Source organism: Diceros bicornis, chromosome 31, assembly GCF_020826845.1.
Source record: "Diceros bicornis minor isolate mBicDic1 chromosome 31, mDicBic1.mat.cur, whole genome shotgun sequence".
Lineage (NCBI taxonomy): Eukaryota > Metazoa > Chordata > Mammalia > Perissodactyla > Rhinocerotidae > Diceros > Diceros bicornis.
The window spans coordinates 15561221-15633309 of record NC_080770.1 but is presented as its reverse complement, the minus strand read 5'-3'; the positions used below and the strand labels follow the sequence as shown (position 1 = coordinate 15633309).

At 36.0% G+C, this 72089-nt stretch overlaps 3 protein-coding genes and 1 pseudogene across 3 annotated transcripts in view; 2 read left to right on the top strand and 2 right to left on the bottom strand.

Moving 5' to 3' along the window:
• Nucleotides 1–5053: 5053 nt before the first annotated feature.
• Nucleotides 5054–6020, bottom strand: LOC131395583 (olfactory receptor 5B2-like). The gene has a single exon (XM_058527441.1). It carries the CDS (start codon nt 5996–5998, stop codon nt 5054–5056), a length of 945 nt encoding a protein of 314 aa, XP_058383424.1. The 5' UTR covers nt 5999–6020.
• A 13865-nt stretch (nt 6021–19885) lies between these two features.
• LOC131395332 (olfactory receptor 5B12-like) lies at nt 19886–20816 on the top strand (annotated as a pseudogene).
• An 18085-nt stretch (nt 20817–38901) lies between these two features.
• On the top strand, nt 38902–39849 carry LOC131395582 (olfactory receptor 5B12). The gene has a single exon (XM_058527440.1). It carries the CDS (start codon nt 38905–38907, stop codon nt 39847–39849), a length of 945 nt encoding a protein of 314 aa, XP_058383423.1. The 5' UTR covers nt 38902–38904.
• Nucleotides 39850–71768: 31919 nt separating this feature from the next.
• Nucleotides 71769–72089, bottom strand: part of LOC131395581 (olfactory receptor 5B3-like) — a 942-nt gene continuing 621 nt past the window's right edge. The window contains exon 1 of the mRNA XM_058527439.1: nt 71769–72089. This exon is cut by the window's right edge and continues 621 nt beyond it. Coding sequence (XP_058383422.1) covers nt 71769–72089 — 321 coding nt within the window.

Below are 72089 nucleotides of genomic sequence, written 5' to 3'. Positions count from 1 at the left end.
GAATTAATAAACGAGTTTGGGGAAGTTGCAAGACACAAAAATCAGTTACATTTGTATACACTAATAATAAACTATCAGAAAAATAAATTACAAAAACAATCCCATTTACAGTTGCATCAAAAAGAATAAAATCACTAGGAAAAGTTAACTAAGGAGGTGAAAAACCGTTCACTGAAAACTATAAGACTTTGATTAAAGAAATTGAAGAGGACAAAATAAATGAATAGATACCCCATATTAATGGATGGGGAGAATTAACATTATTAAGTTGTCCATACAATCTAATTAATCTACAGATTCAATACAATTCCTATCAAAATTCGAATGTCATTTTTCACAGAAACAGAGAAATATATACTAAAATTTATTTGCAACTACAAGAATACCCTGAATATCTAAAGGAATTTGAGACAGAAGAACAAAGTTGGAGACATGTTGCTTCCTGATTTTAAACTATGTTACAAAACTATATGAATCAAAACAGTATATTATTGGCATAAAATTAGACACATAGATCAATGCAACAGAATCAAGTGCCGAGAAATAAACTCTCATATATGGTCACATATATGGTCAACTATTATTTGCCAAGGGACACAAGAATACTCAATGGATACAAGATAATCTCTTCAATAAATGATGCTGAGAAAATTGGATATTCATATGCTAAGAATGAAATTAGACCTCTATCTTACACCACTCATGAAAATTAACTTGAAATGGATTAAAGCCTTAAATGTAAGACCTGAAGCCATAAAACCTCTAGAAAAAAACTTGGGGGAAGAGTTTCTTGACATTGGTCTTGGCAATGATTTTTTGAATACGACACCTAAAGCACAGGAAACAAAATAACCATTAAACAAATGGGACCACATCCAAGTAAAAACTTCTGCACAGCAAAAGAAACAATCAACAAAATGAAAAGGCAACCTATGGAATGGGACAAAATATTCACAAACTGCATATATGCAAAAGGGTTAATATCCAAAAAATAAAGAATTCATACAACTCAATAGCAAAAAATCAAATAATCTAGTTAAAAAATGGAAAAAGGCCTAAATGACATTTTTCCAAAGAAGATATTCAAATGGCCACAGTACTTGTAAAGGTGCTCAATATCCCTAGTCATCAGGGAAATGCAAATCAAAAACAATATCACTTTACATCTGTTAGGATGGCTATTATCAAAAAGAGATGACAAATTCTGGCGAGGATGTGGAGAAAAAGGAACCCTTGTGCACTGTTGATGGTAATGTAAATTGGTGCAGTTGCTATGGGTAATATTGTGGAGGTTCCCCCCAAAATTAAAAACAGGACTACCATATGATCCAGCTATTCCAATTCTGGGTGTATATTGAAAGGAAATGAAATCACTATCACATAGAGATAGCTAGAACCCCATGTTCATTGCAGCCTTATTTACAATAGCCAACGAATAGGGGTCATGGAAACAACTTAAGTGTCCACTGATGGATGAATGGGTAAAGAAAACGTGGTATATATTTAGACAGAGAAATGATTGTGCCATAAAAAAGAAGGAAATCCCTTCATTTGCAACAACATGCATAAAACTTGAGGGCATTATGCTAAGTGAAGTAAGTCAAACAGAGAAAAACAAATAATGTATGATATCACTTATATGTGGAGTTCTAGGAAAACCAAACTCATAGAAACAGAGAACTGATGGGTGGCTGCCAGTGGTGGGAACTGTGCGAGGGGGAAACAAGTGAAGGTGGTCAAAAGGCACAAATTTCCATTTATAAGAAAAATAAATTCTGGGGATGTAACGTACACCATGACGACCATAATTAACAATACTGTGTTCTATATTTGAAAGTTTCCAAGAGAGTAGATCTTAAAAGTTCTCGTCACAAGATAAAAAATTTGTAACCATGTGAGGTGATGGATATTAACCAAACTTATTGTAATCATTTCAAATAATTATGTTGTATATCTTAAACTTATATAATGCAATATGTCAATTATATCTTAATAAAATTGGAAAAAACAAAATTTGAAATCAATGTAACTAATCACTTTAATAGAATGAAGGGGAAACACATGATTATCTCATTCAGTAATTCAGAAAAAGTACTTGACAAAATCTCCCATGCTTTCATGATAAAAAACAACCGGATATCTAGGAATAGAAGTGAACTTCCTCAAACTGATGAAGAGCATGAATGAAAAACCCACAGCTAACATTACACTCATACCCACAGCTAGCATCATACTCAAATGTGAAAGACTGAAATCCTTCCCTGTAAGATCAGATACTAGATAAGTATGCCTTCAATCACCACTTTTATTCAAAGTTGAATAAAAATTAAAGAATTACAAGGCATATAAATTGGAAATGAAGAAGAAAAACGGTATCATTTTCAGGTGATATAATCTTATACATAGAAAATCTTAAAGAATTTATAAAAAACTATTAGCTAATACATTTATTCACCAAACAAAAATCACCAAACAAAAATAAATTGTGCTTACATATACTGACAATAAACAATCCAAAAAGGAAACTAAGGAAAAAATTCCATTTACAACAGCATCCCAATGTTAAAATACAAAGGAATAAATTTAATCCAGGGGTGAAAGAATTGTACACTGAAACTACAAAACAAATTGCTGAAATTCAAGAAGACCTAAATAAATGGAAAGACATTCTGTGTTCATGGATTGGGAGACTGAACACTGTTTAATGACAATATGGTCCAAAGTGATCTACAGATTTAATATGATCCCCAAAGCTCTAATGTTCTGCTGTCAGAAATGGAAAAGCTATTATTAAAATTCACATGGAATTGCAAGGGACCATCAATAGCCAAAACAATTTTGAGAAAGAACAAAGTAGAAAGACACATTTCTTGATTTCAAAACATAAAACAAATCTAAACTAAGCAAAGCAATTTGCTACTGTCTTAAGGATAGAGACGTAGAGCAATGGAATAGAATTGAGAAACAAGATATATATATATCTATTGCCTATATATCTATTGCCAGTTGATTTTTGACAAAGGTGTCAAGTCCTTCAAAGGGAAAAGAATTGTCTTCAACAAATGGTGCTGAGACAACTGGATCTTCACATGCAAAAGAATGAAGGTGAACCCCTACTTTACACTATATACAAAAACCAACTCAAAATGATTGATTACCTAACTAAGGGAGTTAAAAACATAAAACCATTAGAAAATGTGGGTAAAAATACAGACCTTGGATTTGACAATGGTTTCTTTTGTATCACACCAAAAACACAAGCAACAACCACAAAAAAGAGATGAATTGGATTTCTTCACAATTACAAACTTTTGTGTATCAAAACACATTATCAAGAAAATGAAAAGAAAACTTACAGAATGAGAGAAAATATTTGCAAATTGTGTTTCTGATAAAGGCTTAATATGTAGAATAGATAAAAGAGTTGTGCAACTCAACAACAAAAAACCAAACAGCCCAACGAAAAAATGGGCAAAGGAGTTGAATAGATATTTCTCTAAAGATGATTACCTAAAGGCCAATACACACATGGAAATATGCTCAAAATCTTAGTCATTAGGGAAAAGTAAATAAAAACTACAATGAGATACTATTTCACACACATTGGGATGGCTATTAGAAAAGGAAATGGAAATAACAAGTGTTAGTGAGGATGTGAATAAATTTGAACCCTTGCACATTGCTGGTGGGAATGTAAAATGGGACAGCTGCCTGTGGAAACAGTTTGGTGGTCTTCAAAAGTTAGATATAGAATTAGCATATGAACCAGCCATTCTACTCCTAGTTATAGACCTAAAGAATGAAAACATCCTCAAACAAGACTCGTACACAAATACAAGTATTCATGCTGCATTATTAACTATTGTCAAAAGATGAAAACAACCCAAAAGCCCATCAATTGAGAACGTGTGAACAAAATGGTGTATTTATACAATGGAGTGTTATTCAGTCATAAAAAGAAATGAAGTATTGATACATGCTACAACATGGGTGAGTCTCAAAAATGTTATACTAAGTAAAAGAAGTCAGACATAAAAGGTCATGTATTACATGATTTTATTTACATGATATATCCAGAACAGTGGGAATTAGTAGAGATTGAAGGCAGATTGTTGGTTTCCATGGGTAGGGGGCCTTAATGGGTATAGGATCATTGTGAGTGATGTGATGGTTTTATTTCCAGTAAAATAACCAAATTAAGCTACTGCTTACAGAGAATTTCCATTCAAGTTGAGGGATATGGATGAGCAGGTGAGCAATTAGATACAACAGCTGAATGTTGATAACAACTATGAAGAATGCAGAATGCTGAGGAAAGATAGTCCAACAAGAGTGGAGTGACTATTTTATAAAGCAGTTCAGGAAAGGCCTGTATGAATTCCCTGAGCAGGTAACACTTAACTAGCAATCTGAAATGATTGTGGGAGTAATCCCAGAAGAGGATACAGCAAATGCAAAGCTCCTGAGACAGACGCATGCGCGGAGTCGTCCAGGAACAGAAGGAAATCAGTGTAAATGAAGTGGGGTGAATGAGTAGGAGAGTGAGAAGACAAGATATAGCTCAACAAAAGTATCAGTAGAGGAAGTAACATTCAAAATATTCCTGCTAAAAAAAGAAAATAGCACTATTAATATCAGTGATTATTTTTAACATAATGGGAATAGTTGGTAGTCAGAAGGTTAAGGTAAAATAATGAGTTATTCTCCCTGCTTTAGTATAATATAGCATTTATCTTTTAAAAATTGTCATGTGAACTCGCTTTCTCTTACCAAAACACTAGGTAATGACTGACACTTTAATTTATTAAGATGCTGTAATTATTTATATTTGTATGGATAAAACGTGCCCAAACCATATATATTGTGTTAAATAAATTGTAATAAAAAGTTATCATATTTTTATGAATTTGGATGCTTGGACCTGTTACAACACTAAAGAAATAAATAATATTAGATAAAAATTTATGTTCTATTACCCAAGATGACCATAAACATTGTTATGATATGGAGTAGATCTAAGAGGGGTGAAATAACTTTTGGGGATTCTACATCATTAAAAGACTAAACCTAGAGAATATCTTGCCTTCTCCACAAGCTTCTTGAATGCATTCTTGACCTCTTTGTTCCTCAAGCTATAAACTACAGGGTTCAGCATGGGGATGAGCATAGTATAGAACACAGATGAGATTTTGTCTGTGTCCATGGAATGGCTGGAGCTGGGCTGTAAGTACATGAAGATGCCTGTCCCATAGAAGATGGAAACTATAGTGAGATGAGAAGCACAAGTGGATAACGCCTTCAGGTATCCCTCTGCTGAGTGCATCTTCAGGATGGTGACAAATATGAAGAGGTAGGAAATCAAGATAATCAGGAGAGCAAAAAGGATATTGAAGCTTGCTAAAAAACCAAGAATCAGCTCACTAATATGTCTGTCAGAGCAAGAGAGAGCCATAACTGCTGGAATATCACAGAAAAAGTGATGGACCACATTGGATATACAGAAAGAGAGACTGAATGTGTCCCTAACATGGATGGAGGCATTTAGGAAACCAGAGAAGTAGGATCCTATGACAAGATGTGCACATACCCTTGTCGTCATTATGGAGGTGTAATGCAGGGGTTTACACACTGCTGCGTAGCGGTCATAGGCCATTGATGCCAAGAGTAAATTTTCTGTGGTGGCAAAAGCTACAAAAAAGAACATTTGGGCAGCACATGCATTGTAGGAGATGACCTTTTCTCCTATAAGGAACCCAGCCATCACCTTAGGAGTGACAGCTGTGGAGTAACCAAGGTCCACTAGAGCCAGGTTACCAAGGAAAAAGTACATGGCAGTGTGGAGATAAGTGTCCAAAAGAATCAATAGGATCATCCCCAGGTTTCCAATCACATTGATGAGATAAATGAGAGTGAAAATGATAAAGAGGGGGACCTGCAATTCTGGGGCATTGGTTAGTCCCAGCAGGATGAACTCAGTCACTTCTGTATTGTTCTCCATGGGTGATATTTGGGAATCACAGGATACCCTGTAGCAATGAGAAATAAAAGAAAAGTGATAAACAAATAAGAGATTGAAGTGAAATTTATTCAATAGTGTATGTATATATATACACACAATATTTCATTATAGTGATAATTTGTCCTTCAAGATTCTCCAGATCTAAAGTATCCACTAGACAATAAAATTTAAGACACAAATTGTCTATAGAGTTACACATTGTTGAAGCTGAAAGATTTTCATGGATCATTTTCCAACTTTTAAATTTTACAAATGTCAAGCTGAGATGTAGAAAATGTAATGTCCCGATTAATACCAAATGTCTTGAATGTTATATCTGTGAACTCAGATTTTCTAAACCTTAGATCGATGTTGCTCACGTGCAAGAACTGCTCTAGACACTTGACGTGTATATTTATTTATTACCATCAACAATCCTATGAGATTGATTATTATCCCCATTTAATTTGTGAAACACAGAGGTTGAGCAATGTATTTAAGTTTACAAATTATTATTGCCAAAGCCAAGCTTTATACCCAGGCAAAGTGATTCCCAAGTCCACGGATTTTAATTGAATTTAAATCGAGTGGAATTTGATTCAATTTACAATTACTCTGTGTCTCCAAAGTTGTAAACTCAGTGTTTGGAATTTCACAGTGATGTAACCGAGAGATGTATGCATAGTGCATGTGGTGGTATAACTGGGCAGTAGGGGCATGCACAACCAGCAGAGACACTTCTGAGGGGAAAGCATAGCATCAAACATAAAGCTAGGGTTCAGGGATGAGGGACGTATCAGCCCAACCCATTCTCTACCTATGATTCATTGGTCCTATCTTAACTGTCCTGAACCTGATTTTCTTCATCTGCTAAATGAAAATATTAAAGAAACCTAACTCAAGTTATTATTGCAAGAATTAAATGATAGTGCATAAAAAACAATGAGTAAAACACTGGGTATTTAGCACAGTCTGATTTGTGTTAGGTATTATATTATGATCAGGATTAGGATTAGGATGGAATGATAGCCTTCATGTTTGTTTGGAAAAGGTGGATGGTGAAATGCAAGGCTCTGTGTTGTGGATGAGTTCTTTAGTCTTTTAGCCTCCCTCTTCAATCTGCCTTTTTTCACACACTTGGTCCACTGAGGTTTCCTGTGTCTCATGTTTCTCAGTCTGTCCCTCCTCTGCCTGCATGAGTGGCTGCTACAGCCATTTCACGTAAGCCCTTCTTTGATTAATTTCTTCCTTAAAATCTATGTTTTAGCTTGAGTTGAAAGGATATTCTTTCTTAAATTCACTGTTTCTCTCATTACAGTTATCACATAGTTGAATCACAGAGATCAATGGATGAGAGTTCCTAGTTTGTCAGTAGCAGATCTACTTTTTTTTGGCCAATTATGTGTTTTAAATTTTTTTATTTGAATCTATTCTTGTGTAAGAACGGTGTTTTTAAGCTTTTTATTTGACTTTCAAGCCTTTAAAAAGAGCATCTATTATCTGCTAATTATTGTTTTACTGCCAACCTCCTTAATCCTTTCACAACTTCACATTACATGCCTAGCCCATAAAGTAATTATGTTTGCCAATATTTGAAAATTACTACCACTTTTGACATATTCTGTGTTCTACAATCAATAATAAGGTCTGTATGCATATATACTTATGTGTATATACATATATGTATATATACACACACAGAGATCTTTTCATTTAATCCTCACAATAACATTATAAGTGATATTATTGTTTCCATTTTACCATTAAGAGAACTGATGATTTGAGGAACTATGTAAAGCTCTATAACTAACAGCTAGTATGAGGAAAATTCAAGATTTCAGATTAAAACCCAGCTGTGACCAAATCAAAACCCTGTGCTTTTAGCCACCTCACTATCAGCATTTATTGATGTGCTAGTAATAATAAGAGTGAGGTTATGGGGAAAAGGTTACAGTCAAGTATGGATCTTGCTAATTCAAGAGGGTTATTTTACACTCTTTGTTTTTTTTTGTAACCTTCACTGAGAGCTCAACAGATAGTGAATAAGATGAAATTAATGCCTACTCAATCATAACATCATCTATCCTTTTTTTTTTTTTTGGACTAATCTCTTTCAGGAAAGCAGCATGATAATGTTTCAGAAGTATCACCAAACTCCCTACTGATGGAAGTTTTTTTTTCTTTTTTTTTTGTGAGGAAGATCAGCCCTGAGCTAACATCAGTGCTAATCCTCCTCTTTTTGCTGAGGAAGACAGGCTCTGAGCTAACATCCATTGCCTAATCCTCCTCCTTTTTTTCCCCCGAAGCCCCCCACTAGATAGTTGTACGTCGTAGTTGCACATCCTTCTAGTTGCTGTATGTGGGACAGGGCCTCAGCATGGCCGGAGAAGTGGTGCGTCAGTGCGTGCCCAGGATCCGAACCCGGGCCGCCAGTAGCAGAGCGCACGCACTTAACCACCAAGCCACGGGGCCGGCCCCCTGATGGAAGTTTTTATACTTATGTCTAGCCTCAACTCACTGCTGTAACAAAATATTTTAAAAAAACTAATTTTTGGGCTTAAATAACTCATAGTAGAAATAGCTGCCCTATTGCTTTTGCATGAATTACACTTCTCACTAAAAGTGTATATGAAATATAGAACCTTACCTTGCTGCTGGAAAAAGAAAGACAGTGAATCCTGAATAGTGAGTACAAAATCAGAAATTCAGCCATAGAATAACACATACATACTGTTAGAAATGTTCTCTACCAGGTACTGGTCAAAAAATTCCAAGGTCTCTAAGGCAGTAAAGATGAGGGGAAGAATACAACATGCAGCCTGGAACCTGTGTTCAAGTACTGAATCCACCATGAATTCTTTGTGTATCCTTGGAGGAGTCTCTTATCTTCTCCTTATCTGTAAAATATAGAATAAAATTACTTCTCTCACATAATTCAAGGAATTGTGTCTGTGAATAGAAAATGAGGGAAGCTCTATAAAACACCTTGCTGAGGGGTTATCATTTTAAAGTCAATCAATATAATTTTCATCTTAAGGTGTTTCTCCTGGCCATGATTAGGGGTTCATAGCAAATCCTCAGGTCAGGATTTGGGGATGGGAGGAAAGCGCAGCATGTACTAACAACTGTTAACATTCAGATGAATAATTGATGGCTAAAAGGACTCAGCACACAGTTGGTCCTTCTAAAATGATGTCAGGTTGAAATATACTGGGGATTTTAGAGGCTAATTCATGGGAATCAAGAGGGAGTTATAGACACATGGAGCTCTTTGGGGATGTCCCCCATGAGGACAGATAGCTTTTATCCCACTTTCCAAGGGAAAAAACAATTAAATTGCCTGTGGAGACCTAGCTGGATATGTTGAGGTGGCACACGTGTGTCTTACTCATTTCTTTTTTCTCCTAATTTCTAATTAAAGTATCATTTACAAACAGTAATATCCAGAGTTTTTAGCGTATAGTTCTAACAGACTGGTCAAATTTATATCATGTGGCCACTATACATGATCACAAAGTAGTAGAGTTCCACTATCTAAACAAGACCTCTGAGCTTCTTTGTGGTCAACCTCTTTTCCTACTCAATGCCATGGCAAACATTAAACTATTTTCTGTTCATATCTTTTTGCCTTAGCATGAATGTCATTTAAATAAAATCCTAACATACGTGGCCTTTGACTCTGGCTTCTTTTGGTTTGCATGGTGCATTTGAGATCCATCCATATTGTTACCTGTATTAATTTCCTAAAGCTGCCATTAAAAAGTATCACAAACTGCACAGAGTGAACAACAGAAAATTGTCTTACATTTTTGGAAGCTGGATGTCTGAGATCAAAGTGTTGGCAGGGTTGGTTCTGTTTCTTCCTCCTGAAGGCTATAAGGGAGAATCTGTTTCATGTTTTTCTCTTAGTTACTGGGTGGTTTGCTGACAGTCTTTGGTGTTCCTTGACTTCTGCTGCATCATCCCAATGTTTATCTTCATCTTCACGTGATGTTCTCCCTGGGTGTATATGTCTCCAATTTTTCCTTTTTATAAAGACAGTCATATTGAATTAGGAGCTGTCAAATGATAAACAGAAACCTCATTAAATTGGAGTTGGGAGGCCAAAAGGGGGAGTTCTCACACCCTATTTGGATGGCAGATCCCAACAGGAAGAAGAGGGACTTCCTCTTCTTGACTGGCAGAAAGCTCAGCCAATGAGAAACTGTCACAACTAAGCCAATGAAAAGCCACTACACCTTGACATCTTTGTTTACAATAGCCCTTCCAACTTCCTCTTCCCCTCTGTAGAAGAGTTTCTCCTCCCTTGCTGCTGGGAAACTCACAGATGACTTGTCATAGTTGCAGACCCTGAGCTGCAATTCTTTGCTGATCCCAAATAAACCCATTTTTACCAGAGAAATAACTGGCTGCCTAATTGTTTAAGGTCAATGGAGCCCACTCTGCTGCTGTATGACCTCGTCTTAACTAATTATATCTGTAAAGACCCTATTTTCAAACACGATCACATTTTGAGGTACTAAGGTTAGGACTTTAATATATAAATATTGGGGAACACAATTCAATCAACAACATATGAGTAGTAAAATCTCTTTTTGTTGCTGGATAATAGTTCATTACATGGACATTACAAGTTGTTTATCCATTTTCCAGTTGAGGGACATTTTTGTTGGGTCTAGTATCTGAAAATTAAGAATAAAGCCTATCTAAACATTTGCCTATTTTTTTTTTTTTGTGCATGAAGATAGGTTTTCATTTCATTTGGGTAAATATCTATGAGTTGGATGGCTTGGTCAGATAGTAAGTATATGTTTAATCGAATGGAAACTGACAAACTATTTTGTGAAGTGGCACTGATTTTGCATTCCCACCAGGATTGTGTTACAATTACTTCACTTTTTTGACAGCACTCGTTATTATAAAGGTCTTAAAATTTTTATTTTGGTTTTATTTCATGTTCATGTTTTTTTCCGACAAAGAAGGTAGATCCATTCTTTCCTCTGCACGGTCACCCGTGAGTCTGCACTTCCAAGCAGACTTATCATATCTTTCTCAGTACAGAGAAGTGTCATGGTTACAAATTTTTTCAGTGAACTCAGGTTGATTGTCTTCAAATTCAAGAAAGTGATTTAACCTAGTCAAATTTCAGCTTTTCATCTTTAAAGAGGGAGATAATAACATCATGTAACATTCATGTACTTTCAAGATTTTAACCTGACATAGTTACAAAGTTGAGCACACTGTCTACCACGTATCATTTGTTCTGTCAGGAAAATTATTAATATTTCATTATTTGTGAAATAATTTATATAGCATAGGTCACAAGAATAGAGTTGCTGAAACATTCCATATGCTGCTTTACATGTTCTCAGCCCATTGCAGCTGGGCTGAGACATGACTAGTGGCAGACAGTAGATTGTCAGATGAAATGATATGTGTCATTTCTAGGTGGGTCGAAGTTGATAAAAAACCCTCCAGTTGTTTCTTCTGCTACACTGACTGAGGAGACTTAATGTACCAGCAGGTGCAGCTACAGATGGTGAAGCCTACATCAGCCTGTGTTTTTGAGTGACCTCTTGGAGAAATTCTTCCTCTCCCCAGACAACCCATGTTCTGAACTTGTACTGTCATATGTGAGAAACAAATCTGTAGTGCACTGAATAATGACCCCCAAATATCAGATCCTATTGTCTGGAATGTGTAATGTTACCCTATATACCAAAGACTTTGCAATTGTTACTAATTTAATGGCATGAGCACGGTAGATTATCATGGACTAATCAATGAACTCCAAATGCAAGAACCAGTGTCTTTACAAGAGAGAAGCAGAAAAAAATGAAAGAATACAGATCATAAAGGCCTGTCATTCCATAGAAACACCAAAAAAAAAAAAAAAAGCAAAAACTTTCAGAATAAAGCTTTCATCATAATGATTCTGGAAACCATTCAAAAGTACAGAAACCAAGTAAATGTTGAGCCATGAAAATGGCAACTTAAGCATGATGTTTAAGGAAATCTCTGTCAAACTGGTAACTCAGCACAAGCTAAAGGGACAGACACTTCAGACACCACACACAAAACACACAGTCAGTAAATAGTTTAGAAAATTTATTAAACAAACAAATACAACCAGCAGCAGAAAAAGAACAACAAAAGAAACATAAGGGAGAAGAATTTAATTTCCAAAGTTACCACACTGTATATTCACAATGTCTAGTTTTCAACAAAATTAAGAAAATTAATTTTAATGTTTAACAAAAATTAAGAGACAAACAGAGAAAAAGGAAAGTGTGTCCATTCAGGAGAAAATAAAAAGAATTAATGGAAACTGTCTCTGAAAAAGTGCAGGCATTGGTATGACTCAACAAAGATTTTAAATTAACTGTCTTAAATATACTCAAGGAACTAAAGGAAATCATGGACGAAGAACTAAAGGAATCCAGGACAATAAAGTCTGAACAAATAGAGAATATCTGAAAAAAGATAGAAATGATAAAAAGGAACTGAATATAAATTCTGGAGCTAAACATACTAGTGAAATAAAAAGTTCTCTAGACGGTTTTGACAATTACTTGAGGGGGAAGAAGAAAGAACTAACAAAGTTAACAATAAGTCAATTGAATTAATCCAGTGTGAGGAACAGAAGAAAAAAGAATGAAGAAACACTGAACAGAGCTAAAGAGACCCTTGGATCACCATCAAGTGTACCAAAATATGCATAATGAGAGTTCCTGAAGGAAAGGAGAGAGAAGGGGCTGAAAGAGTATTTGAAGAAATAAGGCTAAAATTTCCCCAAATTTAATTAAAAAACATGCATCTACCCTTCCAAGTAGTTCATCAAACTGTAAGTAGGATATCACCAAGAATTACAAACTGAGACACATTGTAATCAAATTATTGAATGCCAAAGACAAAAAGAGTCTTGATAGTAGCAAGATGGAAGTGACTTGTCACATACCAGAGATTCTTAATAAGATTAATAGCTTGCTTCTCATCACAAACCATGGAAACTAGAAGGCAGTGACATAAAATATTTAGAGTAATCAAAAAAAATCTTGTCAACTAAAATTTCTATATCTGGTAAAACTATCCTTCAAAAAATGAAAGAGAAATTAAAGAATTCCCAGATAAATAAAGCCAGACAGTTTATCTCTAGTCGATGTGTCCTACAAGAATTTCTTAAAAAGAAAAAAAGTCCTTTAGACTGAAATAGAAGGACTTTAGATAGTAATTCAAAGCCATACAAGAAATAAAGAACAATATAAAGGTAACTATAAAGGTAAATGAAAAGCCAGTATTATTGTATTTTTGGTATGTAACTGCTCTATTTTTCCTGTATGATTCAAAATACAAATGCATAAAAATAATTATAAACATGTTAATGATCAGAAAATGTATAAAGATGTAATTTGTGACAATAAAAATGTAAACGGGGAGAGATATAGCTGGATAGGAACATAATTTTATTATACCATTGAATATAAGTTGGTATTGATTTAAACTAGAATATTTTAAGTTCAAGATATTAATTGTAATCCCCAGAGTAACCACTAAGAAAATAAACTAAAAATATACAGGAAATAAAATGAGAAGAGATTTAAAATTTTACACTACACAAATCAACCAAACATAAATGAAGGTAATAATGGAGGAAAAAAATGATTGAGAAACACAGAAAACAAATTGCTAAGTGGCAAAATACAGAACTTCCGTAACAGTAATTACTTCAATTGAAAATGTGTTATATTAACTATCCAATAAAATATAGAGATAAGCAGAATAGATAAACAATGTGATTAAACTGAACAACCAATAGGTCAAACAAGAAATAAAAAGAGAAATCAAAAAACAGATAAATGAGGGACTGGCCTAGTGGCATAGTGGTTAAGTTCATGTGCACCAATTTGGCAGCCCAGGATTTGTGTGTTCGGATCCCAGGTGTGGACTTACACAACACTCATCAAGCCATGCTGTGGCAGGCATCACACATATAAAAAAAAATAGAAGAAGATTGGCACAGATGTTAGCTGAAGGCCAATCTTCCTCACTAAAAAGAGGAGGATTGGCAACAGATGTTAGCTCAGGGCTAATCTTCCTCACACACACACAAAAAAAAGATAAATGAGAGAAATGAAAATGGAAATACAACATAATGAAACTTATGGGATGCAGCGAAAGCTGTTCTATGAGGGAAGTTCACAGCAATAAATGCCTACCTCAAGAAATAAGAAAAATCTTAAATAATCTAGCTTTACTCCTCAAAAAACTAGAAAGAGAAGAACAAATGAAGCCCAAAATTAGTAGAAGTAAGGAAATAAATAAATTCAGAGTGGAAATAAATGAAATAGAGACTAAAAAGACAATAGAAATGATCAATTAAAACAACCGCTGGGGGCTGGCCTGGTGGCATAGTGGTTAAGTTTGGTGTGCTCTGCTTCCGTGGCCTGGGTTCATGGGTTTGGGTCCTGGGAATGGACCTAGACCACTCTTCAAGTCATGCTGGAGTGGTGACCCTAATACAAAATACAGGAAAGGTTGGCACAGATGTTAGCTCAGGGTCAATCTTCCTTGAGCAGAAAGAGGAACTCTGGCAACAGGCCAATCTCTCTTACCTCCCCCCCCAAAAAAACCCGAGAAAAACAAAAAACCCCAAAAACAAACAAAAAAAGAACAAAAGAAAGCAACAGGTAGGTCTTTGAGGAGATAAACCAAATTGAAAAACTTTAGCTAGACTCACCAAGAAGAAAAGACTACTCAAATAAATAAAACTAGAAATGAAAGATATTTTATAACTGGTACCACAGAAATACAAAGGATCATTAGAGACTACTATGAACAATTATGCAACAACAAATTGGACAACCTAGAAGAAATGAATAATTTCCTAGAAACATACATGTACAAGACTGAATCAGGAAGACATAGGAAATCTGAACAGACCAATTGCTAGTAAGTACGTAATCAAAAACTTCCCAACAAACATAAGTCTAGGGCCAGATGGCATCACTGGTCAATTCTACAAAACATTCAAAGGAGAATTAATACCAATGCCTCTCAAACTCTTTTTAAACATATAAGAGGAGGAAACACTTCCAAATTTATTTTATGAAGTGAGCATTATCCTAATACCAAAACCAGACAAGGACACACAAAAAAAGAAAATTACAAGCCAACATTTCCGATGAACATAGACGAAAATCCTCAACACGATATTAGCAAACCAAATTCAACAATATATTAAAAGTATCATATAACATGATCAAGTGAGATTTATTCCAGGGATACAAGGATAATTCAAAATCTGCAAGTCAATCAATGTGATACACCATATTAACAAAATGAAGGGTAAAAGTCGTATGATCAGCTCAACAGATGCAGAAAAAGAATTTGACAAAATTCAACTTTACTCAATTTAAATACATGAGACTAAGAACCATGTTTGTTTCACATGGATATGTACACCCAGGGCCCAAGACTGTGTCTAACACTCATTTGGGATCAACAAGCAGTTATCAATGGTGCAAATATTTAAGGTGAGTTAAGTATGCAATAAATTTCTGGGATCCACTTAGCTTGTTTAATGACATAGCCTATGTCCCTATCCCCCCAAGTTCATGTCAAATTTCTGCCCTAGAGGTAATTCTGTAACTTTGTTTTTACATTATCAAAGAGAATTAGTACAAGTAACATAAACACTCTCATGACATCCATCAACAAGCAGAACTGGATGTCTATAGACACTTTAACCACTTGTTCTCTAGTGTGTGAGATAAGGCATTGTTGTTGCCCTCATGGGGGCTTTGTCCCTTGAGAGTTCCATGATCATATAACCCCCTCCTGGTTCCCAGTCTTAAACCTTTCAAGTGCCCATATGACTCCACTGGGTCTCACTTTAGAGGTACCAGGCCAAGTGCCAGAGCCCCTTGACTCTCAGAGCCCCTTCAGTCCTTCACCTGATTGTTAATAATTGTCTAATACCAATGATGACCTTCCTCCAAACTGAGATTTACTGAAATCCTGCAATAATGACCAGGGAAATATCTACAAATAATAATGACTTTGATTATGTTTATGATGATCACCCCTTTTCAGGTATAAGACTTTATAGGGACTCTCTTATTCTCTCATGACCACAGCAGTCTTTCAGGGTGGATGTTGTTGGGGGCTACTTTTACAATATTTCCATTTTATAGATGAACATATAGGGGCTCTAAGGAATTAAGTGGCCTATCTGAGAAGAGGAACCAGCAGATATAACAATAGAATGCATGTTAGTTACTTCCAAGGAAAATAATTATTTGTTTCTCAATAACTCTTTGCTCTGGAGAACTTTTACCCTTTTGTCTAAACACTAAAGAAAACATCTCAATGTGGTATTTACTTTTTTCACGGACCAAATTTCTAATTTGAGACTCACATGTGAATGTGCTGGATTTGCCTGTTACATTGTACAGGGAGCAAGGTAAGCCTCTAGATCAAATCTACAGTCTGTATAGATTTGCAGGGACAGAGGCAAAGAAGAAAATACATCAAGGCAGCCATTTCTCCCTCGGTTTATCAGAACTTAATATTGATGGTTTTGAGTTTGTTTTTATGTGTCTGTGATTTATAATGAGAGAATACATGTTACAAACACCATAGAGATCCTTAGGGAACATACATATTTATCATGTGACAAAAACTAAAGGAACAAGAAAGTTGTAAGTCCCTGCTTTGCTACGTAGGAGCTTGTGTAACTTGGACAAGTTGTTAAACCTATCTCAATTTCAGTTTTTTCTTTTGGAGCATGGTAATATTAGCTATTTTGGCTAATCACAGGATTTTTGAGACCATCAAATGGGGTCTAAATTTGAAAATTTACTATACTCTGGAAAGCATATAACAACATTAATAAAAAAGAGAAGGAATGAAGAGGATTAAACGAGGGGAAACCAGGCTAATAAACCAATTATAATAATGCCCCAAGGGAAGAGGTGTAAATATCACACAAAACAGAATGATTTATGGGAATGAGGAGATCTGGACTTCAGTTATAATTCTGAAGATTTACTGTCATTGGGCACCCAGATTGGTTAACTATTAGATGAAGTGACTGGCGGACTATATGTAAATGAGATCATCTTCCCATCACACTTGCCTGAGAGACAAAAACAATATTGTCTGCTTGGGAATAGAAAATAAGAATATCCCATAATGGTCATCATTTTATATGTCTGTCTTGGTTCACTACCCTTCTTGGGGTCAAGGAATGTGTTTTGTATCATTGTAGGCTGTAGAATTAGCACACAACCCGGTTTACCGTAAAAATTTACTTAGTACTTGAAAAGAGAATGAATGTTGAATGAATGTATGAACAGATTTCAGCTCTTTATGTGGCTTAATGATTAATGTTATTAAAAAATTATGTTCCTTTTAACAGTAGATAGATTTTTTTATTGGAGAGAGGGGAGAGGAAGTTGATTGTAAATATTTATGGACATAGTTCTTGTCATTTGGCTGGGATTCAGAAAGACAGGTTACTTGCTCAATTTCACACTAACTAATAAGTATATTTGATTCCCAAGACCATGATTTTTATTTCCCCTCATTGGCTCCACATGACATTCAACACATCAGTCAGTCATGAATAAGGCAATATAATGAGTAACTTTTTTGTGTTCAGGGCTGGGGTAGGCAGTTTAGATTATATGTAAAATATTAAGGGAGTATTCCTTAGTGATTAAGCACTCAGGCTTTGATTCAAAATGACGTGGTTTCAAACTCCAACTCCGCTACTTCCTAGCTTTATGGTCTTCAGCATGTAACTCATTGTCAGCAAGCTTCAGTGTCCCCGCATGTGAAATGGGCATAGTATCTCACATGATCTCATGATAAATTAATACAAGTTAGTGTGCATGTGGTGCCCCCAAAATAACAAGTGCACAATAAATACAAGTTATCATAGCTTAAGTCATTATTAAAGTTCTGATATACACTTCTACAGAATTGATTGTCTATATGGGAAGATAAAGCTTAAATTAGGCAAGGCAAATTATTTATGAGTAACAAGGTGATAAATGGTGCTCTACAGATTACAATGGCAAGCTGGTGTCTAAGGAGGAGGAAATACTGAAGACTTCATGGACACTTTGAAACTTGTGTTATTCTTTTAAGAGTGAATGAGATTTGTACTGGGGGCACAGAGTATCTTGTCAGGAAGATTTCACTTTTTAATTACTTCCTGAGCACCAAGGATGCTTCATTCCAACCCATAAAAAGTTCTCTACCTTTGGACAATAATGATAAGAGATCAACAATGCCTCAAGGAATTTTTTATTTTTCTGCTGAGGAAGATTCACCCTGAGCTAACAACATCTGTGCCAATCTTCCTCTATTTTGTATGTGGGTTGCCGTCACAGCATGGCCACTGACAAGTGGTGTAGGTCCATGCCTGGGAACTGAACCCAGGCCACTGAAGCAGAGTGTGCTGAACTTAACCACTAGGCAATGGCGCCAGCCCCCTCAAGGGGTTTTTATTCTTATCATTAGATTTATTTGATCACAAAAGTGACCTTAAAACTATGTTTTTTCCCTAGGAAAGTGTTGGATTAAAATCCACTTCTTCATTTTGTTGACAAGAAGATTGTAAAAAAAGAGAGGCTTTTCAGTACATTGTTTTGCCAGGTTTAGGGGCATCTTTATGCACATATTGATTGAGGTCAGTAGGTTGATGAGAGACCATGAGGGTGCCCTTCTTTGGATATTACTGCCTCTCCAGTGGCCTTTACTTCACCAATAGCAGGAGTAAAGAGGAAGCAAGGAACACTGCATATTCTATCAAGAACTTCACCCTCCCTTCCCACTCCCAATCTTATAGCCTGATTGTCACTGTTCACCTGGAGACTTTAGGACTAATCTGATTGTTCTATTTATAGCTGTGTCACTCACCATGGAGCTGTGGATTTGCAGATCAGCCCTCAATCCCTATTAAATACTGCCCGTATCTCCTTATATCCTTTCTTCTGACCCCAGCTTCCACTCCTGCCCAACTCCTAAAGTATTACCACTGCGCCCTCTGGAATTTATAGTTAGTCAACAACATAACCCAATACACATACAACCTATCCTCTAACATAATCCATACAAAGATCAATCATTATGTCCTAGTCATGATGTGTAAGAACTTACAGCGTCAGTTTGCATTATCCATCCAGTTTGTTGATGAGGTCAAGGGAAAATTGATGGCTGAGTGATATTGAGCAATACCCAAGGTCAGCCCTCCGTTATATGGTGGAGCTAGAGTTTGCATCCAGATGTTCTTACTCTGAACTCATAATTTTAACTTTTATTCTCTAGATGTCTTTATTCCTTGTACAAGAAATTCTATAGTATTCCACTGTGTGGTAATTACACGTTCTATGTATCCTGTTATCCTGTGAGATATCAAAGGCTATAACACAATATATTAGACTATCATTTGCTGGCATGTAATACCGAGATTGATACAATGGAGATGACTGCAAAATGGTGATTCAAGTGAAAGAAATTACACTAAACTTACTTTATTATACAAATATTCTGTATTAGGCTTTGAAAATCTGAATTGGGAGGCTAACATAAACCCATCAGTAGTATTCCTGTGATTTTGCACGTCACTCCATATCTGGACTTTAGTTCAATCATTTACTAGGATAGAAGATTGGGTTATATTATCTCCAAAATACTGTTAGCTAGAACAATCTATATTCTATCAATTTTTTAAATTACATTTTGTTGTTATGCCCATGTTAAATTCAGAGAATACTGATGTAAGTTATACATCAGACATAATCATGGATTTAAGCAGTTACTATCGAGATTCCCTTTTCTAATTCCTATAGAGCACTGACGTATTCCACAAAGACTCAAATGGAGAACAGTATGGAGGTGACTGATTCATTCTTATGGGCATAACTAATGACCTAGAATTGAAGATCCCACTCTTTATAATGTTCACTCTCATTTACCTCATCACTCTGGTTGGGGACTTGGGGATGATCATGTTGATCTTGCTGGACTCATCTCCACACTCCCATGTACTTCTTTCTCAGTAATTTTTCTGTATCAGACTTTGGTTACTCCACAGCTGCTACTCCCAAAGTGATAGCTGGATTCCTTATGGGAAAGAAGGTCATTTCCTACAATGCATGTGCTGTTCCGATGTTCTCTTTTGCAGTCTTTCTCATTGCGGAAAGTTTTCTCTTGACCTCAATGGCCTATGACCACTAGGCAGCAGTGTGTAAACCAATACATTACACCACCTTCATGACAACAAAGGTGTGTGTATGTCTAGTCACAGGATCATATGACCTTGGTTTCCTGGAGGCCTCCACCCACACTGGGGACATATTCAGCTTCTTTTTCTGCAGATCCACTGTGATTGATCACTTCTTCTGCAATGCTCGTCCTCTGCTGGCTCTCTTATGCTCAGACAGCTACATCAGTGTGATGTATTTCTTTATTTTGGTGGGCATCAATATCCTCTTTTCTATCTTGGTCATTTTGATCTCCTACTTGTTTATATTTATCACCATCCTGAGGATGCACTCATCTGAAGGGTGCCAGAAGGGCCTCTTTCACCTGTGCTTCCCACCTCATTGCTATCTCCATCTTCTATGGAATAGGCATCTTCATGTAACTTCAGACCAGCTCCAGGAATTCCATGGACACAGACAAAATGGCATCTGTTTTTTATGCCATAGTCATTCTCATGCTGAATCCACTGGTCTACAGCCAGAGTAACAAAGAGTTCTTTAAAAAAGCTGTCAGGAAGGCAAAGTCCTTTATAAGATTATTTTAATCATACAGAATCAACATTAAGACAATTTCATACAGCTCAGATCTAAATTTGGAAAATATTAAGTTGCTTGACCAATAATTTTGTAAATTCCTGAAGTACTTTCACTCAGTTCCTTATTACGTCTACAAAGCAAATGTCTTTCAAATATGAGACCTCAGGAGTAACAGCTTAGGAAGAATTAACATGTACTCACAATTATTATTTTAAAATTTCTCCTTATTTACATTTCATTATTTCATTTGTTTACAAAATCATCCACACTCCCATATTCACACTTACAGTCACATGTATATTTAAGTACATTCCCACATATACCTCATTCATGCAAACCCCAGGTAAATCACACACACATGAATGGACAGAAGAATGAGTTCAAGAGATAAATGGGATTAGTATATTTTTATATGGTAGTTTAAAACAATGATTTTAGTGTCTGATAATACATTTTTAAATTTGAACCTATTAATTTTTAATAGAAGTAATTCCTACATATGTGATCTTTTAATTTTAAAAATTTTTACATGAAGTATTTCATTTTATCATACTTAAAATTGGTTCCAAACATCCTGGGTATAGGTCTATTATTGCAGATTTTCTGTGTTTGTTTGTTTTGTTCCTTTTCAATGATAATAAATGTCATTATATGGGCATCTTTATTTAGCTCAATTTCCTTGTTTGTCTCTAAAAATTATCTATATGCTACTCTCCCAAATATTGCCTGAGGGATTGGTTTCCAATGAGCCTGCATCTACATGCTGACTGAGATCCTCCCTTTTGGGACACTGACAGATTTTGGCACATCATCAACAACAGGGAACCACAAAGAACAAAGAAGGCAGCTTGGACAATCACAAATCTCTCAAACGAGAGACAACCGAGAGGTCATGCTGGGCTGATCCATAAGGCTCGTTTGATACATGAGCCCATTTTGTTAGGATTAGGAAAGGTGGTTATTTTAACCTATGTGCAGAAACCAACACAGAGAGTCAAAGGAAATGATGAAATAAAGGAATATGTTCCAAGCAAAATTACAAGATAAAACTCAAGAAAGAGACTTTATAAAATGGAGCTAAGTAATTTTCCTGATAAGGAGTTCAAAATAATGGTTATGAAATTACTCACTAAGCTCAGAAGAACCATGCATGAACAAAGTGAGAATTTCAACAAAGAGATAGAAAATATAAGAAAGTACCAAACAGGAATCACAGATCTGATGAATACAATAACAGAACTGAAAAATTCAATAGAAGGGATCATCAGCAGACTAGATCAAACAAAGGGAAGGATCAGCGAACTCAAAGACATGGCAGTAGAATTCATCCAATCAGAGGAGCAAAAAGAAAAATGAATAAGAAAGAGTGAAGATAGTGTAAGGGACTTACAGGACTCCATCGTGTGGACCAATATATGCATTACAGGGGTCCCAGAAGGGGAAGAGAGAGAGACAAAGGCAGAAAGCTTATTCCAAGAAATAATCCCTGAAAAATTCTCTAATCTCGGGAAAGAAACAGACATCCAGATCTAAGAAGCTCAGAAATTTCCAAATAAGATGAATTCAAAGAGACCCACACTGAGATTCACTATAATTAAATGAGTCAAAAGTTATAAACAAGAAGAGAACCCTAGCAGCATCAAGATAAAAACAACTTGTTACAAACAAGATAACCGCCATAAAACTGTAGGCAGATTTTTCAACAGAAAGTTTGCAGGCCAGAAGGGAGACGCATGAAATATTAAAAGTGTAGAAAGAAAATAACTGCCAACTAAGATACTCTACCCTGCAAAATTGTCGTTCAAAATTGAAGGAGAGATAAAGACAAGCAAAAGCTGAAGGAGTTCATCATCACTAGACCAGCCTACAAACAATGTTAAAGAGACTTCTTCAAGCTGAAACTCTGCTTGTTATTCCTCAACACACATGTCAGTTATCAGTGAAGTTAAGTTTTTACAACAGACAGTTATAAATAAAAGATGTTTTATATAAGCCTCATGGTAAGCACAAAGCCAAAAACCTATAGTTGGTACACGAATGATAAAGAGGAAGGAATCTAAGCTGACCATTACAGAAAATAATGAAATCCCTAAGGAAGGGACAAAGAGAGGAAAGGAACAAAGGAATTACAAAGCAGCCAGAAAACAATTAACAAAATGGCAATAGTAATGCCATACTTGTCAATAGTTACTTAAATATAAATGGACTGGGTTCTCCAATCAAAAGATGTGGAGTGTCTCAATGGATTAAAAAACAAGACTCAACTATATGCTGCCTAAAAGACACTCACTTCAACTTTAAGGACATACACAGACTGAAAGTGAAGGGATGGAAAAAATATTCTATGCAAATGGAAACCAAAAGAAAGCAGGGTTAGCCATACTTACAATTTTCAGGGCAGTGAAAATACTCTATATGATGTTATAATGATGGATACATGCCATTGTATATTTGTTCAACCTTATAGAATGTACAGCACAAGAGTGAACTCCAGTATAAACTCTGGACTTTGGGTGATTATAAGTTTTGGTATGTTGTGTTCTTCATTTTCATTCATCTCAAAGTATTTTCTACTTTATTTTGTGATTTATTCTTCTACCCTTTGGTTATTTAGGATGTTGTTAACTAATGTATACATATTTGTGGATTTTAGGGATTATTTTAAAAGTTAAGAATAGTATTTATTTCACGGGAGGCAGTGTGAAGGAATCAGGGAGAGATTTGATATTAATGCTCTATTTTGGATCTATTTCTGGAAGTTCAGCATAGGTATATATATATATATATATAGAGAGAGAGACAATATACATATACTTATAAGTTTATATACATAAAACTTTTTGTATATATAAAAATGTATACATATATACACATAGAGATAATATGCATATACTCATAAATTTATATACGTAGTTTACATATAAACTCGTGTGTGTGTGTATATATATATATATAAAGTTCATGAAACATATGTCATATAAACGTTTTATGTATCAATAACTTAATTTTTAATGGACTTTATTTTTTAGAGCAGTTTTAGTTTCACAGCAGTATTGAGAAGAGGCTAGAGAGATTTCCCATATACCTCCAGTCTCCAAACGTGCATAGCCTCCCCATTATGTACATTTTTCACCAGAATGGTACATTTGTTACAAATGATGAACCTACATTGACCCATTTTGAGTCATTTTTCTTTTGCTGACAAAACCCCCTTTAGTAATTCTTTTAGAACACATCTGCTGGCAAATGATTGTCTCAACTTTATGTATCTGAAAAAGCTTTTATTTCCTCTTCATTTTAAAGAGATACTAGCTGTTTATAAAATTCTGGTTGTATTTATATTCAGTTCTTTAAAGGCATTGTTTCGTTATTCTGAATTCTATCACGTTTGTTGAGAAATTAGATGACAGTTTCACTGCTACTTTTTTGACAATATTTATTTATTCTCTGGCTGCTTTTTAACTATTTTAATAGTTATTTTTATGATGTTCTTAGATGTATTTTTATTATTTTTTATTTTTTTATTGAGATATAATTGACTTGTAACATTGTTTAAGTTTAAGGTAGAAAATGTGTTGATTTGATACATTTATGTATTGCAATATGATTACCACCATAAAATTAGCTAGCACTTCCACCATGTTACATAATTATCATTACATTTTTGTGTTGAGAACATTTAAGACGTAGTCTCTTAGAGTCTTAGAGTCTCTAAAGCCCTTTATTTTAAGTATATAGTACAGTATTGTAGACTATAATCACTATGCTGTGCATCAGATATCCAGAATTTATTCATTTTCTAGTTGTAGGTTTGTACTCTTCAAATATAGAGATTCCTGAAAAATCCCACTTAATAAAGATGTCTTTTTAAGTTTTCTTTTGGAAAAATCTTGGCAGGTATCTCTTTAAGAATTCTTTCTACCATATTATCTTTCTGCTTTATTTCTTAGTCTTCAAAGCATGCATAACCAACCATTTCACCATGTCCCTCATGTCTCTTATGCTCCTTTCTTTAATTTCTATCTGTTTTGCTCCATTTTTTAGCCTGGATATTTTCTACTGAGCTCTTTACTATTTTACTCATGCTGTGTCTAATATGCTTCTTTTTTAAGATTATAGGTTATTTATTTTAAAAATTATTTTAGTGAGGTCATATTGGCTTATAACACTGTGTAAATTTCAGGTGTACATTATTATATGTAGTTTCTGTATAGACTGCATTGTGTTCACTACCAATAGTCTAGTTTTTATCAGTCACCATACATGCGCCTGTTTACCCATTTTTCTCTCCCCCATCCCCTTCCCCTCTGGCAACTACTAATCTGTTCTTCTTATCCATATGTTTGTTTATCTTCCACATATGAATGCAATCATACGGTATTTGTCTTTCTCTGGCTTATTTCACTTAGCATAATATCCTCAAGGTCCATCCATGTTGTTGCAAATGGCAGGATTTTGTCTTTTTTATGGCTGAGTAGCATCCCATTGTGTATATATGTATATATGTATATATATATATATATATATATATATATATATATATATATATATATATACATATATACACCACGTGTTCTTTATCTATTCATCCATTGATAGGCACTTGGTTTGCTTCCATATATTGGTTATTGTGAATCATTCTATGATAAACACAGCGATGCATAAATCTCTTTCAACACTTGATTTCATGTTCTTGGGGTAAACACCCACTAGCAGGATAGCTGGATCACATGGAATTTCTATTTTTAACTTTTTGAGAAATCTCCATACTGTTTTCCATAGTGGCTGTATCAGTTTGCATTCCCACCAGCAGTGTATGAGGGTTCCTGTTTCTCTGCATCCTCTCCAACATTTGTTATTTTTTGTCTTGTTAGTTATAGCCATTCTGACAGATGTAAGATGATATCTCATTGCAGTTTTGGTTTGTGTTTCCCTAATAATTAGTGATGTTGCACATCTTTTGATGTGCCTGTTGGCCATCTGTATATCTTCTTTGGAAAAATATCTGTTCATATCCTCTGTCCATTTTTTGATTGGGTTGTTCATTTTTTTGTTGTTGTTGAGTTGTGTGAGTTCTTTATATATTTTGGAAATTAACTCCTTGTTGGATATATGATTTGCAAATATTTTCTCCAAGTTGGTGGGTTATCTTTTCATTTTTTTCATGGTTTCCTTTGCCTTGCAGAAGCTTTTTAGTCTGACGTAGTCCCATTTGCTTGTTTTTTCTTTTGTTTCCCTTGCCTGAGTAGACATGGTATACAAAAAGATACTGCTAAGATCAATGTCAAAGAATGTACTACTTGTATTTTCTTCTAGATGTTTTATGGTTTCTGAGATTATATTCAAGTTTTTAATCCATTTTGAGTTGACTTCTGTGTATGGTATAAGGTAATGGCCTACTTTCATTCTTTTGCATGTGGCTGTCCAGTTTTCCCAACACCATTTATTGAAGAGACTTTCCTTTCTCCATTGTATATTCTTGGCTCATTTGTTGAAAATTTGCTGTCGTTAGACATGTTTTATTTCTGGGCTTTCAGTTCTGTTCCGTTGATCTGTGTGTCTGTTTTTCTGCCAGTGCCATGCTGCTTTGATTCCTATAGCTTTGTAGAACATTTTGAAGTCAGTGATGGTGATACCTCCAGATTTGTTCTTTTTTCTCAGGATTGCTTTGGCTATTCAGGGTCTTTTTTTGTTCCATATAAATTTTAGCATTCCTTGTTCTGTTTCTGTGAAGAATATCATTGGGATTCTGATTGGGATTGCATTGAGTTTGTAGATTGCTTTAGCTAATCGGACATTTTAACTATGTTTCTTCTTCCAATCTATAAGCATGGAATATCTTTCCATTACTTTACGTCTTCTTTAATTTCTTTCAATAACGTCTTATAGTTTTCAGTGTATAAGTCTTTCACCTCTTGGTTAAGTTTATTCCTACATATTTTATTCTTTTTGTTGTGATTGTAAATGAGATTGTATTCTTGACTTCTCTTTCTGCTAGTTCGTTATTAGTGTATAGAAATGCAACTAATTTTTGTAAATTGATTTTGGACCTTGCAACTTTGCTGTAGTCGTTGATTATTTCTAATAGTTTTCAGGTGGATTCATTAGAGTTTTCTATGTATGGAATCATGTCATCTGCAAATAGTGAGAGTTTTACTCCTTCCTTTCTAATTTGGATCCCTTTCATTTCCTTTTCTTGCCTAATTACTCTGGCCAATACTTCCAGTACTATGTTGAATAAGAGTGGTGAGAGTGGGCACCCTTGTCTTGTTCCTGTTCTCAGATGGTTGGCTTTCAGTTTTTCACCATTAAGTATGATGGTGTGGGTTTGCCCTATATGGTCTTTATTATATTGAAGTAATTTCCTTCTATACCCATTTTATTGAGAGTTTTTTTTTTTATCATAAACGGATGTTGGATCTTGTCAAATGCATTCTTGCATCTATTGAGATGATCAAGTGATTTTTATTCCTCATTTCATTAATGTGATGTATCACACTGATTGATTTTTGGCTGTTGAAGCAACCCTGCATCCCTGGGATAAATCCCAATTGCTCATAGTCTATAATCCTTTTAATGTATTGTTGTATTCAATTTGCTAATATTTTGTTGAGGATTTTTGCATTTATATTCATAAGCAATATTGGCCTGTAGTTTTTCTTTCTTGTGCTGTCCTTGTCTTATTTTGGAATCAGGGTAATGATGGCCTCATCAAGTGAGTTTGGAAGTGTCCCTTCTTATTCCATATTTTGGAATACTTTGAGAAGGATAGGTATTAAATCTTCTTTGAATGTTGGGTAGAATTCTCCACAGAAGCCATACGGTCTTGGGCTTTTATTTTTTGGGAGGTTTTTGATTACTCTTTCAATTTCTTTACTTGTAATTGATCTATTCAGGTTCTCTATGTCTTCTTGATTCAGTCTTTGGAGGTTGTATGATTCTAAGAATTTAACTATTTCTTCTATGTTATCTACTTTTTGGCTTATAGCTTTTCATCGTATTCTCTTATAATCCTTTTTATTTCTGTGATTTCTGTTGTATTCCCTCCTGTTTCAAATCTAACTTTATTTATTTGAGTGTTCTCCCTTTTTTTCTTAGTGAGTCTGGCTTAGGGTTTGTCAATTTTTTTTTATCATTTCACAGGACCAGCTCTTCATTTCGTTGATCATTTCTATTGTTTTTTAGCCTTTATTTCATTTATTTCTCTTCTGATTTTTAGTAGTTCCATCCTTCTACTGACTTGGTACTTTGTTCTTATTTTTTTAGTTCTTTTAAGTGTAGTTTAAGATTACTTATTTGAGATTTTTCTTGTTTGCTGAGGTAAGCCTGTATTGCTATATTTCCCTCTTAGTACTGCATTTGTTGCATCTATAAATTTTGGTATGTTGTGTTTTCATTTTAATTTCTCTCCAAGTATGTTGTGTTTTGATTTCTCATTTGATTTCTTCATTGATCCAACGGTTGTTCAGAAGCATGTTGTTTAGTCTCCACATATTTGTGACTTTCTCAGCTACTTTAGTAGTTAGTTTTTAGTTTCATAGACTTGTGGTCAGAAAAGATGCTTGATATCTGTTTTTAAATTTATTGAGGCTTGCCTTATTTCCCAACATATGGTCTATATTTTAGAATGTTACATGTGTACTTGAGAAGAATGTATATTCTGCTCTTTTCAGATGAAATGTTCTACATATGTTTCTTAAACCCAAGTGGTTTAGTGTTTCATTTAAGACCACTGTTTCCATGTTGACTTTCTGTCTGGATGATCTTTCCAATAACGTAAGTGGGGTTATGAGGTCCCCCACTATTATTGTGTTGATGTCAGTTTCTCCATTTAAGTCTGTTAATTGCTTTAAATACTTTGGTGCTCCTGTGTTAGGTGTATATACTTTAATATACTGTGTCTACTTGGTGGAATGTCCCTTTTAGCATTATATAATGCCCATCTTTGTCTCTCATTATCTTTTTTATCTTGAAGTCTGCTTCGTCTGACATAAGTATGGCTACATCCTCTTTGCTTGCTATTTGCTTAGAGTATCATCTTCCATCCCTTCACTCTGACTCTATGTTTGTCTTCAGCCCTGAGATGTGTTTCATGGAAGCAGCATACTGTTGGGCTTGTTTTTTAAACCATCTAGCCACTCTGTGTCTTTTGATTGGTGAATTCCATCCATTTACATTTAGAGTGATTATTGATACATGAGGGCTTAATATTGCCATTTTACCTCTTGTTTTCTGGTTGTTTTATGTTTCTATTGTTTTTTTCCCCTTGTATTTCTGACTGTAACTTCAGTTTAGTTGTTTTCTGTGATAGTTTTTTCATCAATTTTCTCTTTATTTCTCATTTGTGACTCTGCTCTGATATTTTGTGTTCTGGTTACCATAAGGTTTGTATAACAGATCTAATACATGAGTTAGTCCATTTATTGATAGTCTTTTATCTCCATTAGCCCAAGCAGATTTCATCCTTTTCCTCTTTCCCTTCTAAGTTTTTGTTACCACAAATTATTCTTTTTTGTGTTGTGAGTTTGTGACTAAATTGAAGTGTTTATAGTTATTTTTGATGTTTTCTTTCCCTTTTTCTTTTCTGTTTTAATTATGTGTTTGCTAACCTATTCTGATAGAAACCTGAAATTTTCAGATTTTGTCTGTGTGTTTGTCTCCTTGCTTAAAGCTTTGTAAACCTTTGCCTATTTGTTTCAGGAAGGAAGGTTCCCTTTATCATTTCTTTTAAGGCAGGTCTAGTGGCTATGAACTCCCTCAGCTTTTGTTTATCTGGGAAATCTTTTATTTCTCCATCATATCTGAAGGATAATTTCACTGGATAGAGTATCCTGGCTGATAATTTTTGTCTTTCAGTATTTTGAATATATTCCATTCTCTCCTAACCTGTAAGGTTTCTGCTGAGAAATCCACTGAAGGCCTGATGGAGGTTCCTTTGTAGGTTATTGTCTTCTGCCTCGCTGCCCTTAATATTTTGTCTTTGTCTTTTTGTCTATGTGTGTGTGAGGAAGATCAGCCCTGCACTAACATCTGTTGCCAATCTTCCTCTTTTTGCTGAGGAAGATTAGTCCTGAGCTAACATCTGTGCCCATCCTCCTCTATTTTTTTGTGTTTAGGATATCACCACAGCATGGCTTGATGAGCAGTGTCTCAGTCTGTGCCCGGGATTCGAACCTGGAAACCCTGGGCTGCCAAAGTAGAGTGCATGAACTTAACCACTGTGCCACTGGGCCCGCCCCTGTCTTTGTCTTTTGACATTAACATTATATGCCTTGGAGAATGTCTTTTTGGATTTATGTTATTAGGAGTTCTCTTGGCTTCATATACTTGTATGTTTAGTTGCTTCCCCAGGTTTGGGAAGTTCTCAGCTATTATTTCTTTGAACAAGCTCTCTGCTCCTTTCTCCCTTTCTTCTTCTGGGATATCTGTAATCCTTACGTTACTTTTCCTAATTGAGTCAGATATTTCTCAAAGAATTTCTTCATTTTTAAAAAATCTTAGTTCACTCTCCTCCTCCACCTGAAGCATTTCTATATTTCTGTCTTTGAGGTCACTAATTCTCTCCTCCATAACATCTATGTTTTTTCTTTCTATATCATTTTTTATCTCATTAATTGTGTTTTTCATCTCCAGAATTTCTGTTTAGTTTTTCTTTAGAGCTTCAATCTCTTGGGTGAAGTATTCTTTCCTTTCATTAACTTTATTCCCAATCTCATGGAACCGTCTTTCTGAGTTTTCTTGTAACTCATTGAGTTGCTTTATGATAGCTATTTTGAATTCTTTGTCATTTAGATTGTAGTCTTCTGTGACTTCAGGTTTGGTTTCTGGAAAGTTGCCATTTTCCATCTGTTCTGCAGTGATTTTTTGATGAATTGATCCTCTGCCAGTGCACTTGTGGTAGTAATCACCTCTTCTTATTTGGGTATAGTTTTGGTTACATTGGTTCTGGTCACCTGGGTCTCATACTCTTTCAGTGGTTCTCCACATGCTGATGCTGCCGTCCTGTGAACCACCTGTGATTCTGTCCCTGGGTTGTTTTGGGGTGCTTGTTGTACTGCTGCCAAAGTGCTGGGGTCACAGGTGTTACTGTCTCTGGTGAGGGCCTGGGACTCAGGGCCTTGTATATAGCCCCTGCTGCTGGTGGAGCTGGTGTTGGTGATGCCACCACTGGGGGCTGGGTCACCAGTTCTGCTGTGGCTACTGTTGTTTCTGATTACAGATTCCACCTGACACCATTGGTGGGGGCAAGGGCTGTTTTTGTCTTTTACCATTATGACTGCTTATAGTTTTTCTGGTCAGCTACTCTGTGTTCATGCAGGCCAGCTGCAGCCACTCTGTGGGGCATCATTTTGTGGGCCAAGCCACCTAGGGTCAGCTAGTGTGTTATACTTGTGTGGGTGGGGGCACTTTCATATGGGCAGGGCTGCTACTTGGTTGGGGTGCCTTCACTTAGGCTGAACCACTGTGATGGCAGTAAGCATTCACACAGGTGGGGCTGTTGTGGCATGGTGGGCAGTCCCATAGGCTGGGCTCCTCTTGTTCCACAAGAATTTGCATGCAGACATGGCTGCCCACAGTCATACTGACCACTGTGTGAGGATCTGTGACCTGGATCACTGCTGCCAGTGAGTGGGAGGGAGCTGCTCCCTTAGTGCCACTGCTTCCCAGGGGTCCATTCCACCCACCTTCAGATGTATAGCTGCATGAATCTCTCAGGTCTCCTTTTGTGCTATATAGGGAATCCTCTGTTGGTTAATGGATATCTGTTTAGTTGTAACTTAGAGGGGAGAGAAAAGGAAACAACTCACTTATCCATGATGCTGATGTCACATCCTAAAATGCTTTTAAGCCAAATATTGAACTATTGTATTTAGTAAGAAAATGAATTTACTTCAATCCATTTCTCTTCTTTCTAGTACTTTGACTTTTCAATTCATCACTGCCTCAGTTGTTCCTTAATACCTTTATGCAACTTTTACAAAATATACTTAATTTCTACAGTTGTACTCAATGGCAGAATTAGGCTGCTCCAATCTACATGGTTATAAGCCCTGATAGTTTTTTTTCACTAAATTATGTGCCTGATTCCTTAGCCATAAGCTGACCCACTGTATATACATCCCAAAACTCAATCTACTTCTCTTTTTAATAATGATTATCATAACTCTATTTACTGTCTAACTTCTCTTATTAACTTCTCTAAATAGAATTATAAATAGCTTCATGAGGGCAATTAGTTCGTATGTCTGTCCAGTGACTTTTGGAATGAATTGATTTGAAAATTCCCTTCTATCTGAAAGATGAAGTAGAGATGCGACACTTGTTTTTTTAAGTTAACTCACTGGATGACTGATATTCCAGATTTTCACCTTTATTTAGTGAATATAAAGTTTCTGAAGTAAACTCAGACTATTTTCTCATACTACTAGACTATACCAGCTATATCTATCTATATATTACCTATCTACCATCTATCTATGCATCTATAATCTTTATATCTTTTCCCGACAATATCTGATCTCATTCAATCCTCCAAACCATACTATATATTATCACATTGTGATGTAGATAGTATTATTGTCACAACTTTATCACAGGTGTTTTCCCAAGATCTCACAGATTGAAAATTTAAAAGTCTGGTATCTTAAATGAGATGTTTTCTCTGCACAGTCTATGCTCACAAACATCACACTATGTAGATGATGGTAACATTATAGACCTAATGGAAAAAAGGTTCCAATTCATTTACAGTACTAAGAACAGCAGGCATTCCTGCCAAGACAAGAAGAAAAGACATTAGCCATGTGGGACGCTGATGACTGAGACATGAACAGGCTGAATACCTTGATGTAAGAGTATACCACTCAGTCATATCTCAATAGACTAGAGGTTATTTATTCACAACCTCTAGGTAAATCATAGGAACTACTCACACTATCATGGGTTTTTAAATCCACAGGCTATAAGAAATTCTTTTCGGGTATGATGGATACTCCTTAAGAAATGGCAGTGGCTTTTCTCACAATGATACAAGTTTCTGACAAGTAGTTTTCAATTAGAAACTAATTTTGAATCCCAATGGTCATTGCTTCTGGCAGGACAACATTTGAGCTATCCTTATAACCTGTCTATTCTTTTCATGTGCTCAGAACAATAACCCTGGTATTCAAGATAGGTGTATTCATTTGTTTTTATTCAGGTTTTATTTTGAGAGGATACTGAAATGGAAACTGCCAAGGAAAAGACTTTGTTATGTATGCAGCAGACACACTGGCTCCTTTTAGATTTTGCCAACTTTTTTGAAATTTGAGGTCATTGGTACATACTTTTCATTTTCCTTGAATGATCTTTCTCACACTGGTTCTTTGTCATTTGCGGGCCTGGATGAAATGACTATGGACTTTCTTTTTTAGCCTGAAGCTCACCTAACATCAGACACTGGCCACACTTAGAAGCTTTGTAAGCTTTCTACTTTTGCTATAACTCTACAATACAATTTTGTCATCCTAAATGTGTTATACATGTAAAATTTGTACATGAAAAATTGAGTCAAGTGTGATAATTTGAATCATATTTTAAATATACAAAAAACTGTCCAATCATTATCAATAAAGTTGTTGATCACCCTCTCTCAAAAAATTCCTGAGAATGAGGAAACATTCTGTCCAGCCAATGTTAAGTAGATTTCTTCTTTCTTTGTTCATTTCTCTATGTTTAAATACATGCTTATTCTGTACATAATTACATATATATGGCATTTTGTTCTATATGTAATTATATACCTCTTAGGGTGTCTCCCTATTTAGTGTCTATCTTCTCTATTAGACTTGAGCACCATGAGTGCAAGAACGATATTTATTTTGCGTGTCTGTATTCTCGAAGCTCGTTATTACAGCTGAAAGACATTTGGGATCAATTAACAGTAGAATGAACTGATATTTCTTCCGAATGGTACAAATATTTAAGGTGAATTAATGGAAGCACTAATTCTTGTGGTCCATTTGTCTTGTTTATTGACAGAGCCAATGTCTCTACCCCTCGATATTTATGTAAATTTGCAGCCCTGGAACTCACGCTGTCGCTTAATTTGTGCATTATCAATGAGAATAATTACAAATAGTGTAAATACACCCATGATCTCCCTGAACAAGCAAAGCTGGATCCCCATAGACGCTTTAATCACTTGTTCCCTTGTTAGGTGAGGTAAAGAGTTGTGTATCCCTCATAGGGCATTTGTCCCCTGAGAGTTCCATGACTGCATAAGTCGCTCCTGGATCCCATTATTTAACCAGTCAAATTTCCACGTGACTTCATTTGGCCATATATCAGAAGGAGAAGCCCAAACACCAGAGTTGTTTGGGCCATTCATTTATTCATCTGATTTGTTAATAGTTGTCTAGTAGCAACAAGGCCTTCCCCAAAACTGTGATATTGCTAAAAGCATGCAGCGATGTCCAGGGAAAACAACTCCAAATAATAGTGATGTTGATTGTGATTATGATGATCACCTCTTATCTAGTATAAGGCATCTCAGAGATTTTTAAATTTTATCCTTATAGCAGTAGTCTTCAGGGAGGATGTTGTTGGGGCTACTTTTTTATTATTTCCATTTTATAGATAAAGATATCCTAGCTCAAAGAGCTTAAGTGACTGATTTAAGAAGAGTGAGCAGCAGGACTAGAATTCTTGTTAGCTGATTCCACTTCCAGGACTGGAATTCTTGTTATCTGATTCCAAGACCAATAGTATATTTTTCTGCATTTCTTCCTGCCTCTAGAGAACTTTAGACCTTTTGGCCAAACACTAAAGAAGAACATCCCAGTAGGGTGTTTACTTTCTTTCACAGACTGAATTTCTGATTTGGAATGCACTCGCATGTGACAATGTTAAACTTGCATGTTGTATTGTTCAGGGAGTAAGGTAAGCCTACAAATCTACTAGGTCAAATCTACTGTGCATAAATTTGCATGGATAGAGGTAAGTAGGAAAATACATCAAGGCAACCATTTCTCCTTTGATTTATTCAGAGCATGGACTTGAATTTTTTGAATATTTCTTGTATCTGTTTCATACAACCAGAGGTTATATGTCTAAACACTATAGAAATCCTATTAGAATATGTATATTTGTCATATAACATAGAGGAAAATCACAAAAAGACCTTCAGTCTCTGTTTTGCTAAATATAAGCTTGTATGTCTTTGGACAACTTATTCAAACTATTTCAATCTCAGTTTTCTCTTTCAGGGAATGTGATAATAGCAGCTATATTGACTACCATGTTTTAACTCTCTTTTTTCTCCGGGAAGATGTTATATTAAAACTTAAGATTTCATATGTGGAAAAGAAAGTTGGCAAAAAGTTTTTTTTTGTTTTTTTTGTGAGGAAGACTAGCTCTGAGCTAACATCTGTTGCCAATCCTTCTCTTTTTGCTGAGAAAGATTGGCTCTGGGCTAACATCCGTGGTCAGCTTCCTCTACTTTATATATGGGACACCTGCCACAGCATGGTTTGATAAGCAGTGCGTAGGTCTGCACCCAGGATCCAAACCCATGAGCGCCCGGCCGCTGAAGTGGAGCATGCAAAATTAACCACTACACCACCTGGCCAGACCCAGCAAAAAGTTTTGAAATAATTCCTAGTACAATGTGTTTTTTTCCCCTAGAATTTGAGAAATCTGTATTTGTGCTATTGATTCAAACAAGTAGTTTTTTATGGAATCAAGAGGGTATCCTAGTCACCCTGCTCTGGATAAGTGGCCCTCATACCACTAGTAGCAGGAGTGAACTCTTCCTAAGATCTGCATGCCTCTGTTATGACCCTCACCTGTGTGATCACCTTTCCAACCCCCTACCCTCACCTTGAGACCCAGAGACTAATCTCATACTTATTGCTGTCACTCGTCATGAAGCTGAGGATTGTCATGTCAGCCCTCAACTCCTCCAAAATAATGTACATACTTCTCTGTGTATCCCCTTTACTGACCCTGGCTTACACTCCTGCCCAGCTCCTGAAATCATTCCACTCTGGAATTTGTAGACAGTCACCAACACAACTCAATATATATTTAACCTTTCCTCGGAAAGTCACCCTTACCTACTTGGTCTAACTGAAATCTGTCTGAGTCCTGGGACAGTGCTTCCCTTGTATCCATCTCAAGTGGTAGCAATTTTCTCTCCTATAACCCCCTCACTACTGACTCTCATTTTTTTGACCTTGCAGCATTTTTCTGTCTAAGCTCTTCCTTTGGTGGTGTTATTTAACCTGGTAGGTTTAATATTATATAAGTATTTTGAGCCATTAGAAATTGCCAACATAGTTCACATTAACATAATCTGAGGCAGTCAGCTTTCTATTCTGAACTCCAGACTTGTATATCCAATTATTTATGCCACATTTCTACTTGGATGGCCAAAAGGAATCTCAAACTCATTGAAATGATCTCTTTTCCCCCTTTTCCCACACATCTGCCTCTTCTACATCATTCTGTGTATCGCTATACAAAAGTAGGAGTCAACATTGACCTCTCTCTTTCTCTAATACAAATATTCAATATATAAGGAAATCCAGTCAGCTCAACTTTTGAGATATATCCAGAATTGAATAATTTTTCATTCTCTCTCTCTCACCACCACCTTGGTCTAAGCAATCTTCATCTCTTACCTAGGATATTATAATGGCCTCCTAATTTTTTTTTTTTGAGGAACATTGGCCATGAGCTAACATCTGTTGCCAATCTTCCTTCTTTTTTTCCTTTTTCTTCCCACATCCCCAGTAGATAGTTTATGTCATAGTTGTACATCCTTCTAGTTGCTCTATGTGGGACTCTGCCTCAGCATGGCTTGATGAGTGGTGGGTAGGTCTGCGCCCAAGATCTGAACCCGTGAACCCTGGGCTGCCAAAGTGAAGTACGCCAACTTAACTGCTACATCACTGGGCCGGATGGCCTCCTAATTTTTGTAGCTCTTTTCATCTTATGCTGATAAATTCATTTACAACATATCTACTAAAGTGATATTTTTAAAAAAGTATTCAGATTATGTCACTTTTTATCCAAATCCTGTAGCTTTCCAATCTCACTCAGAATAAAATTCTAATAACTTAAAGTAGTTTATGAGGTCATTACGTCTTTGCCTTGCTGTACTTCTCTGACCTAACCTTCCTTTCCTCTGCAGCCATATTGTTTTTCTTGCTGTCCCTAGAACAATCTTGGCATGTTCAAACCCCAGCACCAGGCATTTTCTCTTCCCTCTGCGTGGAACGCTCTTCCCCCAAATATACTCAAGGCCTGCTCCCCTGCTTCCTTCAGATATTTGCTCAAAAGTCTCATTTTCAAGGATGAGTCTCTCTCAGGCCACCATATTTAAATTTATACCCACCTTTTTCTAACTTTGTCTATTCGTCCACTCAGCTTTTTAAAAATTTCCGTACATATTATGTATTTTTCCTATTTATTTTATTTTATATCTTCCTCCCTTTCCAAAATGCAGGTTCTGTAGAAATTGCTGTTTTTCCTTGATTTCCAGTATATATGGCATTGTACTGCTTATAGTAGCCACTCAAGAAAAATTATTGAATGAAATTCATGGCTGGATCAAATATCTAATAGCTCTAGTAGGAATTAATCTCTTAACTGTTTAGCTAAAATTTTAGAGTGGATAAAATTTTCAGCCTCCATTTTGGGAATAATCTTGATTTAGAAAAATAAATGGAAATTTCATAATAGGATTTTATGTAGGCTTGAAAAAATTCCCATATATACTTCCTAACATCAGTGATAATGTATCAATATTTGTATTGTTCTTATCTTTGACGGCTGAATCCAAGGTTTTTCAGGTTCTGAGAATGGAAGGGTAATGGGACAAAAACAAAAATCCAACTCATCTACACATTGAATTCTCCAAGAATAGATACATTTATTGAATGCTTATTTAGTGCCAGACAATAGTCTTATCACCATTTTACAGATGGGAAAACTGAGGCCTGGACCCATTAGTTAATACTCAAAGTGACTCAGAAATAAATGGATTCTTGTTTGTCACAGCTGGAATGGTCATTATATACATAGAGAAATATCCTTACGTGAAAAATTGAAGGAGAGTATCTGAAGGACAGGAGGTTAGAAGGAATTTGGGAAGAAAGTAAATGGAATGAGTGATGTTATCAAATCTTTGATATCACCCTTATCTAGAAGCCCTATCTTATATCATCCACCTCTCCAACACCAGATACTTCAAACCCTCTGTCTGAATTATAATATATAGTAACTTACATAGTTCGAGTTTGCATTATCAACCTAGTGTTATGGGAGAACTGCTAGCGCAGTGATGTTGCACACTACACAAGTTCATTGATTCTGTACACAATGGAGCCTGGATTTGCATCCTTTAACATGGCTCCAGATCAGGGACATCTGAAGGCAAAAATTAAAAACTGTTAATGTAATAAAAGTTAAAAACTGTTGTTTTATAGATGTCTTGGTTCCCTGTATATAAATTTCTATTCATTTCACACTATGTGGTAAATTATATATGCTGTGTGCTGTGCTATACTGAGAGACCATTTTAGTCTAAGGACATGTTTTATTTAACTATCTTTCCCTATCATATAACACTGTTTTTGATACAATGGAAAAGACAAAAAACGACAGTTGAAGTAAAATTAATTCAGTTTCACATTAATTTTACCAAGTTATTCTAGTTTACTGTAAAGAATAATTTGTTATTGTTTTATAAACCTTGAATTGGGAGTCTGAGCTGTTCCAATTAGTAACTAATCTGATGATCTTCCGTAAATCCTTTCTTTTCTTCTTTTTATCTTAATTCGATTTTCTATAAAGTTAGGAGATTGGGATGCACTATCTCCATTTCCTTTTATCTGGGATATTCTATGATCTATCAATAATTTAAAATTGCTTTTATTTGTCATGGCCATGCTTTACATATATAGACTTCTGGAAACAAGTTATTGGAATACTGAAATAAGGCACAGAGTGATCATGCTGGGATGGATTTCAGCTGAGTCTTCCCTCTATTTGTCATTCTGATTTTATTTTCTCATTGCTACAGGGCAGCCACGTAATTCCCAATTGATCCCTATGGATAACGGTACAGAGGTGACTGAGTTCATTCTCATGGGGTTAACTGATGCCCCAGAACTGCAGATCCCACTCTTTATAATCTTCTCTCTCATCTACCTCATCACTCTGGTTGGGAACCTGGGGATGATTGAGTTGATCCTGTTGGACTCTCGTCTCCACACTCCCATGTACTTTTTCCTTAGTAACCTGTCTCTGGTGGATTTTGGTTATTCCTCAGCTGTCACTCCAAAGGTGATGGCAGGATTCCTCACAGGAGACAAAATCATCTCCTATAATGCTTGTCTCACCCAGTTCTTCTTCTTTGCAGCTTTTATCACTGTAGAAAATTTCCTCTTGGCCTCAATGGCTTATGACCGTTATGCAGCAGTGTGTAAACCCCTGCATTACACCACCACCATGACGACAAGTGTGTGTGCTTGTCTGGCTATAGGCTCCTACCTGTGTGGTTTTCTGAATGCCTCCATCCACACTGGGAACATTTTTAGGCTCTCCTTCTGTAGGTCCAGTGTGGTTGATCACTTTTTCTGTGATGCTCCTCCTCTCCTGACTCTCTCATGCTCAGACAACTACATCGGTGAGATGGTTATTTTCTTTGTGGTGGGTCTCAATGCCCTCTTTTCTATCCTGGTCATCTTGATATCCTACCTGTTTATATTTATCACCATCCTGAGGATTCGGTCATCTGAAGGACGCCAGAAGGCCTTTTCCACCTGTGCTTCCCACCTCACTGTCGTCTCCATCTTCTATGGGACAGTAATCTTCATGTACTTACAGCCCAGCTCCAGTCATTCCATGGACACAGACAAAATGGCGTCTGTGTTCTATACTATGGTCATCCCCATGCTGAATCCTCTGGTTTACAGCCTGAGGAACAAAGAGGTCAAGAGTGCCTTTAAAAAGGCTACGGGGAGGGCAAAATCTTCTATAGGATTCATATTTTAATTACATTTATTCTACAATAAGGCAGCTCACCCACTTTAGATGTATCTAGGAAAAATATTTACCTATCCATCCCCCAAATTTCTAATTTCTTTATAGTAATTTCCCCAGGTCTTTATTAAGTCTACAAAGCAAAAATCTTAAAAAAAATGAGACCTAGGAATAATAGGTTAAGAAGAATTACCCATAAACATAGAATTCTTATTTTAAAAATTCTTTTTAATAAACATGTTCACCCACACTCCCACATGAACATGCATACTCACATGTATATTTAAGGCTGTGCACACGTGTATATCATTCCTGAGAAACTCATGTAACCCACACACCTACAGATAGAGACATACATGATCTAGATCTATTGTTATATTAGAATTTAAAACAATTACTTTGGTGTCATATTCTTAATGTAAGTAGTTTGATTTATTTAATGGAAATATAATATATAAAGTATATACAAATACTATGTATTTGGTTTTTAAAAAATATATTTCACTTTATCCTTTGCATATGATAATGCGATAGGTTTTATATTTTTAAAAATTAACCTCTATAAAAATAATTCCAAAGACCTCGAGTGTAGATTTATTATTGCTTCCTTGTATTTGTTTTTAATGAAAATATATTTCTTTACATGGGCATTTATTTTCTTAGCTAAATTTCTATCTTAATAAATTATTATCTAAAATTAATATATTTATTTGGCTGTTTTAATTGAGAAAAGTGTCACAATATAGGAAGAAGAAAAAGATGAGAAAGGCATATTTTAATTGAGTTAAAAATATAACATTTAAGTTTTAAATTTTAAGCACCAAGAATTAAAATAGTATTAATAACATTTATATACAAATGCTGTGAATTTATTAATGTATAAATCTGTTAATATTTTTGTCTCACTATGTTAAAATATCTGAGTCTATTTGTACTCCATTCTTTTCTTCAGATTTAGGAAGTTTTTGGCCATTATTTCTTCAAATATTCTTTTTGCCCCTTTCTCTCTCTCCTTTTGGGACTCCTACTATACATATGTTGGTACTTCTGATAGTATCCCACCTGTCTCTGTGACTCTGTTTATTTTTCTTCATTCTTTTTTTAATTTCTGTTCCTCAGAATAGATATTCCCAACTGACCTATCTTTTTTTTAAATTTTTTGTTTATTGCTGTAACATTTGTTTATAACATTGTATAAATTTCAGGTGTACATCATTATACTTCTATTTCTGCATAGATTACATCATGTTCACCACCCAAATACTAATTACAACCCGTCACCACACACATGTGCCGAATTATCCCTTTTGCCCTCCTCCCTCCCCCCTTCCCTTCTGGTAACCACCAATCCAGTCTCCGTCCCTATGTGTTTGTTTGTTGTTGTTATTTCCAACCGACCTATCTTAAAGTTCACTAACTTTTTAATTCTTCCAGGTTAATTAGCCACTGATTCACTTTGGTAAAGTGTATATTTCATTTGTTTTTCTTTTCAACTCAAGAATTTATGTTTGTTTTAAAAAAATAATTTGTACGCCATTGGTAATCTCTATCTGGTGAGACGTTGTTCTCATATTTTCCGTTAATTTTTTAAAATTGGTTTTCTACAGTTCTTTGATTCTATTTATATTATCTGGCGTAAACCTTTTAAATTATTTATTTATTTATTTATTTTTCCCCCAAAGCCCCAGGAGATAGTTGTATGTCATAGCTGCACATCCTTCTAGTTGCTGTATGTGGGACGCGGCCTCAGCATGGCCGGAGAAGCGGTGCGTCGGTGCGCACCTCGGATCCGAACCCGGGTCGCCAGTAGCGGAGCGCACGCACTTAACCACTAAGCCGCAGGGTGGGCCCAACCTTTTTATTAAGTCCAACATTTGGGTTTCCTCAGAGACAGTTTCTATTGATTATTTTTTAAAACGTTTGTATTGGTTGAACTTTCCTCTTTCTTTATGTGACATATTTGTTGAAATATGGGGATTTTAAACAATAAAATGTAGCATATTCTGGAATCAGATCTCCCCTCCTCCCTAGGACTTGTTGTGGGTAGTATGCTGTTTGTTTGTATAGTGATTTTCTTAAGATTTTTATGTTAATTCTGTATTCTTTGCTGTGTGTCACCACGAAAGTTTCTACTCACTTAGCTTAGTGGTCCCCTAATGATTGAACAGATTTTGTTAAATACTTTAAGCCATTATTCTCCAAGCATTGTGCAGAGGTGTGTATGTGTGTGTTGGAGCGTGCCTTCAATGATCTGGCATTTTGAATTCTGCCTTAATCTACACTTCCTGCTTGTGCAGAGCCTCAAGGTCAATGCAAGATGAAATATCAAGGCTTTCCCACACCTTTCCTGTGAGTTCATATAGCATTCCACATGTGCATGATTTTTGCTCCCTAGAAATATATTGGAGCTTTTCAAAGCCTCCTTCGGATTTTTCATCTCCCTGAAAATGACTTTTTTTTTGTGAGGAAGATTGTCCTTGAGCTAACATCTGTGCCAATCTTCCTCTATTTTGTTTGTGAGACGCCACCACACCATGGCTTGATGAGTGGCGTGCAGGTCAGTGCCTGGGATCTGAACCCCTGTGTCCTGGCCCGCCAAAGCAGAGCACACAAACCCAAACACTGTGCCCCTGGGCTGGCTCCTAAAAATTACTTAAGATTTTGGTCTGATTATTGTTTGCCCCATTGGTACTGCCATCATAAGAAATTACAGTCATAAACAATGGCCACTCAATGTTTTCACAAACATGCTAGGAATAACACCCGCACAGAGTGAACTGAGTCAGGTGAAACAAAGATAAAAAATGCAAACATGGCGTTTTTAGGGTGCTGCCAGAGAGTTAAAAGAGTGATATTTCTCTGGGTTTGGGGCCACTTAGGAAGCTCCAAAGCATTCTGCTCACTTTAGTGGCTATTAGGCTGATGTATTTCTCAGCTAGCATAGCTCTGAGTCTGCTGGTTTTCAAGGCTACCATGGAACTGGGGAATAGGGCAAATCAAGATGCCACAGAGCTCACTATTATTACCTAGATTCAGCCATTTTTTTTTGAATAAACACTCAGTGATGGTCATAAGCCTTTGGTTAATTTCTAGAGTTTTGGAAATTTTTATTTTGAAAACTTTTGTCTGTGTTTTCATTACTTTTATGAAGGAGCAGATTTTCAGGGGCCCTTACTCTAGCATTCTGAATGTGTTTCTCCCACCCTATTTAATGTAAACTTCCTTTCTTATACCCTCTCTGAGTTCATTGTTCTATTTTTCCATAAAACATATTATAATTTGTAATTACGTATTTATCTGCAAGTTTAAGTTTTTAATGTCTCTTTCCCCATTAGATCAAGGACTATTCAGTCAGAAATCATATCTCTTTTGTTCTGCTCTGTATACTTAGGATTTAGCACAATGGCTACCACCTAGTTGGGATGTAATGAGTACTTCATTGACTTTATAGATTCGTTCATGAATGAATGAATATGTCTTCTCAATGTCATGATAATTAAGGTTAATGTTGCCTGTGCCTTTCTGAAGAATTTGTTGTCCTTCCTCTTATGGTGACTATGTGAAGTTACTAAGGAAGGTAACGTCAAGTGGTTATTATTCTTGAAGAAGAATTGAGTTTTGAGCATTATCAAGAAGAAATAAATTTTGAGCATCTACCTATGATGCATAAAGCTGGGATCAGCTTCACTACCACCCTTACAAAATAATTGCCAGACTTTCTTCAATTTTACACATTTTATTGAACTCGCTAGAGAGCTGAGATCACAGGGCAAGTAACTAACCCCAAATATAATAAGACAGGAATCTCCAAAATGGGCTGAGACAAGAGCCCTTGCCTATTTGTGATAGAAGCTCCTGGGTTCCAAACTCGCTGATACAAGAATTCAGCTACCTTTTTAAACTAATCACTAAAGGCTGAGTGCATGCTAACTTGGGACTACAAATCTCTTGCAAATTCAGACACAAGGGGAATTTGCACTCATTTACATCCTTTTCTCCACAGACCAAGCACCAAGAAAAATTGGTGGCAGGGTGAGATTTCTGAGAATACTGCTTTCATGGTGCAGGCCTAGGAGAGGGGAATTGTAGCCACTGTAGAAAGAGCATGAAACACACCCAGATTCTTCTCTCTTACCTTTCTATGGAATAAGAGCTTTAAGTCACTATTGCCCTTAGGTGCTGATAAAACTTCATTAGAATTGATACAAGAGAAGAGAATAAAACATTCTACCCTTGAGATCAATTAGGACAACGTCCTGGGTCATGATCACAAGTCGTCTACTATACCTAGAGTAAGTTAGGATCACTGAGAAGGGTATAATCTCTGAGAAATAGGGTTAAAGTTGCTGTGTAAGATGAAGGCTGTATCAGCACAGTACAGAAAGGACCCTACTGTCCACAACCACGTTAAAACCATTGAATAATATGTAAACATTGAGTAGTAGGTAAAAACAGTCTCCTGTTAGGAGAGGGCCAATAGCATGGAGATCCTTTCTGAGGTTCAGGTGCAAAGGGAAGACTTAAAACTGAGAGGGGAGCAGATATTGATTAATATTTGTGGTAATTATACTTCCATCCTAAAACATGGTAATGCCAGAGGTACGCGAAGCCTCTTCATATGTGGTTCACTGATGGTAACTATAGAAACAACAAAATCCAAATCTAGTTCAATTGATAACTAGATTGACTTAACTGTGCACACTCAAGTTCTAGCTGAACAACAACAAAGCAAGTCTATTTTCAGCCATAAAATCTATTTACCTCAAGATTTACTGTTTTATGCAAGATGTTCGGCTTTCAAAAAAAAATTACGAGGAATTCAAAGAGGTAAGAAAATGCAATACACTGCTGAGAGACAAAGCAATCATCAGAATCAGATGCAAATATGACAGAGATATAGAAACTATAAAAGAGAGAATACAAAATAAATATGATTAATATGTTAAAGGTTCTTGTGGAAAAGTTGGAAAGCATGCCAATCAGATGGGTCATTTTATCACAGGATGAAAACTTATAAGAAATAATCAAATGGAAATGCTACAAATGATAAAAAAAATAGCAGAGGAAGAATGTGTTCATTGTGCTCCTTTTTTTTTTTTTTTTTTTTTTGGTCAGGAGATCAGCCATGAGCAAACATCTGCTAATCCTCTTCTTTTTTTGCTGAGGAAGACTGGCCCTGGGCTAACATCTATGCCCATCTTCCTCCACTTTTTATGGGATGCCGCCACAGCATGGCTTGCCAAGCAGTGCGTCAGTGCATGCCCGGATCCAAACCAGCGAATCCCGGGCTGGAGCAGCAGAGCACGCGCACTTAATTACTTGCATCACCAGGCTGGCCCCAGTGTGCTCATCTTTTTCTATTTGTGGGCCATCTGATTTATTTTCTTATTTTTTTCCAACATTATTGAGATATAATTGCCATATAACATTGTGTAAGTTTAAGATGTGCAATGTGATGGTTTGATACACGTATATGTTGCGGAATGTTTACCACAATAATGTTAGTTAACACATCCTTCACTTAACATAATTATCATTTTGTTGTTACTGTTCTGGTGCCAACATTAAAGCTCTACTCTCAAAGCAACTTTCAAGTATACAATACAGTATTGTTAACTTTAGTCACCGTGCTGTACAATAGACCTTGGGAACTTTTTCATTTTATAACGGAAAGGCTGTACCATTTAACCAACTTCTCTCCATTTCCCCCACCCCTCAGTCCCTGGAAACCACCATTTTACTTTCTGTTTCTATGAATTCAATGACTTTAGATTTTACATATGAGTGACATCGTACAGTATTTGTCTTTCTCTATCTGATTTACGTCACTCACCATAACGCCCTTAAAGTCCATTCATTTTGTCACAAATGGCAGGATCCCTTCTTTTTTTATGGCTGAATAATATTCCATTGTGTGTAAATATATATACTCACATATATACAGATAAAAAAATATATATGCACACATTTTCTTTATTCATTCATCCATTGATGGACACATAGGTTGTTTCCATGTCTTGCCTTTATGTATAATGCTACAATGAATATGGGAGTACAGATGTCTCTTCAAGATAGTGACTTTATATCCTTTGGATATATACCTAGATGTGGGATCGCTGGATCACATGGTAGTCCTATTTTTAATTTTTCGTGGAAACTCTATAGTGTTTTTCACTGAGGCTGTACCAATTTACGATACCACCAACAGTACACCAGGGTTCCCTTTTTTCCACAGTCTCACCAACATTTGTTATCTCTTGTTTTTTTTATAATAGCTATTCTAACAGGTGTGAGGTGATGGTGATATTTCATTGTTCTTTTGATTTGAATTTCTCTTCCGATTAGTGATACTGAGCACCTTTTCATGTAATTATTGTCAGTTGTACAACCTTTGGAAAAATATCTGTTCTAGTCTTCTGCCCATTTTAAAATTGAATTGTTCATGATTTTTTGCTATTGAGTTGTTTGTGTCTCTTATATATTTTGGATATTAATCCCTTATGAGATATATGGTTTGTGAATATTTTCTCCCATTCCAGAGTGCCTTTTCATTTTGTTTATTGTTTCTTTTACTGTGCAGAAGCTTTTTAGTTTGATGTAGTCCCACTTGTTGATTATCGCGTTTTTAGCTTATGCTTTTGGTGTCATATCCAAAAATCATTGGCATGACTGATTCAAGGAGCTTTTTCCCTGTTTCCTGCAGGAGTTTTGTAGCTTCAGGTATTATGTTTAATTCTTTAATCCATTTTGAGTTAATTTTTTTGTGTGGTGTAACATAGGAGTCCAATTACACTTTTTGCATGTGTTTACCAGTTTTCCCAACACCATTTATTGAAGAGACTATCCTTTATCCATTTCTTCTTGGCTCGCTTTTCAAACATTAGTTGATCATATATGTGTGGGTTTATTTTTGGGCTCTTGATTCTGTTCCATTGGTCTATGTGTCTGTTTTTATGCTAGTAACATGCTGTTATGTTTTTTATTGCTTTGTAATATATTTTGAAATCAGAAAGTGTGATGCCTTCAGCTTTGTTTTTTCTCGTTTGCTTTGGCTATTTGGTGTCTTTTGTAATTCCCTATGAATTTTAGGATTGTTTTTCTATTTATTTGAAAACTGCCACTGGAATTTTAATTGGGATTGCATTGAATCTATAGATGGCTTTGAGTAGAATGGAAATTTTAACAATATTATTTTTGCTAATCTATGAACACAAGATATTTTTCTATTTGTTTGTGTCTTTTTCAATATACTTCATAAATGTTTTCTATTTTATGGTGTATAGATCTTTCACTTCCCTGGTTAAATTAATTCCTAAGAATTGTGTTGTTTTTGATGCTCTTGTAAATGGGATTGTTTTCTTTTTATGTTTGTTTGACATAGCTCATTATTAGCACATAGAATTGCAACCGATTTTTGTTATTTGATTTTGTATCCAGCAACTTGACTGAATTCATCTGTTAGGTCTGTCAGTTTTTTGGCAGTGTCTTTATGATTTTCTATATACAAAATCATGTCATCAGCAAACATAGACCATTTTACTGCTTCCTTTGTGATTTGGATGACTTTTATTTCTTTTTCTTGCCTAATTACTCTGGGTAGGACTTCCAGCACTATGTTGAATAGGAGTGGTGAGAGTGGGCAACTTTCTCTTGTTCCTGATCATAGGGGGAAACCTTTAAACCTTTTACCACTGAGTATGATGTTAGTTGTGTTCTTGACATATACGGCCTTTCTTATGTTGAGGAATGTTCCTTTCTACACTATTTGTTGAGTTTTTTTAATCATGAAAGGATATTGCATTTCATCAGATGCTCTTTCTGTTTCTGTTGATGTGATCATACAATTTTTGTCTTTCATTCTCTAATGTGGCTCTAATGTGGTGTATCGTATTTCTTAATTTTCGTATGTTGAAACTTCTTTGCACTCCGGGAATAAATCCCACTTGATCATGGTGAATGAGCCTTTTAATGTGCTGTTGAGTTTGGATTGCTAATATTTTGTTGAGAATTTTTGCTTCTGTATTCATCAGGGATATTGGCTTATAGTTTTCTTTTCTTGTAATATCCTTATCTGGCTTTGGTATCGAGGTAACGCTGGCCTCATGAAATAAGTTTGAGAGTGCTCTCTCCTCCTATAGTTTAGAAGAGTGAGAAGTGTTGGTGTTAATTATTCTTTAAGTGTTTGGTAGAATTCACTCATGCAACCATCTGGTCCTGTGCTTTAATGTGTTGGGAGTTTTTTTTTTTACTGATTTGATTCCCTCACTCATTCTTAGTCTGCTCAAAATTTCTACTTCTTCATGATTCAGACTTGCTCAGTTGTATGTTTCTAGGAGTTTTTTCCTTTATTCTAGGTTGTCCAATTGTTTTGGTTTATAATTGTTCATAGTAGCCTCTTATGATCCTTCATGTTTTTGTGGTATCAGTTGTAATGTCTTCACTTTCATTTACAGTTTTATTTATTTGAATCCTCTCAGTTTTTTTCTAAGTCTAGCTAAAGGTTTGCCAATTTTGTTTATCTTTTCAAAAATCCATGTCTTATTTTCATTGATATTGTCTGTTCTCTCATTTATCTCTGCTCTGATCTTTTTATCTCCTTTCTTCTACTAAATTTGGGCTTAGTTTTTTCTTATTTTTCTAGTCCCTTGATGTGTAAAATTAGCTTATTTGAAATAATCCTCTTTTCTTAATGGAGGTGCTTATCCACACATTTGTGAATTGTCCAGTTTTCCTTCTGTTATTGATTTCTAGTTTCATATCATCATTGTCAGAAAAGATATTTGGTATTATTTAAATTTTCTTAATTTGTAAAGACTTGTATTGTGACCCAATATATATGATCTATCCTGGAAAATGTTTCCTGTGTGCTTGAAAGGAATGTATATTCTGCTGCTGTTGGATGGAATATTCTGCATATGTCAGTCATGTCTATTTATTTTATATTATTCAAATTAACAGTTTTCTTACTGAATTTCTGTCTGAGTGATCTATATGATGTTGAAAATGGGACACTGATGTCATCTACTATTATTGTATTGATATTTCCCCATTCTATTTTGTTAAGATTTGCTTGATGTATTTAGGTGCTCTTGTATTGGTGCATGTATGTTAAAAGTGGTTATTTTCTCTTTTCTCGTGAATTGAACATTTTATCATTATGTTGTGACTATCTTTTTCTCTTTTGACAGATTTTGACTGAATGTCTATTTGTTTGATATAAGTATAGTCACCCTTGCTCTCTTTGGTTACCATTTACATGGAACCTCTGTTTCCATCCGTCCTTCACTTTTAGCCTATGTGTGTCCTTAAAGATAAAATGAGTCTCTTGTAGGCAGTATATTATGGGAACTACTTTTTTTTTGTTTATTTCAGTAACATTGGTTTCTAAAATTGTATAAATTTCAGGTGTACATCATTATACTTCTATTTCTGCATGGATTACATTATGTTCTCATGTTTTTTTTTTTTAAACATGAGAACAGTCTCATGTTCTCACCTCTTTTTTTTTTTAATATACATTTAGCCACTCTGTGTCTTTTCATTGGAGGTTTTAATCCATTTACATTTAAAGAAATTACTGATAATAAGGATTCACTATTGAATTTTGTTAATTGTTTACTGATGATTTTGTAGTTCCTTTTTTTATCTCTTGCTATCTTCCTTTGTGATTTTGTTTTGTAGTAGTATGCTTTAATTTCTTTCTCTTCTAATTTGTGTTTACTATTAGGGTTTCATAAAACATCTTGTAGATATCAAATTCTTGTTTTTGTGTGTGTGTTTGTTTATTGTTGTTATTATCTACTGCTTAATGAAGGAAATAATACGGTATTTGACCTTCTCCCTCTGACTTCCTTCACTTTGCATAATACCATAAATGTCCATACATGTTGTCACAAATGGCTGGATTTCATCGTTCTTATGGCTGAGTAGTATTCCATTCCACGACATCTTCTTCATCATTTCGTCACTTTTGGGCACTTGGGTTGCTTCCAAGTCTTGGCTAATTTGAATAACGCTGCAATGAACACAGGGGTGCATGTATCTTTACACACTGGTGTTTTCAAGTTCTTTGGATAAATACCCAGAAGTGGAATAGCTGGATCATATGGTAGTGCTATCCTTGATTTTTTGAGGAATCTCCATACTGTTTTCCATAGTGGCTCCACCAGTGTGCACTCCCACCAGCAGTATATGAGAGTTCCCTTTTCTCCACATCCTCTCCAACACATGTTATTTCCTGTCTTGTTAATTATAGCCATTCTGACGAGCGTGAGGTGATATCTCATTGTAGTTTTGGTTTGCATTTCCCTGATAGTTAATGATTTTGAACATCTTTTCCTGTGTCTGTTGGCCATCTGTATATCTTCTTTGGAGAAATGTTTGTTCAGGTCTTTTGCCCATTTTTTAATTGGGTTGGTAGTTCTTTTGTTGTGGAGATGCATGCGTTCTTTATATATTTTGGAGATTAAGCCCTTATCACATGTATGGTTTGCAAATATCTTCTCCCAATTGTTAGGTTGTCTTTTCGTTTTGTTGATGGTTTCCTTTGCTGTGCAGAAGGTTTTTAGTTTGATGTAGTCCCATTTGTTTATTTTTTCTATTGTTTCTCTTGGCTGGTCAGACACGGAGCTTGAAAATATGTTGCTAAGACCGATGTCGAAGAGCGTACTGCCTATGTTTTCTTCTAGAAGTTTCATAGTTTCAGGTCTTACATTCAAGTCTTTAATCCATTTGGAGTTAATTTTTGTGTATGGTGTAAGGTAAGGGTCTACTTTCATTTTTTTGCACGTGGCTGTCCAGTTTTCCCAACACCATTTGTTGAAGAGACTTTCTTTTCTCCATTGTATGTTCTTGGCTCCTTTGTCACAGATTAACTGTCCATAGATGTGTGGGTTTATTTCTTGGCTTTTGATTGTATTCCGTTGATCTGTGTGTCTGTTTTTGTGCCAGTACCATGCTGTTTTGGTTACTATAGCTTTGTAGTATATTTTGAAATCAGGGAGTGTGATACCTCCAGCTTTGTTCTTTTTTCTCAGGATTCCTTTAGCTATTCGGGGTCTTTTGTTGTTGCATAAAAATTTTAGGATTCTTTGTTCTATTTCTGTGAAAAGTGTTGTTGGAACTTTGATAGGGATTGGATTGAATCTATAGATTGCTTTAGGAAGTATGGACATCTTAACTCTGTTAATTCTTCCAATCCAAGAGCATGTAATATCTTTCCATTTCTTTGTGTCTTCTTCAATTTCTTTCAGCAATGTTTATAGTTTTCCGTGTACAGATCTTTCACCTCTTTGGTTAAGTTTATTCCTGGGTATTTTATTCTTTTTGTTGCAATTGTAAATGGGATTGTATTCTTAATTTCTCTTTCTGCTACTTCGTTTTTAATGTATAGAAATGCAACTGATTTTTGTATGCTGATTTTGTATCCTGCAACTTTACCATATTCGTTTATTACTTCTAAAAGTTTTCTGGTGGATTCTTTAGGGGATTCTATATATAAAATCATGTCATCTGCAAATAGTGAAAATTTCACTTCTTCCTTTCCAATTTGGATGCCTTTTATTTCTTTTTCTTGCCTGATTGCTCTGGCTAGGACTTCCAGTACTATGTTAAATAGGACTGGTGACAGTGGGCATCCTTGTCTGGTTCCTGTTCTTAGAGGGATAGCTTTCAGTTTTTGCCCACTGAGGATGATATTAGCTGTGGGTTTCTCATATATGGCCTTTATTATGTTGAGCTACTTTCCTGCTATACCCATTTTATTCAGAGTTTTTATCATAAATGGATGCTGTATCTTGTCAAATGCCTTCTGTGCATCTATTGAGATGATCATGTGATTTTTATTCTTCATTTTATTAATGTGGTGTATTACCTTGATTGATTTGCGAATGTTGAACAATCCCTGCACACCTGGAATAAATCCCACCTGATCATGGTGTATAATCTTTTTAACGTATTGTTGTATGTGATTTGCTATTATTTTGTTGAGGATTTTTGCATCGGTGTTCATCAGTGATATTGGCCTGTAATTTTCGTTTTTTGTGTTGTCCTTGTCTGGTTTTGGTATCAGGGTAATGTCGGCTTCGTTGAATGAGTTAGGAAGATTCCCCCCCTCCTCAATTTTTTGGAAGAGTTTGAGAAGTATAGGTTAAGTCTTCTTTGAATGTTTGGTAGAATTTCCCAGGGAAGCCGTCTATTCCCGGATTTTATTTTGGGGAAGGTTTTTGATGGCTGTTTTGATCTCCTTACTAGTGATTGGTCTATTCAAATTCTCTACTTCTTCTTGATCCAGTTTTGGAAGGTTGTATGATTCTAAGAACTTACCCATTTCTTCCAGATTGTCGAATTAGTTGGCAGATAGCTTTCCATAGTATTCTCTTATAATCTTTTGTATTGTGGAGGTGTCTGTTGTAATTTCTCCTCTTTCATTTCTGATTTTACTTATTTGTGCCTTCTCTCTTTTTTTCTAGTGAGTCTAGCTAAAGGTTTGTCAATTTTGTTGATCTTTTCAAAGAACCAGCTCTTGGTTTTATTAATTTTTTTCTATTCTTTTTTTGTCTCAATTTCATTTATTTCTGCTCTGATTTTTCTTATTTCTCTTCTTCTACTGATTTTGGGCTTTGTTTGTTCTTCTTTTCCAGTTCCTTTAGATGCATTGTTAGATTGTTTATTTGAGATTTTTCTTGTTTGTTGAGATAGGCCTGTATTGCTATAAACTTCCCTCTTAGAACCGCTTTTGCTGTATCCCATAAATTCTGGCATGTCATATTTTAATTTTCATTTGTCTCCAGGTATTTTTTGATTTCTTCTTTGATTTCTTCGTTGACCCAGTCGTTGTCCAGTAGCATTTTGTTTAATCTCCAAGTATTTGTGGCTTTTCTGATTTTCTTCCTATAGTTGATTTCCAGTTTCATGCCATTGTGGTCAGAAAAGATGCTTGGTATTATTTCAATCTTCTTAAATGTATGGAGACTTGTTTTGTGGCCTAATATGTGATCAATCCTGGAGAATGTTCCATGTGCGTTTGAAAAGAACGTGTATTCCTTGGTTTTTGGATGGAATGCTCTGTATATATCTACCAGGTCCATCTGTTCTAGTGTGTCATTCAAAACCAGTGTTTCCTTATTGATCTTCTGTTTGGATGATCTATCCATTGGTGTAAGTGGAGTGTTAAAGTCCCCTACTATTATTGTGTTACTGTCTATTTCTCTCTTTATGTCTGTTAATAATTGCTTTATATATTTAGGTGCACCTACATTGGGTGCATAGATATTTACAAGTGATATATCCTTTTGTTGGATTGTTCCCTTGATCATTATGTAATGCCCTTCTTTGTCTCTTTTTAGAGTTTTTGTTTTAAAGTCTATTTTGTCTGATATGAGTACTGCTACCCCAGCTTTCTTTTCATTGCCATTTGCGTGGAGTATCTTTTACCATCCCTTCACTTTCAGTTTGTGAGTGTCCTTAGGTCTGAAGTGTGTCTCTTGTATGCAGCATATCTATGGGTCTTGTTGTTTTATCCAATCAGCCACCCTATGCCTTTTAATTGGAGCATTTAGTCCATTGACGTTTAAAGTAGCTATTGATAAGTATGTACTTACTGCCATTTTTTAACTTTTTTTTTCTCAGTGTTTTAGTAGTCCTTCTCTGTTCCTTTCTTCCTCTGTACAGAATTGATGGTCTCTTTAGTTTGACCTCTGTCTGAAAGCTCTACTCTTTAAGTCCCCCCCTCCTTTTATGTTTTTGATATCATATCTAACCTCTTTTTTGTGCATTTGTATCCATTACCCTCTTATCAGGGAAATAGATAGTTTTTCCTATTTGTGGTCTTCTCTTTTCCCTTAAATCAGTCCCTTTAACATTTCTTGTAGCACTGGTTTCTTGGTGACAAACTCCTTTAATTTTTGCTTGTCTAGGAAATTTTTGATCTCTCCTTCCATTTTGAATGATATCTTTGCTGGGTAGAGTATTCTTGGCTGTAAGTTTTTCCTTTTAGCACTTTAAATATATCGTGCCACTCTTTTCTAGCCTGTAAGGTTTCTGCTGAGAAGTCAGCTGATAGCCTTATGGGGTTTCCTTTGTATGTAACTTGTCTTTCTCTTGCGGCTTTTAGTATTCTCTCTTTATCTTTGATTCTGGACATTTTGATTATTATGTGTCTTGGTGTGGGCCTCTTTGGGTTTATCTTGTTTGGGGCTCTCTGTGCTTCCTGTACCTGGATGTCTGTTTCCTTCCTTAGGTTAGGGAAGTTTTCATCTATTGTTTCTTGAAATAGATTCCCCGGCCATATGTCTCACTCTTCTCCTTCCGGGACACCTATAACACGAATGTTAGTGTGCTTGATGTTGTCCCAGAGGTCCCTTAGACTGTCTTCACTCGTTTTAATTCTTTTCTCTTTTACCTGTTCAGCTTGGGTAATTTCTTCTAGTCTTTCTTCAAGCTCACAGATCCGTTCTTCTGTATCCTCTACTCTGCTCTTCAGTCCCTCTAGTGAATTTTTCATTTCCAGTATTGTATTCTTCATTTCTCATTGGTTCTTTTGTATATCTTCCATTTCTTTGTTGACAATCTCACTGAGTTCCTCTATTCTTCTCCCCAGATCTGTGAGCATGCTTAACACTCTTAGTTGAACTCTCTGTTGGATAGGTTGCTCATTTCTGTTTCACTTAGTTCCTTTTCTGGGGTTTTGTCCTGTTCCCTTCCTTGGAATGTTTTCCTTTGCCCCCTCATTTTGCCTCTTTCGCTGTGCTTGTGTCTATGTATCAGGTAGGTCAGCTACGTTTCCTGTTCTTGGATAGGTGACCTTATATAAGTGATGCCTTAGGAGGCCTAGCAGTGTGCTTCCCTCAGTTCTCAATGTTCCAGTGTTGACCCCTATGTGGGTTACGTGTGTCCTTCTGTTGTGGCCTGTTTGCTCACCCTGTATGTGCCCAGGAAGGCTCGAGTTATGCTCCTAGTCAGCTGTTTTAATGCTCAACTCTTTGTAGTTGTGGTAGGCCCTTCAGTCTCTTTATCAAGCGTGCAGAGCCTCAGAACTGTTGGCTGCAAATTCTAATACCACATTTGTGTTGCAGTATTTCTTTTAAGTGAGTGGGCCCCCAGTGTGGCAGGTTGTTAGGCTCAGGGCCTTACAATTGCTATAAGCCTCCTGCCTTTAGGTCTCTTGTCAGCTCTCTGAGGATTGCAGCTGTGTGGGGCTGGCCTCAGGCATTGGAGCACCCAACTGTTTCAGGCTTTGGAAGGTGGGGCAAACCCCCATGTGGGTCTTTGTGAAGCACAAGTCTTCTGCAGCTGACAAGCCCTGCCACCCACAGGTCCACACACAGTCAACACAGTCCTGCCCCGTGTGTGCGCCCCAACCTCCTGAAGCAGACCCATTCTCTCCACGGCGGGAGCCCCACACACTCTACCACTGCCCCACACTCTCCACCTGCTCCTGGTGCATGCCGTGCCCCTCTGATGCGAGGTCAGTTGCCAGGCTGCAAAGAATCCAGTTTCCAGTCTATGCAGGCCCTCAAGTTGCCTGAGGGCTTGTTGTTGGGTGGGGCTAGTCTCTAGGGTGGGTTGCCTGCCCTGGCTGAGCTGGATTAAATCGGTGTTCTTTGGGTGGGGCAGACCTGGGCTAGCAGGACCCAGGGAAAACTCCAATGGCGTCTGTGTCAGCACGCCCACACCAGGCCACAACAATGGCCGCCGCCAATGTTCCAGTCCCTGGAGAGGTCTCACCTCTCACCAAGATGCACTCAGGGCCTGTCACGTGAGTCTCTTTTCACCAAAGCACTATGCATCTTTCTTTCTGGTGATTTTAGGTTGCTTTCTGTAACAGGTGAGTTTGCGTGTGGGCCCTTTAAGAGCCGGTTTTAATTTCTTTGTGAACCAGCTTTTCTGGGGGTACTCCTCAATGTTTTAGTAGCAGGCAAAGTCAGATATTATACCACTCATCTTGATTGTGCTGGATCCACAAAATGCCCACAGCGGGGGTGCTCGGCTCGGGACTCTGCTCCTCCAGGGAGGGCTGCGTACCTGTGGGCTGCTCCCGCGTGGCCATGAAGCTGGCGTCTTGTGAAGGCGATGTTTTTCCTCTCCAGAAGGGAGTTTCTGTCTCTTGCACCTCAATTTGGATTGTCCATTGTTGCAGGAGTTTCTCTTATCCAGTTTTCAGTTCTGTGTCAGGTGTAATTTTTCCACGAGTAGTTGTAAATTGGCTGTCTCCACGGGAGGAGGTGAGTTCAGAGTCTGCTTACCCTGCCATCTTGACTTCTCTCCTCAAATTCTATTTTAAGCTGATAACTACTTACCTTCAATTGTGTACAAAAACTCTACACTTTTACTCTCTCCCTCACATTTTATGCTATTGATGTCATATGGTGCTCTTTTGTATTGTGTATCCATTAATAAATTATTGTAGCTATAGTTATTTTTAATACTTTCATCTTTTTGCTTTCATCCAAGAGTTAAAACTGATTTACACACCATCATTACTATATTAAAATATTCTGAATTTTACTGTATATTTACTTTTACTACTGAGTTTTATAATTTTATATGTTTTTGTGTTGTTACTTCATGTCCTTTTGTTTCAACTTGAAGAATTTTCTTTAGTATTTCTTGTAATGTACATCTAGTGGTGATGAACTCCTTCAGCTTTTTTTTTCTGAGAATGTGTTTATCTCTTTTCATTTCTGAAGGACAGTTTTCCTGGGCATAGGCTTCTTTGTTGGCAGTTTGTTTTCTCTCAGCATTTTGAATCTATTATCCGACTCCCTCATAGCCTGCAATGTTTCTACTTAGAAATTCACTGATAGCCTATTGAAGTTGTCTTGTATTTGATGTCACTTTTCTTTTGCTGCTTTCAAAATTCTCTTTGTCTTCAACTTTTCACAATTTGATTATAATATGCTCAAGGTAACCTCTTTGGGTTGCTCTTGCTTTGGTTCCCTTCGGTTTCTGGATGTATCTAGATGTATCTGAGTATCTGAATGTTTATAGTCATCCCAAGATTTGGGAGGTTTTCAGTCATTACTTCTTTGAATAAGTTTTCTGCCACTTCTTCTCTTTCTTTTTCTTCTGGGTGTCGCACATTTCATATATTTGTTCACTTGATGGTATTCCATAATTCAAGTATGAGTTCTTCACTCTTTTTCATTCTTTTTTCATTTTGTTCCTCTAACTGGCTTATACCAAATGACTTATCTTTGAGTTTGCTGATTTTTTCTTCTGCATGATTGAGTGTGCTATTGAAGCTCTCTTGATTTTTTTAAGTTCTTTCATTGTATTCCTCAGTTCCAAGGTTTCTTTTTGCTTCATTTTTTAACGCTTTCTATTTCTTTATTAAACTTCTCATTTTGTTCTTACATTATTTTCTTAATTTCCTTTTGTTGTCTATCTTATTTTCTTTCCTCTCATTGTGCTTCTTTAAGAAGATTATTTTGAATTCTTTTCCAGGCATATCATAGATCTCCTTTTATTTGGAGTAAGTTACCAGAGCTTCATTAGTTGTTTTTAGTGGTTTCATGTTTGCCTGATTCTTCATCATTCATGTAGCCTTGCTTTGGTGTCTGTGTATTTGAAGGAACAATCATCTTTTCTAGTCACAACAGATGGTTTTCAGTAGGCAAGGAATTTCACTTGTTGGGTCCCTGGGCTGATAGTATTACTGTGGGGTTATAGTCAAGCAGAATAGGAGCTGGATTATGTGGCTACTTCAGGTGTGATCTGTGGTTGGTGGGTCTGTTACTAGTGGGTTCTGTCTGGTCTCTGGGTGAAATGGACTTCCTCCAGGATCTTGGCCAGTAGGGCTGAGTGGTTAGGACCACTCCCAGCCTGTGCCTGGGAACTGGGCCCATGCCTCCTTTCCACAGCTGAGGTAGGGAGCCAAGGTCATAAAGGTAATTATGGACACTTATGAGGTCAGAGAGCCTAAATTTGTAGGGCCTCAGTTTCTTCATTCATAAAATGTGAAGAATAATATATCCTGTGTTTGTCATGAGGAGTAAATGAGAGCTCGTATACTCCATATTCAGAATTAGACAGAAGGCAGGGGTTATGCTTGTGTGGGGCCTCTGGCTGCGATCTGTAATTAGATGAGGCTACAGGCTTTGCTCTAACATCAGGTGGAGCTGCTTACTGGGCTTTTTGATCAGGCAGGCTGCTATGTGTGCTCTCATTGGATAAGGTTTCTGGCTGGACTCCTTGGTCGGTTGAAGCCTCCATCTGTACTTGCAGTTGAGTGGGATACAGACTGTGATTGTGATTGGGCAAGATCGTTGTCTGCGGTCCCTGGTTGGGTGGGGCCACAGAGTATGCTTCACAATTGAGTGAGATCACTGAGAGTCCTCTTTCTGTGTGAGACTGCAGGCTATGCTCAACAATTGAGCAGGGCCATAGCCTGGGCTCTGGTGTGGGGCAGTCCTGTTGGCTGGATTCTGTAGCTGGGCAGTACTATAGTCTGGGCTCCAAGGCTGCCCAGGGTCACTGTTCGTGTTCCCTGGTGAAGCATAGCTCGAGGCTATGCTCAGCAGTTGTGTAGGATGGCTGGTTGGCTCCTGCCTGAGCAGGATTGTAGGATGGGCTCTGCAGCTGCTCAGGTTCTCTGGTCAGGCTTCCTGGTTTAGTGGGGCTGCAGGCTATTCTCAGCAGCAGGCTGGGTCTGGTACCTTGCTTTCATACCATGGTGGGTCCTAGGATGTGTCCAATGTTCCTTAGTGTCTCAGGCAAGGGTTCCTGGTTCGGTGAGAGTGGAGGCTATGCTCAGCAGTTGGACAGAGCGGCTTACTTGCCTGCCTGCTTAGGAGGGCCATAATATGTGCTCATGGCTGCCAGGCAGCTGTGGCCAGGCTTCCTGGTGGGGCAGGACTGGAGGCTAAGCTCAGTGGTAGAATGGGACTGCATCCTTGCTTCCCTTCCTGGGCAGGGCCGCAGAATGGGCTCCATGATCAATACAGCCCACTGGCTGAGGACCCAAACTAGGCAGAATGCCAACCAAGCTCCCAGGTCAGATGGGGCCACCTATTAGCCTCTGCAGATGGGCAGAGCTGCTGGCTTGGATCTTTGCATGAGAGCTTCCTCCAGAAGGAAAACAGCCCACCAAGATACAAGCATGGGTTGCTGTAAACCCTGCCACTCTTCTCCTTCTCTATCTTATTCTCAGTGGTCTAGTCCTCATATACTCCCAGTAATTCCTATGAATTGAGACCCATGTAGGCCTCTCAGGAAGCCTCCTGCGATCCTGCAGAATCTAGATGTCCACCTTGAAGTCTCTTTTTCTCCATTGAGAAACCATAGGCCCAGGGGATCCCCTCTCAGTGCAGCACTGTGCTGGCCTGGGAGAGGAGCGATGTAGTCAAAGTGAAACCACTCTACCCTCTAATGCAATTTTCCTCAGTCTCTGTGGTCCAAGTAAGTGCTTTAGCCTCACCTCTGGGTTCTGGGATTTTTACAGTGGTGCATGTCTATGCACATTTGCTAGTTGGTCATATTGTGAGGAAATAGAAGTTGAGAACCACCTACTTTACCATCATGATGATGTCCATTCATCTTAACCATTTTAAGGGTACAGTTCAGTGGTAATTATATTCATAATGTTGTGCAACCATCACCTCTGTCCATCTCCATAACTCTTTTCAACTTACAAAACTGAAGCTCTAAACCCATTAAACAAGAAGTCCCCATTTCCTTTTCCTCCAGGCCCCTGGTAACTACCATTCTACTTTCTGTCTCTGTGGTTTGTTTTTGTGTGTGTGAGGAAGATTAGCCCTCAGCTAACATCCGTTGCCAATCCTCCTCTTTTTGCTGAGCAAGATCAGCCCTGGGCTAACATCTGTGCCCATCTTTCTCTACTTATATGGGACACTGCTGTAGCACGGCTTTGATAAGCAGTGCATAGGTCCATGCCCGGCATCGGAGCCTGTGAACCCTGGGCCACCAGTGTGGAGCACACGAACTTAACCACTACGCCACCAGGCCATCCCCTCTGTCTCTGTGATTTTGACTACTCTAAGTACCCCCATATGAGTGGAATCCTACAGTATCTGTCTTTTTGTGACTGGCTTATTTCACTTAGTATAATGTCCTTAAGATTAATCCATTTTGTAGCATATTGCAGAATATACTCCCTCTTTAAGGCTGAATAATATTCCGTTGTATGTATATACAACATTTTATTTATCCATTCATATGATGATGAACACTTTTGCTGCTTTCACATTTTAGCTGTTGTGAATAATGCTGTTATGAACATGGGTGTACAAATATCTCTTTGAGACTCTGCTTTCAATTCTTCTGGGTACATACTTAGAAGTGGAATTGGTATATCATATGGTAATTCTACTTTTAATTCTTTAAGGAACTGTCATACTGTTTTCCATAGAGGCTGTACCATTTTACGTTCCCACCTACATTGCATATACGTTCCAATTTCTCTAAATTCCCACCAGCATTTGTTTTTTCTGTTTTTATTTTTTTTATAGTAGCCATTCTAATACATGTGAGGTGGTATCTCATGGTAGTTTTGGTTTGCATTTCTCTAATGATTCATGATTTTGAGCATCTTTTCATGTGTTTCTTTGCCATTTGTATATGTTCTTTGAAGAAATGTCTATTCAAGTTTTTTGCCTAATTTTGAATTGGATTGTTTGCTTTTTTTTTTGGTTATTGAGTCTTAGGAATTCTCTATATTTTCTGTGTATTAATCTTTTAGGAGCTAAGTGATTTGCAGATATTTTCTCTCATTCTATGGGTTGCTTTTAAACTCTGTTGATAGTGACTTTTGATGCACGGTTTTTTTTTTAATTTTTGTGAAGTGCAATTTGTCAATTTTTGTCTCCTTTTATCTGTGCCTTTGTGTCATATCCAAGAAATCATTGCCAAATCCACTGTTGTGAAGCCTTTGTCCTATTTTCCTTCTAATAGTTTTATAGTATGTCTTAATTTTATGTCTTTGACCCAATTTGAGTTTAGTTTTTATATGTGGTGTTAGGTAAGGGTTCAACTTCATTCTTTGGTATGTGGATATTGAGTTTTCTGGGCATCATTTGGTGAAGAGACTGTCTTTTCCCCCTTCAATGATCTTGGCATCCTTGTCAAAAATCATTTGACCATATATGTGAGGGTTTATTTCTGAGCTCTCTATTCTATTCCATGTATGTTGATATGTCTGTCTTTTGGACAATACCACACTGTTTTGTCTGCTGTAGCTTTGTAGTATTTTTGAAATCAGGAAGTGTGAGTTCTTCAGTTTTGTTCTTCTTTTTCAAGATGGTTTTGACTATTTGTGGTTCCTTGAGATTCCATATGAATTTTAGGATGGGTTTTCCTATTTCTGTAGGAAAAAAAATCATTGAAACTTTGATATAGATTGCATTTAATATGTAGATCATTTTGAGTAGTATTGACATTTTAACAATATTAAATCTTCCAATCCATGAACAGGAGATGTGAGATGTGTTTCCATTCATTTATGTTTTATTTAATTTCTTTCAGCAATATTTTATATTTTTCATTGTATAAGTCTTTCACCTCCTCAGTTAAGTTAATTCTTAATTTTATTTATTTTTTTGATGCTGTTAAAAATGAAATTACTTTTATAATTTCCTTTTCAGATTGTGCATGCTAGTATATGGTAGTGCAACTGATTTTTGTTTGAGTTTGTATCCTGCTACTCTGATGAATTAATTTATTACTTCTAAAAGTTATATTTTGTGGAATCTTTAGGGTTTTCTGCATTTAAGATCATATCATCTACAGAGAGTCTGTGGTATTTTAGATATGGTTTTTGTTAGATTGAGGTAGTTTTCTTCTTTTTCTAGTTTTTCTGAGCATTTTTATTATGAAAGGGTGTTGAATTTTGTGAAATGCTTTTTCTGTATCTATGAAGATGATCATGTTTTTTTCTTCCTTCATTCTGTTAATGTGGTATATTACGTTGATCAATTTTTATACGTTGAACCTTACATTCCAGGAATAAACCTCACTTGGTCATAGTGTATAATCCTTTTAATATGTTGTTGAATTTGGTTTGCTAGTATTTTGTTGAGGATTTCTGCATCAATGTTTATAATGGATATTGTCTGTATTTTTCTTTTCTTGTAGCATCGTTGTCTGGCTTTGAAGTAAGGATAATGTTAGCCTCATGAATGCATTAGGAAATATTCCTTCTTGTTCAATTTTTTGGAAAGTTTGAAAAGGATTAGTGTTAGTTCTTTAAATGTTTGGTAGAATTCACCCTTGAAGCCATTGGGTCCCAGGCTTATCTTCGTTGGAAGATTTTTTATTACTGATTCAATCCCCTTACTCGTTATAGATCTATTCAAGTTTTCTATTTCCATAATTTCAACTTGGCAGATTTTGTGTTTCAAGGAACTTTTCCATTTCATCTAGGTTATCCAGCAAAAGAGTACAAGTATTCCTAGTACTCTCTTATAATCCTTTTTATTTCTGTAGAGTCAGTAGTAATGTTCCCATTTTCATTTCTGATTTTAGCAATTTAAGTCTTCTCTCTTTTTTCTTAGTTGATATAGCGAAAGGTTTGTCAATTTTGTTGATCTTTTTGGAAAACCAACTTTTGGTTTCATTGCTTTTTCTCTATTGTTTTCTATCCTCTATTTCATTTATTTCTGCTCTAATCCTTACTATTTCCTTCTTTCCATTAGCTTTGGGTTTAATTTGTTCTTTTTCTAGTTCCTTAAATGGTAAAGTTAGGTTGATGATTTTAGATCTTTCTTGTTTTTTAATGTAAACATTTATAGCTATAAATTCTCTATTTAGCCCTGCTTTCAATGCATCCCATAAGTGTAGATATGTTGTGTTTTCATTTTTCTTCATATCTAAGTATTTTCTAATTTTATGTGTGATTTATTCTTTGATCCATTGGTTAATATCCACAATTTTATAAATTTTCCATTTTTCCTATTATTGATTTCAAACTCCATCCTATTGTGGATGCAGAAGATATTTTGTATGATATCTATCTTTTAAAATCTGTTAAGATTTATTTGTGGGCTAGCAGATGGTCTATACTTAAAAATGTCCCATGTGAACCTGAGAACAATGTGTATGCTGTAGTAGTTGAATAGAGTGTTCTGTATATTTCTTTCAGATCTAGTTGGTTTACTGCATTGTTTAAGTTCTCCGTTTCCTTACTTATCTTCTGTCTGGCTGTTCTGTCCATTATTGTGAGGGCGATATTGAAGTCCTCAACTATCATTGTTGAACTGTTTATTTCTGCCTTCAATTCTGTCAGTTTTTCCTTCATATATTTTGATGGTTTGCCATTAGGTGTGTAAGTATTTATAATTGTTATGTCTTGCTTCATTGAACTTTATTTTACTCTATAATCTCTTTTTTGCCTCGCATAAGCTTTTTTGATTTAAATTCTGTTTTATCTGATATTAGTATAGCCATCCTTGCTGTCTTTTGGTTACTATTTACATAAAGTATTTTTTTCCATCCAATCTGTTAATGTTTTTGGATCGAAAGTGAGTGTCTTCTAGATAGCATATAATTGGATCATTTGTTTGTATCTATCCTTCCATTCTCTGTCTTTTGATTGGATCGTTTAAACCAATTACCTGAATAATAATTACTGACAAGGAGGGACTTACTTCTGTCATTTTGATATTAGTTTTCTCTATGCCTTATAGTTTTTTATCCCTAATTTCCTGCATTACTGCCTTCTTTGGTGTTTAGGTCATATTTTTGCAGTGAAATACTTAAATTAGTTTCTCATTTCCTTTTGTGTATATTCTAAGCCTATTTTCTTTGTGGTTACCATTATACTTACCATCCTAAAGTTACAAAACTCTAATTTGAATTTAAACCAGCTTAACTTCAAGAGCATATGAAAACTGTGCTCTTTTATAGCTCCATACCCACTGCTTTCAGTTTTTGATGCCACAAAATTACATTTTTATATATTCTGTGCCAAAAAACGTTAACTAATAATTTTTGCAAGTACTGGTCTCTTAAATTATGTAGAAAACAAGATTTGGATTTACAAAGCAAAGTTACAGTAATAGTACCTTCCAGACTAATAATTATTTTTTCCTTTAAATATATGTCCCTTAAATCCTGTAGAAAACAATAATCGTAGCTAAAAACCATTGTTACAATAAAACTAGCTTTAATAATTGCCCACCTATTTACCTTTTTAAGACTTTTATTTCTCCATATGGTTTTAATTTACTGTCTAAAGTCCTTTCGTTTCACCTTTGAAGACTCCCTTGAGCATTTCTTGCACGGCAAGTCTAGTGTTAGCAAACATCATCATTTTTTGTTGATCTGGGCATGCCTTAATTTCTGCCTCACTTTTGAAGGACAGTTTTCCTGGATTAGAATTCTTGGTTGACAATTTTTTTCTTTCAGCAATTTGAATATGTCTGCTCACTGCCTTCTGGCCTCCAAAATTGCTGATGAGAAATATGCAGATAATATTTTTGAGGATGCCTTTTATGTGATGATCTGCTTCTATCTTGCTGCTTTCAAGAGTCTCTGTGCACTTGAGAAGAATTTCTATTCTGTTGTTTATGGATGGAATGTTCTATATATATCTATTAAGTTCATCTGAGGATAAACCGTATGTTAGGAAAAAAGGCAAGCCTCAATAAATTTAATAAGATTGAAATCATATCAAGTATCTTTTCCAACCACAATGCCATGAATCTAGAAATCAACTGTGAGAAAAAATCTGGGAAAGTCACAAATATGTGGAGACTAAACAATATGCTACTGAACAACCATTGGATTAATGAAGAAATCAAAGGAGAAATCAAAAATATCTGGAAAAAAATGAACACGAAAACAGCATACCAGCTCTTATAGGATGCATAAAAAACAGTAATAAGAGGGAAATTTATAGAAATACAAGCCTATCTCAACAAACAAGAAAACTAACAAATAAGTAATCTTGGTTTTTGGGAAGATTGTCTCTGAGTTAACATCTGTTGACAATCTTCCTCTCTATTTTTCCTTTTTTCCCCCCAAAGCCTCCGCTACATAGCTGTATATTCTAGTTGTAGGTTCAAATAAGTAATCTTAAACTACACCTAAAAGAATGAGAAAAAGAAGAACAAACAAAGCTCAAAGTCAGTAGAAGCAGGGAAATAAAAATCAAAGCAGAAATAAATGAAATGGAGACTAAAAAAACAATACAAAGGATCAATGAAACTAAGAGTGTGTTCTTTGAGAAGACAAACAAAATTGACAAACCCTTAGCCAGAATCACCAGGGAAAAAAGAAAGAAGACTCAAATAAATAAAACTAGAAATGAAAGAGGAGAAATTACTACAGATGCCACAGAAATAAAAGTTTTATGAGAGAATTCTATGAAAAGCTATATTCCAACAAATGGATAACTTACAAGAAATGGATAAATTATTAAAATCATACAACCTCTGAAAACTGAATCAAGAATAAGTGGAGAATTTGAATAGACTAATCACAATAGATTGAAACACTAATGAAAAACGTTCTAAAAAACAAATGTCCGGGACCAGACAGCTTCTCTGGTGAATTCTACCAAAAATTCAATGATTTAATACCTATCCTTCTCCAACTATTACAAAATATTGAAGTGGACAGGATGCTTCATAATTCATTTTATGAAGCCAACATTACCCTGACATCAAAAACTGACAAGGACATGACAAAAATGAAAATTACAGACCAATATCACTGATGAACATAGAGGCACAAATCCTCAACAAAATGTTGGCAAACTGAGTACAGCAATACATTTATTTATTTATTTATTTATTTGAGGAAGATCAGCCCTGAGCTAACATCCATGCTAATCCTCCTCTTTTTGCTGAGGAAGACGGGCTCTGAGCTAACATCTATTTCCAATCCTCCTCCTTTTTTTTCCCCCCAAAGCCCCAGTAGATAGTTGTATGTCATAGTTGCACATCCTTCTAGTCGTTGTATGTGGGACACGGCCTCAGCATGGCCGGAGAAGCGGTGCTTCGGTGCGCACCCGGATCTGAACCCAGGCTGCTAGCAGCAGAACCCGCGCACTTAACTGCCAAGCCACGGGGCCAGCCCCTACACCAATACATTAAAAGGATCATTCACTATGATTCAAGTGAGATTTATTCCAGGGATGCAGGGATGGTTCAACATCCGCAAATCAATCAATCTGATCCATCACATTAACAAAATGAGGAATAAAAATCACATCTCAATAGATACAGAGAAAGCATTTGACAATATCCAACATCCATTTATGATAAAAACCCTCGATAACTTGGGTATAGAAGGAAAGTACTTCAATATCTTAAAGGCCACGTATGAGAAACCAAAAGCCAATATCCTACTTAACCATGGAAAATTGAAAGCCATCCCTCTGAGACGAGGAACAAGACAAGGGTGCCCACTCTCACCACTCTTATTCAACATAGTACTGGAGGTTTTTGCCAGAGAAATTAGGTAAGAAAAAGAAATAAAAGCTATTCAAATTGGAAAAGAACAAGTAAAACTCTCATGCTTGTGGATAATGTGAGTCGATATATAAAGAAACGCAAAAGAATCCACCAGAAAACTATTAGACATAATTGACAGCTACAGAAAAGTTGCGGGGTCCAAAATCAACTTACAAAAATCAGTTGCATTTCTATACACTAATAACGAACTAGCAGAAAGAGAAGTCAAGAATACAATCCCATTTACAATCACAAGAAAAAGAATAAAATATCTAGGATTAAATTTAACCAAGGAGATGAAAGGCCTATACACTGAAAACTACGAGATTACTGGAGGAAATTGAAGAAGACATAAAGAAATGGAAAGATATTCTATGCTCCTGGATTGGAAGAATAAACATAGTTGAGATGTCCCTATTACCTAAAACAATCTACAGATTCAATGGAATCCCAATCAGAATCCCAATGACTTTCTTCCTGGAAATAGAGCAAAGAATCCTAAAATTCATATGGAACAACAAAAGATCCTGAATAGCCAAAGCAATCCTGAGAACAAAGAACAGAGTTGGAGGCATCACAATCCCTGACTTCAAAATATACTACCAAGCTATAGAAAACAAAACAGCATGGTAGTGGAAGAATAACAGACACACACAGATCAATGGAACATAATTGATAGCCCAGAAATAAAACCACACATCTATGTACAGTTAATTTTCAGCAAGGTAGCCAAGAAAATACAATGGAGAAAGGAAAATCTCTTCAATAAATATGTTGGAAAAACTGGACAGCCACATGTGAAAGAATGAAAGTAGTCCATTATCTTACACCAAGACAAAAATTAAACTCAAAATGGATTAAAGACTTGAATGTAAGACCTGAAATTCTAAAACTACTAGAAAGAAACATAGGCAGTACACTTTTTGACATTGGTTTTTAGCAGTATCTTTTTGAATACCATGGCTACTCAGGCACAGGAAACACAAGAAGAAATAAACAAATGGGACTACATTAGACTAAAAAGCTTCTGAAAAGCAAAAGAAACCATGAACAAAATGAAAACACAACTCACCAACTTGGAGAAAATATTTACAAATCTTATAGCCAACAAGGGATTAATTTCCAAAATATGTAAAGAACACATAGAACTCAACAACAAAAAAGCAAACAACTCGATCAAAAAATGGACAGAGGATATGAGCAGACATTTTCTAAAGAATACATGCTGATGGCCAAAAGGCACATGAAAAGATATTCAACATCACTCATGATTAGGGAAATGCAAATCAAAACTGCAATGATGTATCACCTTACACCCGTCAGAATGGCTATAACTAACAAGACAAGAAATAGCAAATTTTGGAGAGGATGTGGACAAAAGGGAAGCCTAATCCACTGCTGGTGGGAATGGAAACTGGTGCAGCCACTGTGGAAAATAGCATGGAGATTTCTCAAAAACTTAAAAATAGAAATACCAAATGATCCAGCTAACTCACTACTGGATATTTATCCAAAGAATATGAAATCAACTATTTAAAGAGATTTATGCATCCCTATGTTCATCACAGCATTATTCACAATAACCAGGACATGGAAGCAGCACAAGTGCCCAACAACAAATGAATGGATAAAGAAGATGTGGTATATATATCCAATGGAATACTACTCAGCCATAAAAGAAGACAAAATTGTCCCATTTGCAACAACATGGATAGACCTTGAGGGTATTGTGTTAAGTGAAATAAGCCAGACAGAGAAAGACAAACACTGTATGATTTCACTCATATGTGGAAGATCAACAAACACATAGATAAGGAGAAAAGCATAGTGGTTATCAGAGGGGAAGGTGGTGGGGGAGGTCGAAAGTGGTAAAAGGGCACATATGTATGGTGATGGATAAAAACCAGACTATTGGTGGTGAATGTGATGCAGTCTACAGAAACTGGTATGTAATAATGTACACCTGAAATTTACACAATGTTATAAGCCAATATGACCTCAGTAAAGTAAATTTTAAAAATAGCTGACAAATACCTAAAATGTCACGGAATCCAGAGAATATATGAATATTTTGATTAATAAAAGCCTCACGTACTTTTACAATCCTTTTTCTTTTTTTAATAGACTTTATTTTTAAAATAGTTTTAGGTTCACAGCAATATTAAGCAGTAGGGACAGAGATTTCCCATACAACCCTTGTCCCAACTTGTGCATAGATTCCCTCATTATCAAGATTCCCCACCAGAGTGGTACGTTTGATACAACTGATGAACCTACATTGGCACATCATTATCACCTAGAATCCATAGTTTACCAGAGGGTTCACTCTTGGTGGTGTACATTCTATGGGTTTTGGCAAAATTATAATGACATATATCTACCATTACAGTATCATACGGAGTAGTTTCACTACCCTAAAAATCTTCTGTGCTCTGCTTATTTACAATCCTTTTTAAATGTATTTTGTTGAGTTCTCTTTGATCATCTCTTTAGATGACAAAGACCTTGCAATAGCATTTTCTATAATGAAAAATAGAAAGATAATTCTGTCTTTAGTGATTGTTTGAATTTTTAAAATTATGTTTGGTAGTTTAGGCAAGTTTCTTTCAACTTCACAACTTGTTATTGATAATATTGTGTAAAGTTTTGACTGCTGTCAAATTTGGAAAACTTCTCTGGGGGAGAACTTTCATTTTGACTAAGATTTGATGAGAATAAAATCTTCCACTTATGATATTAAAAAAAAAAGATTCTCTCTTTGGCTTTAACTTTTGAAAGGTTGATTATAATGTGTGGTTCTCTTTCAGTTCATCTTACTTGGAGATTTTTGAGCTTCTTGGATGTTTACATTCATATCTTTCATTAAATTTGGGAAGTTTTAAGCCATTATTTTTCAAATGGTCTCTCTGTCCCTTACTCTCTTCTCCTTCTGGGACTCCCACAATGTGTGTTGATCTGCTTGGTGGTGTGCCTCAGGTCTGTAGGCACCATCTGCTTTTCTTCAATCATTTCCTCTGTTTCTCAGAATCAATAATCTCCATTGTCCGATCTTCAAGTGGCTGATTCTTCCTTCTGCCTGCTCAAGTCTTCCTTTAAATCCCTCTAGTGAATTTTTTATTTTAGCTATTGTACTGTTTACCTCCATAATTTCTTTTGGGTTTCTTTTAATGTTTTCTATCTCTTTATTGATATTTCCATTTTATTCATGCATCATGTTCTTGACTTTCTCTACAATTTCATTTAGTTCTTTGAGCATTTTTAAGACAATTATTTCAAAATCTTTACCTAGTAATCTGTAATCATGTTTTTTTCAGGGACAGTTTCTGTTGATTTATTTTTTTCCCTTGAATTGGACATACTTTTCTGTTTCTTTGTATGTCTTATGATTTTTTGTTTAAAAATGGGCATTTGAATCTAATAACATGGTAATTCTGGAAATCAGATTCTCCCCCTTTCCCTAATGTTTGATCTTTTCTGTTATTATTTTTTTTTTGATTGTTGTAGACTGTCTCTGTGCTAAAGATCAGCCTGAAATATAAACTTAAGGTCTTCTGATGTCTTTTTCCTGGACATGTATGGTCACTTTCTAATTGTCTCCATACATTCCGTTTATTTTTAATCTCCTAGGCTGTAGTGTCTGGCTCCCACACAGGGAAAAAAAGAGAAAAATGAAGAGTGGAATTAAAAAAGGCACTATCGCTTTAAATCCCCTGGAAGTCACTTCAGCTAAAGGGGTGAGACTTGAAACAATAAGGGAAGATGAAACAACAGGGCTGCCTACCCCTTTGTTTGCACCTCTGTGAACAGAAGCAGCAGTCAAAGCATAAATTCCCAGTATTTGGAGAACAGAGTCCTTTTTGCCCACCCTGTCTCTTGCAAGCTGCGTGCAAGCTTCTCCAGGAACACGTGCACAGCTGCTTGCCACATGGCTGAGGGTGGGAAATGGGTGGCTACTACTGCGCTAAGAGCTAAAAATGACCAAAATTAACCACAATTTGTCATCCAAATCTTCCCCTTGAAGCTGCCAGCCTTCAACAGACTCTAGAGTTCCCAAATAGTAACATCAGACAGATTCTGCCAGTGTAGCTATCCAGGTGAGGAGACGGATTCCTGGTGCTTCCTCTTCCAGCATCTTCCCAGAATGCTATCCTGTGTAACTCCTTCCTAGAAGAATATATGAAATTTTCTTTAGGGCACACACAGAAAATTCAGGATAACCTCCCAATCTTAAAATTCTTAATTTAATCACATTTGAATAGTTACCTTTTGACATATAAATTAGTATTTACAGGTACCAGAGATTAGGTCATAGGTCTTTTGGCAGGCTATTTTTAGCCGGCCACAAGATTGTATAGAAATATTCTGTGCTATTTTTGAAAATCTTCTGTAACTTAACATAGTGGTAAAATTAAAGAATCATTTAAAATTAATAATTAGAAATGGTTCCAAGAAGAGAAACGTTATCATAAGACTGAAATGAATATTTGTGTTGAACTATACTGGCCCATATATACCACCATAAGAATCTTAACACATTCAAGCACAATCTTACAAATATTGAGATATTTCAGTCTCTTATTTAATACAGATTGCAAATTAGACATGAGTGTATATTTGTGTGAGTAGATTTTATGTAATATTGAATTCCTTGAGAATCAAAATTAAAAACAAAGATTTTGCGTTATACTAGCATATTGAGTGCATATTGTCTTTATTACTAAAAGGTACTGTCATATTTATATTTATATGGACATTTAGAATAATTTCAGTTAATTATAATTTGTATATATGCAGAAATTTTCCAATTGAAAAATGTTATTTTTCCTCCATTTTTCTTGTACTCTGGCTCTTTTATTCTTTTGAAAATTGTAATGTGAACATATTGATTGTATAAAATAGCTCAACATGACATAACAATTTATTTAAGGTGCTGTATTTATGTATCTCTAGATAAAATGTGTCAACTAAAAAGCAAACACTTTCATTTAAAAGTTTATCACTTTATTTTCAAGTTAGGACCCTTTGAACACTTATTCAACAAAAAATAATAAATAATATTAAACATAAATTGGTGTTCTAACACTCTTATTAATTACTTAAATTATTAAAATAAAAAACTAGCCACATTCCATGACATATGGCAGATTTCCCAATCCCACATATAAACACCCACGTGAGGCACATGCAGGCATTTCTGTTCATGGACTTGTTTGTGCTTTGCTTTACACGTATGTTTATAATGGCATGCAGTAGAGGAAATGCATGTAGAATGGATGAATGAGTCAAATATCCTTAAAAAGGCTTTTGACAAGATGTCTTATGATTCGCTTTAGCCATTCTCATCCAGGTATTATATTTCTCAGCATAATTTTTCCCTCTTTGTAGACAACAAACTTTTGAAGAGGAAAGAGTATCATTTCAGAAAATTAACTTCAGTGTGGGCCTTAAAATATCATTTACTGAATGGAAAAGTTCTGAGAGAAATGAAACTAGGTCACGGTGTGTCCTACGACATTAAAATCACAAACCTGAAGACAATTTTGCCTCCAAAAGAAACTTTTTGAATGCACTTTTGACTTCCTTATTCCTCAGGCTATAGACCACAGTGTTGAGCATGGGGATGATCATACTATAGAACACAGATGCCGTTTTGTCTGTGTCCATGGAATGACTGGAGCTGGGCTGTAAGTACATGAAGATAATAGTTCCATAGAAGATGGAGACTGCAGTGAGGTGGGAGGCACAAGTGGATAAAGCCTTCTGGTATCCTGCAGATGAGTGCATCTTTAGGATTGTGATAAATATGAATAGGTAGGATATCAAGATAATCAGGAGAGCAAA

Excerpts from the sequence above, each read along its gene's own strand:
- LOC131395583 (XM_058527441.1), bottom strand. The coding sequence starts at position 5,998 with ATGGAGAACAATACAGAAGTGACTGAGTTCATCCTGCTGGGACTAACC.
- LOC131395582 (XM_058527440.1), top strand. The coding sequence starts at position 38,905 with ATGGATAACGGTACAGAGGTGACTGAGTTCATTCTCATGGGGTTAACT.